The sequence below is a fragment of the Rosa chinensis genome, chromosome 7, assembly GCF_002994745.2.
Source record: "Rosa chinensis cultivar Old Blush chromosome 7, RchiOBHm-V2, whole genome shotgun sequence".
Taxonomy (NCBI): domain Eukaryota; kingdom Viridiplantae; phylum Streptophyta; class Magnoliopsida; order Rosales; family Rosaceae; genus Rosa; species Rosa chinensis.
In genome coordinates this window covers 36,348,010-36,405,690 of record NC_037094.1, presented here as the reverse complement: position 1 = coordinate 36,405,690, position 57,681 = coordinate 36,348,010, and the positions used below count along the sequence as shown (strand labels likewise).

Here is a 57,681-nt window from a genome sequence, read left to right as displayed (position 1 = left end):
TATAAACTAATGTAAAAATTTCTAGAAGCTGATCTCGTCCTGGTATAGCTCCTCTTAGGGAAGTATAAGTGTATAAAGAGTTGACCGCTTTGTTTGATGTCGAATTGACGGCGGATCGGGTTAAGTTTTTTACACAATACTTATTGATACGCTATAAATATATGGGTAATCACAAATTTACCAATTTCCAGCTATGAATTTTTAGACCGCACAAAATTCTTATATGCCTAGTAATGTGGTCTAACTTGTTTATTAGGTGTATTACAAAATTATATCTTCCAAGAACAACATGGTGAAGAAAATATAATTTATCAAAATTAGCCGTTGGACATTATCATGATAAGAATATATGGTTATGGTCAAAATTTCAGCTATTTTAGTCATTCTTTAGGTCTCGATCTATTGGGTCAACTATAAACCCTAAATATCACATAAAACTAATATGCTCAGAACCGGTCCTTCGCAATTTATTTTTTCAATCTGTCAGCTCTCACACTGTCATGGGTATGGGATATATAAACTAATGTAAAAATTTCTAGCAGTTTATCTCGTCCTGGAATAGCTTTCCTTAGGGAAGTATAAGTGCATAAAGAGTTGACATCTTTGTTTGATGTCGAATTGACGGCAGATCGGGTTAATTTTTTTACACAATACCTATTAATACACTATAAATAGACGGGTAATCTCAAATTTACCAATTTCCAGTTACGAATTTTTAGATTGCAAAACATCCTTATATGCCTAGTAATGTGGTCTAACTTGTTTCTTAAGCGTATTACAAAATTATACATTCCAAGAGCAACATGGTGGAGGAAATATAATTTATTAAAATTGGTCGTTGGATATTATCATGATAAGAAGATATGGATATGGTGAAAATTTCAGTTATTTTCATTGTCGTTTGGGTCTCGATCTGTTGGGTCAACTCTAAACCTTAAATACCACATAAAAACTAATATGCTCATAACTGGTCCTTTGCAATTTATTTTTTCGATATGTCAGCTCTCACACTCTCGTGGGTATAAGCTATATAAACTAATGTAAACACTTTTGAAAGTTTATCTCCTTCTGGTATAGCTGTCCTTAGGGAAGTATAAGTGTAAAAAGTTGACCGCTTTGTTTGATATCGAAATGACGGCGGATCAGGTTAATTTTTGTACATAATACTTATTAATACGCTGTAAATAGATGGGTAATCTCAAATTTACTGATTTTCAGTTATGAATTTTTAGATCGCACAAAATCCTTATATGCATAGTAATGTGATCTAACTTGTTTATTAGGTGTATTACAAAATTATACCTTCCAAGAGCAACATGGTGGAGGAAGTATAATTTATCAAAATTGACCTTTGGATGTTATCATGATAAGAAGATATAGTTATGATCAAAATTTCAGCTATTTTCGTCGTCATTTGGGTCTCGATCTACTGGGTCAACTCTGAATCCTAAATACCACATAAAACTAATATGCTTATAGCCGGTCCTTCACAATTTATTTTTTCGATCTGTCAGCTCTCACACTCTCGTGGATATAAGCTATATAAACTAATGTAAACACTTCTGAAAGTTTATCTCCTCCTGGTATAGCTCCCCTTAGGGAAATATAAGTATATAAAGAGTTGATCGCTTTGTTTGATGTCGAAATGACTGTGGATCCTGTTAATTTTTGTACAAAGTACCTATTAATACACTGTAAATAGATGGGTAATCTCAAATTGATCGATTTTCAGTTGCAGATTTTTGGATCTCCCAAAATCCTCATATGCCTAGTAATAGGGTCTACCTTGTTTATTAGGTTTATCACAAAATTATACCTTCTAAGAGCAACATGGTGGAGGAAATATAATTTATCAAAATTGGCCGTTGGATGTTATCATGATAAGAAGATACGGTTATGGTCAAAATTTCAGCTATTTTCGTTGTCGTTTGGGTCTCGATTTACTAGGTCAACTCTAAGCCCTAAGACCACATAAAACTAATATGTGTTGTAGGAAATCAGAAATTGAGAGATAATCGCTGTGTATTCTCATTGATAATAGGGGCCTCTTTATATAGAGGATTACAATGCATAGAATCTCAATCATATAAGGAAAGTAATTCTACATTGATTAGGATTCTAGATCCTTCTAATTAAATATAATCCTATTACCACTAGGTCAAGTAACCTAGAGTTTGGGCTAAACACAAATTAGGTTTTCCTTGAACACTCCACCTTGTGTTGCCCAAACGCGGTGCTTCTCTCGTTGCCTCGTTAAAAACCTTGCCGAGTAACCAGTGGGACAAAAATAACCTCGGTCGAAGGGGAAAAAGAGCACAACACACCCTTCACGTTTCGAGGTGAACATGTAGACATCTCCCCCTGATGTCTGTGCCTCCCCCTGATGATTACGATCATGGGAGTTCAAATAATTTCCGCAAGTCAATTCTTGCCACATGTTTCTCGAACGTGGATTTGGGCAATGACTTAGTAAACAAGTCTGCCTCACTGTCCTCAGATTGAACCTAGTTCACTTTGATCTCGAGGAGAGTCTGTTGTTGCTGATTAAGCTTGGTTTTGTCGCTTTTGATGTAGCCTTGCCTCATTTGTTCAAAACAAGCAACATTATCCTAAATGCTTGTAGGCTCATCTGTGGTAGACTTCAAACCACAATTGCTTCGAACATGCGTAATGATGGATCCAATCCATATACATTCACGAACCACTTCGTGAAGAGCAATGATCTCTGCATTGTTCGAAGATATAGCGACTAGGGTCTATTTTGTAGACCTCCAAGATGTCACGGTCTTTTCCCATGGTGAACACTTAACCGGATTGGGAATGACCTTTGTATGGGTCAGAGAGATACCCAACATCAGCAAAACCTTCCAAAACACATGTCGTTTTGGGATGGGGATAGTGGACGCAGGCCAGTGTTGGAGGCGTACCTGGTGTGTGATGGGTCCGAATCCATCATCTCTTTGTAGGGATAGGACAAGCCCATATCACTCATACATCTCAAGTATCGAAAGATATCTTTTACACCAATCCAATGGCATCGCGTTGGCGCAGAGCTATATCTAGCTAACAAGTTCACAACATATGAGATGTCCGGTCTTGTGCATTGGGATAAGTACAATAATGCGCCTATTGTACTAAGTAAGGCACTTCTGCCTCTAGCACATCTTCGTCATCATCCTTTCGACGAAGAGGATTCTTTTCAGGATCAAGACTATGGACGATCATGGGGGTGCTTGAAGGCTTGACCTTGTCAAAATGCCTAAGCATCTATCGACACGATGCTCAAGTTCTAAACCGAGACATAATCGTGTTCTCCCAAAATCCTTCATCTCAAACTACGGATTTCAAGTGTTCAGCGGTTTCCCTTAACTCTTAAAGGCTTCTAATGAACCGCGATAGAATCCGAAACTTGTTATAGAAACGCGTGGGCATATCCCTTCCCAATCAAGTAGTCACTTTAGTGAGCATTTCAACCTTATTGTAAACACGCTCCGTGGTCTAGAGCCTCTTGACTTGGGTTAATGAAGTTCACCATGAACCTTCATGTATATTCCGTATCTAGATCCCCATAGAGACACATAGTGACCACATTTGTAAGCTGCATGTTCAGTTATTCGGAAACTACCAAACTGACAAGGTAGTGGAGTGCAATGACATCCATTACGAGAGAATATGTCTCATCATAGTCGATTCCAGGGCGTTTTGTGAGAAGCCTTGCGCCATAAGGCGAGATTACCATCTCTTTTTCTCACTGCGCTTTCTAACGAAGATCCATTAGTCAACAGGTTTTATGTTAGGAGGTGTTGGCATCTCTAGCTCGAAAACCTTCCTCTTCGTTAGAGAATCCATCTTAACCTGGATCGCATCTTTCCATTTAGGCCAAATCTCTCTACGTTGGCATTCATTCATCAACGGAGCGTGGTTCGATATCATCGAACTCAACAAACTCATGCGCATGTGCAACTACATCATCATTATGATGGAGTTTCTATCCCACGTCTCATGTACACTAGTGTAAGTTTCATAGAGCTCTATATTCTTAGGAATAGGTTCTGACGTTAAGGCGTCCCCCAACGATAACCATAACCCGGAAGATACTCATGAGATGGATTTTTGAGTGTCGATGATCAAGGATTGGTTTGTGCCAATGTATCCTTCGAACCCACGGGCCTCCCACGCATCCTAGCTGGGGCCATGGCCTGTAACGCCAGAGTGCCACTCTCTTTGGCATTGGCGCCATGCCTACCTCCATGTAGGGTGGCGCTACGTCCTCTCGTAGGGACGTCCTTCATTGCATGCATGTTTGCAGCATATTTGTGTGATCTTGTTGCTTTAATAGGGATCAAGATGAGACATAGTGGGGACAGACCACGACAATTCCTGTCGTTCCTGTTGAACATCTGTGTTCTTATCTCCCCCGAACGACGGGAAGACTGTCTCATCAAAGTGACAACCCGCAAATCTAGCGGTAAAGAGATCGCCTTGCAAGGGCATTAAGTGGCGGACGAATAGGGTGTGTACATGGGAATGTGATGTCCAACATCAAGCCAATTGCAATATCCATCGAAAGTCTTTCGATGTAAACTCTCTAGCATAGTCAAATCCAAGTGACTGAATAGGATGATCTGGGGAGTGAGCCCGTTGTTATATGATATGTGCTAGGAGTGTAGCGTAAGCAACATTTATAGGTGGACAATGGCACAACACGTGACCAGCGTGTTTGCGTGTCAACCAATTGTCATGAGATATTAAACGTCCGCAAGTTGGTTGAATCAATCCACAAAATCCCTACGGATTCTTTGTAAGAACAGAATGATTAATGGCATATCCTTTGCATAGGACGGTCTCAGTCCTAATTTCCCTATGGAAAAAGCTTAGTAAAACGAGCGAGAGGCCTTAGAAGCAACCATTGAGTATTTTGGTTAGGCCTGAGCGTTCGAAACGCTATGTGAAGCAAGTTGGTGATTACAATATCACCTGGGGCGTTATCACCATGATGGACGCCATCCATGGCGTCATGGATAGGGACTGCGCCAGCCGTAGGCTGGTGGTGGACGGAGGCAGTGCCCTAGGCAGCTATGTCGGTCACACTTAGTCTAGAAATCAACTTTTGATTCATGCTTCGTTTTGCTCGAAAGAAATGATGTCCATGTGAAGTCTTTTGTAGACGGATCATCATATCATGACTAGGATGATCTATCCTGTCGTGACAAAGCCAATATGTGTATAAATCCAAGAGATCTTCTCTCATAACTTTATTGGATTTAATAGCTCGAATAGTGACATAAAGTCCACTAAAGCGATACATAAACTTCTCTAAGATGCGCCTTTGTTCGCAATCATTAGAGGTATTGCAAAGGAACTCATTTCCGTTCTCTACATGCATTTTCTCATGGAATCCGTTGGCTATTCATAGGTGTGATTTTCCCTATGAGCGTAGAGAGCTTTTGCGACAATAATCAAGGTGCCTTTTGGCAAGGGGAACTTGGGCTATTCCATGTCCTTGAATTAATATTGATGGCCCAGTCATCGTAGTCACAAAGTAATATGCTCAGAATCAAAATTGAGTCATAATGAAAAGAACTCGAAATTTTATTCATAAGCCAACAGAGTACATCATTGTTTCTATGATCAAAGAAAATCTAATCCAATAAAAATTAATATGGCAATCGCCTACATCTCTTGGAAAATAAAAAGACTTAATCAAAATCGCCAGTTTCTGGGTCTTGATTCTTGTAGTCTTCCACCCTTAGATCTAGATCGCCATCTTGATCTTCTTGTGCCATGTAATTTGCTTCCCTTGCTTCACGATACGTCTTGTATGCGTTTGCAACATTCTGGGGTGCGGTACATGATTTGGCCCAATGTTCAGTTGATCCACATCGAAAACAAACATCATTATGGTCAGGCTCCCTTGATCGAGGCGCCTTTGGGGCGCGATTTGGACGACCTATGCTCTTGGTGACGTTACCACCATGGTCGGAGGCTCCGCCTCTCTCTCTCTTTACACGTTGACCTCCACGGTTCCGTGTACGCCTCTCTTGGCGATTTCCTTCCTCTTTAGGCTAACATATGGACCAGAATGTCTAGAATTGTCCCTACTCTTAGGGTTTCGCTCCTTGCGTCCTCCATTAGGGGCGCGACTATAGTTAGACTCCGGAATAGACTTAGTTCCCACGGGTCTAGCATTATTGTTCTTCATAAGAATATTGTCGTGCTTTTCAGCTACGTTCATGGCTCTAATGAGCTCATGAAACCTTGTGATACGTCCTGCATTTACATCAATCCGATAATTCTTTGAAATCATCAGTGCAGAGACGGGGAAGGTAGAGAGAGTCTTCTCGATCAACATCGTATCAGTTATGGCTTGGCCACAAAACTCCATCAGAGACTTGATACGAAGGGCTTCCGAGTTATAATCAAGCACATACTTGAAATCACAAAAGCGGAGGCTATGCCATCGCACTTCTAAATCAGGAAGCAGGGAGTCACGAACGTTGCCAAATCGCTACTCAAGTTCTACCCATAGCTTTCTTGGGTCTTCCTCATTGAGGTATTCATTTTGGAGCGCGTCATTCATGTGCCTTGTCATGAGGATTATGGCTTTAGCTTGTTTTGCTTCGAAAGCAGTAGATTGCTCAATGGAGAGCACGTTTTGACCAGGCTCTTGGATGGCTCCCAGAAGTCCATCAGCCTTAAGATGTTGGCGCACATCTCGGACCCACCTATGGTATCCTGCGCCAGTTGTCTCTAGTGGAACGAAGTTCAACTTGTTCAGGTTACTCATCCTGAAAAACAACACAAGATTATGGTTAGTTTCGGAGCGAAAAAGGCTACCACGAAAAACTATTAAATTTCTGAGCGTAGTCACTTCCAAGAAAATCCGATTCCAAGAGGGGTTTTGGATTAGATCGAAACAACGATGTATGTGGTCGATCGTTTTCTTCTCAGCAAACTTTAAGTTTGGAGGACTCTACAAGCTCCAAGCTTGGAGTGAGCACGAACCCCCACAGTTCGGCTTTTGGTCTCCCCTATAAAGAAGAAAGGGGGGTAGAAGAAGGGATGTTGGAAGTTCCCGAGAAAAGAAGAAGAAATTAAAAAAAATTCAAAAACGGGAACTTTTAGAAAAATGACCTTAAAAGATGGTCGGAAAAGTCGTCGTCGGAAAGTTACTGTAGCTGCCCTGAAAAGTGGCCGGAAAACTTGACGGCGGTGGTTGACCAGAGGGTTGACCGGCGTTGACCAGATTGCTGACGTGGCACTGATGCTGACGTGGCTCGCTGACTGGACCTGACGTGGATGCTGGCGTGGCAGATGACGCAAGGATCACGTCAGATGGGTCCGGCTGCTGGGCTTCAGGCTGCGGCTTGGGCTCGGCTTCTGCTTCCTTTTTTTTTCTTTCTTTCTTTCTGCCGGTTCGGTTTCAGCCTTTTCTGGTGGCCGGTTCGGATGGTTCTAGGCCGGTTCTGGGTTTCTGGGGTGGAGATGCTGCAGGGGGTCGAGTATGGCTGCAGGAGGTGGTGAGGAAGGCTTTGAACCGGGCAGGAGAACTTTTGCTACTTCCGGTGGCCGGTTATGTGGTTTGCCGGCTGGTTCTGGGGGTGGGGCCGCCGGTTCTGGACTGCTGGAGTTGAGATCTTCAAGGTGGGCGGCGGTGCTTTCTGGGATTTGAAGGCTACGAATTTAGGGCTTCAGGGTTAGGGCTTTGTGCTGATAACGTGTTGTAGGAAATCAGAAATTGAGAGATAATCGTTGTGTATTCTCATTGATAATAGGGGCCTCTTTATATAGAGGATTACAATGCATAGAATCTCAATCATACAAGGAAAGTAATTCTACATTGATTAGGATTCTAGATCCTTCTAATTAAATCGTATTACCACTAGGTCAAGTAACCTAGAGTTTAGGCTAAACACAAATTAGGTTTTCCTTGAACAATATGCTCATAATTGGTCCTTCGCAATTTATTTTTTTGATCTATCAGCTCTCATACTCTCGTGGGAATGGGCTATATAACCTAATGTAAAGCTTTCTAGAAGTTTATCTCCTCCTGGTATAGCTCCCCTCAGGGAAGTATAAGTGTATAAAGAGTAGACCATTTTGTCTGACGTTTTTTTGAATTGCGCAAGTGTTATTTATGAATAAACAAAATTTGGTATGCAAATTCAAAAATCTACCACCCTATAATAGCTTCCACCACTTCTCTTCATTTTCCTATCCACTTCACATGTCACTGTAGCAGTGGAAGCATATGCCATACGCCCTTGTGGCCCAATTATTTCAATGACAATGACGATTCGGGAAAAAAAAAATGCATGCCAATGTTTTTTGGATAAAAGCTATACAAAAAGGGAATAAAGCTTGTACGAAAGGGAATGATACATTTTAATTTTTCTCATAAATGTTATAAAAGGAATGAAGCTTCTACGAAAGTTTACAAGATAATTGAGTTTTACAAGGTAGTTATCTTTCTCTACTACATAGGGTTCAAACTTTTACAAGGATCTTCCTCGTTCTACTTCAAGTACCAATTACTTTAGTGTATTTGCTTGTGCCTCCTGCAAGAGCAACAGGTTTCGTATGAAAAATATGCATTTTCTCATATAACAAACAGTCTAAATTTCAATCAGATTAGATCAGAAAGTCTACCAAAGTCTTTTACCATCTTCAGCCTGGAAGTTTATCCAGCTTTTTGTATATGTCCTTTCAGTTTAATCAACTGTTTTTGAAAGCAGACAACATAATCAATTGGTATTCAATTCAACAAATAGTAATTGAAGTCTCATTTTCTTCTTCAGCTTCCTTTATTTATGAAATACATAAATTTCACAGAATTAAACAGTTGCTGATGAGCATAACCATTGTTCATGCAATTTTTCCTATAGATTTTTATCACAATCTCATCCTAAGAGCCAAGACATCCTAGAATAAAAAATTGACCTAGAGGGGGAAATAAAAGAAAACATACACTAGACACAATTATCCTTCAAGCCACAATTACCAGGAAAAGATCATGGTTAAATCAGATTCATGATGCAGGGGCAATTACCATAAGAATGAGACCGTACTATAGTCCAACATCAATAGAAACACAAACATTACTATGCAACGAATGAAACTAAGCATATCAATAGCATTATTTTCATATTAGATTGCTTGATCATTGATGAATCAAGATCAAAAAAATTTGACACAAACAATCAAGAGCTGTATAAAAGTCAACCAGTAAGCAGGATAAAGAAACAGAAATGATAATTACCTCTGCTGCCACTTTCCTTCACTCTACTAGATCTGCTTTATTCCCAGCTAGAGCCATGACCATACTTCAATTGCCTTGTCATAAGAAAATGATCCGATTAGATAGAATTAGCCATATTGAAAACACAAATTAGCATAAAGAAGTTAGTACCTAAACAAAACTGAAATTAAAGTTATAGCCTAAGATTAAATAGCTAAGGACTGAGTGATGTTTAGACTACAAGAAAGTGTGAGCAATATTTGCTTGTCTTTACAATTGAAAAAAGAGTATCTTGTAAAAGAGTCCATCCCTGAAAGAAAAAAAAAAGAAAAAAGTTCAGGCTACTTCATTTAATATAGAGGAGAAAAGAACAAAGTGATGAGGACATATCAGTTTATAGCTCTTTCCATCAGCAACTAGCAAGCTGATAATACTAACATGATGGTATTCTAGGTACTTAAGGGGGCAGCAATAGCTTGTTATACTGAAACTCAAAGTATAATCAAAGTATTATCAACAAGAACATAATAACAAGTACACCACTTCAGAGAAAAGATAGAAACCACTCGCAGTCCTAAGTAAAAACAGGAAAGCTCAAGTTGCCAAGCCTTTGACAGACATCCTCTTCACCTAATCTTAATCCCACGGCACAACCCATCACCAAGATTAAATTCTCACTTGTTCAATTGCAGTATTCCAAGATCAACTTCTTCCAACGGAGAAGTTCACCCAAAACGTGCAAGCCCTCAAATACCAAACTTTGTCCCTCCTTCTCCTCTCTCTGTTTCTTCTCAACAACTCTCTATTACTTCCGTCTCTTCTTCGTTCTCCCCCGCTCTCCTCTTTTATTTTTCTTCCTTTCCTCTAACCCCGTCAACAACAAAACTAAATCGCTTGTTATCTCTTAACATAAAAACAATAAAAGCACAAATAAACATCATCCAATTAACCATAATCCAACCATCTAAACTGGAAGTAATAACTATGAGTATCTCCACTTTTTGTTGGGAAGTTAGAGCCCACAAGTGATAAGAACCAAGAAGCTTCAATTTGCACAGAATCAAGAAGCTCATAAGTTAAAGCTAAACTTTATTCCCACTATCTCCAAAATGGATCAAAGGAAAATATATTTGAATCCAATTGGGAAAAGATATCATTTTTAATTTAGTTCAAACCATCAAATATTCAAATAAAGAGGTGAACATCCGATGAATATAAACCGAACCGAAAAGATTAACGCTCCTCCCAAAAACTAATTAAGATAAATTTGAAACTGCTTCAACTGCAATTTGGGTTATAAACTGCTTCAACTAGAATCACAAATGTACGCATCGAGTAACGGCAAAGTGAAGGAAATGAAAGACCAGAAGCAGAAAGAAATTACAGCAGGGCCGTAATGGGCTGGTTGATGCGGCGGAGCTTCGGGATCATCCAAGTCCTCGCTTCTCCGTGGCTTTGATGAATAAGCTGCCAAACCAGATAAATGTCGAGCCAAGTCTGTAACCCTCACATCCCAGATGCCAATATACCAGAAACCCCTTATCCTTTTACCATGACAACACGAAATTTACAGTTAACAGAAGGTTAACAGTCAACAAAATTTCGCTAGTTTCTGTGGAGGAGAAGAGGCCACGTCAGTGGGGCCCTTTTGGTCTACAAATGTGTTGGTTCATTGCAGCCTACTCCAGAAAGAAATGTCAAAAAAGGATCTGCCTCCTATTCAACTATTTCAGGTGATGATCTTGAATATGAAGTCAAAATTGAATACCATCACATTAAACTATCTCGAATCTATAGTAACAAGTGCAGCAGCTGAAGCTGTTTCCAATTTTTTTCCCAACTGCAACATTAAACTTTTTTTTTTTTGAAAGGGGTTTGGAACAAATCCTAGCTTGGAGGCTCAGCCCCACGTCCGGTTCCATTTATTAAATTAATAGTAGAATTTTGCATCGGGGGGGGGGGGGGGAGACATAAAACCTGAACCCCGAGCTACAGTAGAACAGACAACATTAAACTTTGGGTTAATGCTCATACACCCTGATCTAAGCAAAATACTTCCCAAAAACCCCAACAAAATATTTTTGTTCCTCTTGATCCAGACTTCTGTCTCTTTTTTTCCCTCTCATCCAACTTATCCTCTTTCTCTTCCATCAGTACCCTTCTGATAACTTTTTAATAATATGTTTTATTTTGAAACGTGGTGGGCCTATTTTATTTGTTTAATAGAAGCATGATAAATTCATCCTCTATCTCACAGGTAAATGGTACATTTTACTATTCATAATTTCTATCGTCGACAGACTAGAATTGGTTGTTATTTGCAAAAATACAAGCAAAGAATTACAAAGAGAGAGAGAACAGTTGAGAAAATTGAAAGCCTATATAGATAGTCTTAATAGGGAATCACCCAACTATTGGGATATCATCTATAAAATAGAAGAAGAGATAGAAAATCTCTTATATGTTCTGGAAGAGGAGCAAAAACCTCTTGATTATTTGAGCATTGGTTAGATCCGCAAATCACTGGTATCAGAGCTTGTAAAATAGCTCAAGGAGAACCCCTCCTTAATGGGGACAATGTCAGAATTATTATTAGAGAAAATAAATTCTCTACTGAAATCTTCTGATGAGAAATATTAGAAGTTGTTACTAGAGGTATCTAGATGTCAGTCGACTCTAGAAAAATTACCTGCTATAATCCACCAATTGGAAAGATTGGAAAACAAACTGGATTATATCAAGGATCTTCCAAAAATGGAAGAAGAAAAACTAACGAGTGTTAGTAGAAAAATCAAAGAACAGCAAAAGACGCTGGATTCTATACTGAAGGACAATAAATTGCCTACAGTAAAAAAGAAGACTAATGGATTCAAACCATTAGAAAAACCAGACACAAATCGTGTTCCAAACATGATTTTTCTGGAACCATCTACTAGTCAGACTAGTATCCGGTATGAAAACCCGGAAAAAAGAGAAATGAAGATGTTAAGCATCTTCGGAAAAAAGAAAGGAGTCCAACTCTTAAATTCTGAAGAATTCGAATACAATGAAATCGAGCATGAGGTAAAAAACTCCTCTATTCCAAAGCTAGATTTCAAATAGATCTACAGAAGGGGAACATTTGACCTGATGGATAGCCATCATTTCAAGATACTTGAATTTACAACCCCCTCAACAATAGGAGAGACAGATCTCTTGATGATCACCCCAGCTGAAGTTGCCAGAGCACAAGCGAAGAAGTACCAATTTATGCACATTGGAGCAGTCCAAGTAGGCATAAAGCTTTTGGCAAGAGAAGGCATCAACTGTTCAGTCTTATGTGTTTTGCAAGACAACAGACTGACAGACTTCCAAGCTAGTCTGTTGGGAACCTTAGAAGCATCTCTATGTGACGAAGTGGCATATTTCAATTGCTTCCCCAACTTCACCACCAGCTTGAAGGATGCAGCCCACTGTCTCCGACTGAGAGTCAAGACAGATGGAATATCCATGAAAGAAGAAATGCAAGAGTTAGCAATAGTATACCAAGTATACTACAAGCTGATGAGCACCACAGTAGAGCCAAAGACACGGATCTCCAACATCCCTGGTCTCACTATTGGATTCCTCACCAGCCAGAAGAATCATTCACAGCAGATCCACAAGGTTGCTTGGAATGAAGTAACTTTTCCTCTTGAATGAAAACTATCCGGTCCAAAAAAGCCACCGGAAAGAGCAACAGCGAAGATCTACGAGAGTAGAAGAACAGGAGAAATCAGCCTCAACTTCGACGGTCACCGAAAAAGTGATGTCTGTCCTGAGAATATCAGGATAAACAGCAGTCTCCTGAGAAGAAGCTACAGCACCAGAGAAGCCGGTGTCAGTGGTTCAAAACCCACCATTGAAGGGCCTATATCAGAAGAAGACCTGGAAGCTGATCTAAACAGACCAGTCCATATGCTCAGAGCTAAGAGGTTCTATGATCTTTATGAAGAAGCTGAGAAGTGTGAAAGTCCTGAACGATTAGAAAAACTAATCGAAGAAATGAAAGAATTCAAATTCAGAAAGACAAGAAAAGTCTTTCCTTATCAAGATATTGAAATGGAAGATGGAGAGAGCTCCAGAACTTTCATAAAAAAAGAAACAAGGGAAACAAAACTCCCATTTCAGAAAGCCCCCACGGGTAAAAAAGGGGAAAGAAATTCCCAAAGATTCGTCCCCGAGGACAATCTGCCAAGAGTTCCAATCACGAACTACGACATCTGGTTGAATCTAGACAAGAGTCTAGACAAAAGAAAAACCATTGACCAATGGGTAGACAGCCTGATGATGGCTTCTGCACTTACCCTTGGCAAATTCGAAGCACCAGATTTATAGGTGTACTATGAGACTACTCTCACTGGAGTGGCAAAAAAGTACTACCTATCTTTCAAAGAAACTGCTAGAGGAAGAGACTGGCTTGAAGAAATAAAAAATTCAAAGTCTCCGTATGATTTTGCAGTACCCCTGTACGATCAATTCTGTGGAGATCTTTCAAATCTGAGTGAAAAAGCCAAAGAAACGGCAAAATCGAATATCTATGCTCTCAAAATTTGTGACATGAGATATTTCGAAGAATACCTGAATGAATTTCAGGAATATTACTGTACAATCGGAGAACTAGAGAATACTGATCTAGTTAATCTATTGCACAGAAAGCTCCCTGAACCATGGAGAACAGCTGTGAGAGAAAGCATAGCTGAGAAGCCAATTGAAAGATTTTCAGTTGGAGGAATTGCCGACGGAATCGGTCAACTACTGAAGGAGCAATGCAAAGCCAATCTTAGAGCTAAGATGGCCAAGAAGCAACTCAAAGGAGTTGAAAATTTCTGTTATGGAATACTGGATATGCCCACAATCTGGGGATGCCATGAATCCAAATTCCACAAAAAGAAGAAAAAAGAAAAATATTACTCTAAAAAATTCAAAAAGAGTAATCGGAAGAAGGATTGGAAATTCAAGAAAAGTTCCAATTACAAGAAGCAGCAGGATGAAGATCCTAAGAAAAAGTTCTTCAAGAAAAAGAAGAATACTCATCAGCATAAACAACCTAGCAAGAAAGCTTGCAGATGTTGGTTGTGTAAAGCTGAAGGACACTATGCCAATGAATGTCTGGAAAAGGGTAAAAGATCTACTAAAGCTCTCTTTGAAGAATATGAGCAAATAGTAGAAGTAGCAAACATGAAAGGCTACGAAATAGCCTATTCTGATGATGAAGAAGATGACAGGTCAGTTTACTCTGCCTGGTCTGAAGAAGAAGATTCATCAGAAGAGTCTGAGATTTATTCTGAAGTAGAGTACTTCGAATCCAGACAAATGAATGTTTTAAAAATAAAAAACTAGGAAGAAAGCAAGACAGAATCCTTCATGTCTTCTTATCAGGTGAATCCTGGTTCATTCGTTTGTGACTACTGCTTTTGTCACGAAAAGAATGGTCTCCCTATGTTTTGTGAAGAGTCTAAGAAGACGTATCACAAAGAATGCTTCATAGCTGAAGCAAGAAGAAAAACCAAGAATGGTCTTGTCAGCCAGTTAGTTGAGCAAGAATATGAAGAATATTTCGCTGAGCAAAAGGCGAAAGAAGTTGAAACTCTGTTCCAGGAAACCATGGAACCATCTTCCTCGAAAAAGGAAGAAATCATCGATGAAGAAAAAATCGATGCAAATATTGAACTGGTTGAAATACCAGAAAATGTTGAACTGGTGAAACCACCGGAAACTGTTCATCTCTTAGAACGACAAGAGGCTACTGACACATGGGATCTACTTGGCCAACCATCCGGCAAGTTTGATTATAAAGTCAGATATGATCCTCCGTCCTGGTACAATAATCCAGACAGCAAAGAGATAATTCCTACAGATTGGGATGATGATAAATCACCCACTCAGGAAAATGTTCCAGAAGAATGTAAACCATTCATTCTCAAGGAACAAGCTCAAGAAAATGAGCTTCAGCAATCGAAAGTCGTCTCTACAAGTAGATACAGCAACTACATAGAGATCGGACTAAAGTTCCCTGATCACAGAAAATATCATCTACATGCCTTTGTAGATAATGGATCGGGATTTACCGTTGCAAAGAGATTTGCAATCCCAGATGAACTCTGGAAAGAAGACAAGAAAAAGTCTGCTACTGGTGTTACATTTGATGGAAGCCATCTCACCATGAAAAAGGTAGCAAAGAATGTTCATATCTCCATCGGTGGAGGAACATTTATCATCCAGAATGTTTGGCAATCTGAAGGCCAAGGATCTGATTTCCTGTTGGGAAATGATTTTATTCTACAACAAAGATTCATTCAGGATGAGGAAGCGATAGGCTTCAGGAAAGGAGAACGGGTGTTCTGGGCAGACCGACTCACACACGCACTCAGTGTGGTAGGTCCCGGTTTTACTACTTAGTATCAGAGATCGCAACAGAATAGTGGTGATCCTACCCCCTACAAACCAAAATGTGAGCCCATACTCCAAATCAAGCAACAAGAAGAGTTACTTGTTGAAGAATCTGAATCTTCAGAGGAAGAAGAAGAAGAAACTAGTAAAGATGAAGAAGCTAGTTTCATCCATGAGCATAACCTCAAGCACTTCCAGAACAAGCTTGAGTCTCAGCAAATTCCCACTCTTGAAAAAATCATGAAACTACTAGAGCAGAATGTGGATACAAATCCTCAGAAGTTCTGGGAAAAAGACCCAGTGGTCTGTGAATTAAGATTGCATGATATGAATGCCATCTGTCATGTCAAAGCCATTCCTCAATACAAAGAGGAAGATAAAAAAGAATTCAGAAGTGATATTGAAGATCTCCTGAAGAAGAGATTAATTCAACCTTCCACTAGCCCTCAGCATGCTCCAGCATTCTACGTGAGAAATCATGCAGAAAATCTACGAGGAAAAGCTAGAATGGTAATTGACTACAGAGATGTCAATAAGAAGACTGTCAAAGACGGCTATCAGATCGCTCAAGTTAGAGTTCTGATCAACCAGCTCAGAGGAGCTAAAGTCTTTTCGAAATTCGATGCAAAGTCGGGTTTCTGGCAGGTCAAGATGCATCCTGAGAGTATTCCTCTCACTGCATTTGGAACACCACAAGGCCATTACGAATGGTTAGTAATGCCTTTTGGTCTCAAGCAAGCTCCCTCAATCTTCCAAAGAAAGATGGACAACATCTTCAAGCATGTGTCGGAGTTCTGCGTCGTCTACATAGATGACATCCTGGTCTTCTCCAAAAACAGAGAAGAACACATGAAGCACCTCCATGAGGTAGTAAAGCTGATAGTTCAGCATGGAATTATCCTAGGCGAGAAGAAAATCTTCTTTATCCTTGATGAAGTTGATTTCCTAGGAATAAACATCAAGAATGGAGTCATAAAGCTCCAACCACATATTCTTGAAAAGATCTGGAAGTTCCGAGACAGAATTCCTGATGCTAAGAGTCTAGAGAGATTCCTTGGTGTCATAAATTATGGGAGAGATTTCATCCCTAAAATCTCAGGGTTAACAGCAATGTTATCTCCGAAGACAAGTTCCAAAAGAAAATGGAACTTCACAGAAGATGATGAAAAGATCGTGAAGCAGATAAAAATCCTCTGCAAAAACCTCCCTCCTCTTCAATAACCAGAAGAGAATGATGAAATTATCCTCCAGACCGATGCGAGTGATAATTACTGGTCCGGTGTTGTTCTGGCGAAAGCGCCCGGAACGAACATTGAAAAGATTTGCAAATTTTGTAGTGGCAAGTTCAGCCCTGCAGAACTGAATTATCCCACAGGGGAAAAAGAAATTTTGGCTGTCAAGAAAACGATTTTAAATTCTCCAGCTTATCTTGGAAAACCCTTTACTGTCCGCACTGACTGTGCTAGAGTAAAGAATTTTAAAAATTTTAAACTTGACAAAGCTGCTGATAGAGGAAGATTAGCAAACTGGCAATTGTTTCTTAACCAATATGATTATTCTGTTGAATTAATTGCAGGAAACAAGAACTATCTTCCAGACGCATTGACCAGAGAGATGGCAATGTTCAGCCAAAGAGAAGACGACGAAGGTCGTAATCCCAGAAGCAGAAGAGCTGGGAAAGAACAGGAACCTGAAGAGGATCCAAAAGAAACCAAAGAAAAAATCCTAAAAAGGTTTCTGCTAAGCTCAAAAGGCTTGGCCTCAACTGATCAATCCCAAGGTAAAGGATTGGCTAGCCCGTCTCAAACGGCAGACGGTAAAGGCTCATCAAGACCGTTGACGGCTGCTGCTTTGCCAAAAAGCAGACCAACTCCTAGCGGAGTTATAAATGTTTTTAATTATGAATTAAGAACTTTTGATACTCCTGTATTCAGAACTGGCAGGAGACTAGCTTATCACCAGAAGGCAATCCTAGACAATCTCCTATTCGCCTTCCAAGAAAGAAACAGTGGTCTAATGTTCCCGGCACTCTTTGCTTTAGCCGAAAAACTTTATGAAAATGCCAGACCACAGACTGAAGAAATCCAGATGCAGCAGAGTGATATAAGAAAAGAAAAAATTTCCTTCCTTGAAAGTCCAGAAAGTGCTAGAGTTCCTATCATGGCACTTAATGAATCAGAGTGGCATGAATTCCACAATCTGATAGGAAGACACAATTCAGAAGACCTAGTTCCTCCAACCCTCTTCATTGTCGCAGGACCATATGTTGGAAGATACCTGGTAAATGTTCAGAGTGAACATCTCCAAGAACACAAGCTATGGCTTGTTGAAAATGGTTTTGTCCATAATCTGTGGACTAAAACTAATGATGATCTAAAAGGTTTGCCACCCATTATTGTCAACACAGTCAAAAACATCAGGAAGAATGACTGTACACTTTGTCTGAAGTTCAGATCTACTCCTCCAGAATGGAGTCAGAAGGCAAACGGTGAAGTTGAATATATTCCTCCATATCATTATGTCAGAATCATTCAAAGGAAATATCTTCAACCAGCCTGTGTAGCATGCAATGGTCAACCAAATTCAAGCATTCCTTGGATAAAGGCTATGGCTCTGGAATACATGAAGAAGATCATCTCTGAAGACATCAGCAATACCTTCCTGGTAGCAGGAGAAAAAATAATTATCACTGCATATGATTATCCTGACGTAGTCAGCAGTGACCTATTCCTATCTCTCACCAGAAAAGAGATAGATTCGACTATGGCATGCATACGCTGGGTGGAAAAGCTTGAAATTGACAACCACTATAAAATGTATGTCGATACAGATGTCGAAGATAAAGCTACTACTGTTAGAATGGCCCAGGCAGACAACAGCTCCTTTGTCTTTGGCTACCATTCAGAAACAGACGAGAACATGTAGCATCACGGGTGAAGCTACAGGTGAAATTTCCAAATAAGTAACTGTAGTACTTTTGACCTTTTAAAAGTTAAAGGCTACTTTTTACTTTCAAAAAGAAGAAACAGTGGAAACACTTCACCTACCAAAAGAAACATTTCACCTAAAGCTTTTGTTTTTCTCCATCCGACCTCCACCAGCAGGAGCACTTAGAAAAGAAAAAGTTCACGGAGCTGTCCTGTATATTTTTATGTTTTGAATTATAATTTGAGTTCCGCTCTCTTTATAAGAAGCTTGAAGTTTCATTTGTAAGGCATCAGAAAATTGAGTAGAAGAGTCTTCTCTCAAGAAGTAAGAAAGCCATAGTAGCAGTGTGCTTTTCCTACCTGTTCAGTGTGCAATAGTGTGCTTTCATTACAAGTAAGTGTCCATTCTCATTCTCATGGATAGCTAAACAGCCTTTTGCTATTTATCTGAGGATGAGGCTTTGAATTTTATAGCATGTATGTCTATTGAATAAATAAAGGACACCCACCCGTTTTGTCAAAAAAAAAAAAGAAAAAAAAAGAAGCAATAGTAAATATCTTTTAATCTGTGTTGCATATTCTATTCCATCTATCGCAATCTGTTTCTTAATCTTGCATTCCATCTAGAACCATCACTATTTAGTTCTTATAATTATTCTGCAGTTTGAAAAGTCTTTGCCTTTCAAAAGAAAAACCAGTTTTAAAAACTAAAATTAAGACAAGCAGCAGTGATTCCGCCTGTTAAAGTATCCGTTAGGCAGGGAGCCGTTAGGAGAAAAACTTAGGCATGTTGAAGGCTAGTCTTGTTTTCGTTTTTGTTTTTTTTATGAAGTTTTTCAAAAGAAGACAAATACTCTAAAAGCTAAGGATAGCATAGGAACTACCCATTTTAGTCTTTTCACAAAAAATAGTAAGATACAGAAATACGTGTGCATTTGGAAAAAATACCTTAGATATCAGGGTAAACGGGAAATAGCCCTTAAACTTTTTGAAGTACAAAGAATGTGAGGATCTACCAGGAAGGAGATACTTTTAATGTTGTGAACAAGAAGATGCTAGATCAGCTATTTACTCGTAGTTATCCTCGGAAGGAAAAATTGAAATGTATAGATATCATACCATAAGCCACATGCTCTCTGCTTCTGCAAGCACCCCCAGCCCGAAGTCCCGCTTTGCCCATCAAGTCATGGCATCCACAGAAGCAGCAGCAGCATTAGCCTCATCGCCGAAGCCAAATGACACCAGCGAGACCCCGATTACTGTCATCAGCTGCAAGGACTGGTCACCCCTAGATGATGGCATTGACTTTATCTTGCCTCCAACTGAAATACCTTCATCGAAGGAAGACGTGGATGCATCCAGCACTGCTGTGCTGAGTCTTGTCTATGGTCCTACTACGAGAAGGAGATTGCCACTGTTTGTTGAAATTTGCCCAGAGTAGTGATTCTAAGAGAGGAGCTGGATAAAATGTTTCTCCAGTTCCAGGTTTAAATAAACAACCCATGAGAACACTAGTTGGCTGCTCCATAGTTTACGAATCTTCATAGTAGACATTATGTTCTTGGTGGCTGCAACAAAGATTAAAGAGAACATAATGAACAGATTATGGATATGTGTGGCCACAATTAAAAGTAACTGAAGAAGGTAGACTAAATGAATAAGAAAGGACCTTGATGTAAGTTCTGATGTTGATCTCCCTCCACTGCATTATTGGTAAGTGTTTCTCCCACATCTACACTATTCAGTTGCTTCAAGCACAGAGAGAGATAGGGTAGAAAAGCTCCATGAGATATTGCAAAGATTCCATCAATTATGAAGTTTCTTATGCATTTCATACGAGGCACAATAGTGGAAAAACGTGTAATCGATCTATTCTTGCTGTGGTACCTAGATCAGCATAAGGGTGAGCCATGGTGCATCAAAACTATAATAAAAGAACCAACGCTGTAGCCTGTCAGGTGGTTGAATCTAAGAGAAAGGGAGACATGCTTCTATTCAACTACCTTCACTACGAAGTTTCAATGTAATCTCTTATTAAGATTAATCATGGCAAATTATTAAAAAAAAAAAAATAATAATAATAATAATAACAACAACAAACTACGAGACGTTTTAAAGTCTAAATGCGCTCATTCGAGCATTTCATCAAACATCTTCCATGCACCATCAACAAGTTAAAAAAAATTCATGAAGGAAAAAAAAAAAAAAAGTCTAACTTGAGCTCAATAGAAATAAACAAGCTGTGCTGAATTACAATACATGAGATATATAAGTTCTAAGAGCAGCTTAAGCTCCAGCTTGACATGTATTATAAGACGTTTTTAGTTTATTTTGTTCTTCAATGTTTAAAAAAAATCACTCGCTCACTCACCAATATAGTTCCTATTAGTATTTTTATAATTTTATTTGCAATTTTGTTATTTCTTAACATTTGTATGGGTTAAGCAGAACAGTATGAGGCAAAAACCAAAACGAGTCTAGTTAAGCTTGAAGTTGTTAAACAATTGAGCCAAGCTTGAGTTCACGAAAAATTATTTGATCCCGGAGTCCGAGCTATAGTCATTTAAACACTCTGAATGTTCAGTAGCATCTCATCGTGATCGAAACACTACAATTCTCCATTGCAATAAGCTAGTTGTAAATAACTTGATCAAACCGAGGATGAAAACTATCTTACCAGAAGCAAGAGTTGCAGCAGAAACCATATTTTCTTTACCTCATTTACATACTTTGGGTTTCTCAATATGGGAGCAAAACTTCTAAGATGATCTCAAGTCTCAACCCTTGATATTTATGCTCAATATTTTTTTTTTAATAACTAAAAAGTGTATTTGATGTAATCTAACCATCTATTCATGTTGGTGCATCTATTCATGTTGGTGCAAATGTACGTCAGTGCTTTGGATTCTCCCCCACAAAATAGAGGGGCGCGCAGTAGGAGGCAAAATGCCAATTCTTTTTTTTATTTTTTGGCAATTACAAAAAATATTCCAACTTAAAACCCTTACAAATAGAAGAGATGAACAATTACCTCTCATTTTATTAATAGAAGAGAAAACACAGAATGGGGACAAGTGCACAATAACCCATCGTGAATGTCAATGTCTTGTATTACATTGCTGATTGCAGTAACTGAAAACCAGCAGGGACATATACGGAACCCATCCGTGTGTAGAACCCTAAAACACATCCTCATTTGACATAAAAACTCTAACTTGTACAACTTGCTGCTTAAGGACACTGGTACATCAATATCCTATACGATATGTACAGAATAAGCGGCATATAACTCAGTCTGAGATCATTGTAGCCTGAAATTCAATCTACTACTTTGGTTCAGTTTCAGATAACTTCGTTCTAAGATCCTTGAGAGCGTCTACAACTTCTGAGTCAAGATTGTGCTTTAATAACCTCCCTTGAAAAGAAGTAGACCTGAAAAAAGAAATCATTAACAGTCTAGCCTTATTAGTAAATGATTCAACTTGTCTCTTGATACATGTTTCAGCAGTGTGTAAATGCTAGTATATGCGTTCGCTTGAGCTTTAACACCTAAGGTTTATACATTTAATAATTAAATGGTTGTGTCAAAATAATATTCACTCATAACCAACCAACAATCTCTGGTATGATGATGCTCAAAACAGAAATGTGAAGTGCTTTATTCATCTTATTGTCGACACTTGTTCCATAAACAAATTTTTTCTGCTGGAACTCGAGAACAAGGCACCATGTTCACATTCACCAGTCACTTGAATACTAAAAAGTTTCACCAGTCACTTGCGAGGAATGCAAAATTATCAACCCAGCAATTGTGCATTATGGGATGGATACACATAGGCTAAAGATTATTTCCAGAATACAAAACAATCAAGCAGCACAGTCCTTTCCCAGAACAAGAACATGAAAAGAAGTGTCAAATCCTATAACTTGTGTTGTTTATAAGCTAATTCTGAGAATATTATAAATGCTACATCCTGTGAAGCACAAAAATTGGTAAATTGAAATAACTTTATCTAGTTCGGATAATGCTAGGTGAACCATCTTTTGGCGTACCACCTAGAGCCCACCTTATGTGGCAGCTGACGTGTCAATAGTAGTGCACCAAAAGATCACCACCTAGCATTACTCAATTATCCTGAAGCACATATGACGCAATTCCACAGTAAAAAAAGTTCATAGTTTTGACGTCTAGATGCACAACAGATATGGTAGAGCATGAAGATAGCACTGTTTTTTCTCTTCTTTTGTGTTTTTTCCCTTTTCAAAAGCATAAAATAATACACAAAGATTCATCTGAAGTAGAATACCTGTGTTCTTCAAGCATTCTCTCAACCTCCTTCTGTGATGCTTTAATCTATACTCAAATCACAAGCAAAAGGAATTTACATGACACATAAAAACAGAATTACATGAAATGATACTATGCACTCTCACCCTGTTTAAATACAGGTTCATTATGATATAAAATTTTCAAAGTTAGTACTTATACAAGAACTACCTTGTTGTACAGAATGAAATCATCCAGATCAAACATCTTGTAGGTAACCATTTATATGCAACAATTGAGTTATTAATCACCAGCCATTTGATTATTATCAGGATCATTATTATATTCATCAGACGCATTTGTCTTTGTATATTTATTTGATGACAATTAGATGACTAAACATTATTAGATTTTGTTGGTTTATTCCAGAGGCCCTTGCAGGGAAACCTAAAAGGTAGACAACTTAGTGCGGAGGACATTGCAAGGCTGGCCTAACAACTCAGTCCTTGCTTAAAATGAGGACCTTATTACTTGGATTCTCCTTAAAAGTCAATAGTTGTTTACTATTTATTTAGTTTTATATTATTGTAACTTTAACTGACAAGCCAAAGCAAACTGAAAGTAAGTCCTGTATTCTGTAATCATATTAATTGCATTAGAACAGTCAAACATAAAACGTTCAGTAAGGATAGAAACATACCAAGACAAATTGACAGCAGAAATAATTATTCAACTATTGCATACTAGTGTTCAAATACTCAACACATTGAATGAAGTACATTATACATTTAGCATGCCTCACCTCAGAAATCAATGCCTTGCTGCTCCAAATGAAGGCTCCCTGAAATATAGCGATATATATCGATATCAGGAGGCTGATATAGTCATGATTCAGCACATGTTGAAGTGAAAACAGTATTGTAAACTTATATACAAGGTACCAACATCTGGTTTGCAAGATGGCCAATGCTACTAGGTCTCATTTCTAAAAAACTACTCCAATGAAAGTTCTGACTTCTGACTCCAAAACTCTTTTTAATCTTTTATCTTTCCTCTATACTCTTCCTGTTCAATCATATGTCTTTAAATGTTCTAATCACTCAATGAATCTCATTCTAAACATTAAAAAGTTAAGTAACAAGCTGAATAAGAATAGAATAGAATAAAATAAAATAAAAATAAAAGAGAGAAAATGGAGGGAGAACACTGATAAGACATATCTTTCACAAAAAGGATTTTTTTAAATCTTTTTATCATAGTAAAGGAAAAAGAAATATGTAGAATGGGTTGATAAGGGGTCCACAACCTGAAATCAAAGAACAAGATCAAAGATGTCTCTAGAAATTGTAGGAAATAGGAACACTTAAAAACAAAGACAACCTCATCTTTATTTATTTTTCCATTTTTGGTTTTGAAAGGGAGTGCATCAAATATTTGGGTGTACAAGACAGTGATTCCCCCTTTTTGAACGTGTTGAGTCCGGCATCGGTCGTTATTGGTCAACCTTGACCATATAAGCAAACAAACAGAGCCTTTTCAGTTTGAGGTATGAAAGAGCACCAACGTGTTGAGGTGTATCCCTCAAATGTGATCTATGGTATCCAGTCCAAGCTGGTATATCCATATAAGTTCGAGGGAGTGCGAGACAAGTTAGGTTCTGACAAGGTTTTCAGGCTTTGGTTAGCCCTGACAAAAAAAGTCATGGACTGGAGAGGGAAGATTGTGTTATTCCAGTTTACAAGCGTTAAATCCATATCCGTCACATTGGCTAGAGATGGGCAAATATGGGCTTTGAGGCATTGAGATTATTTTACTAAAAAAAGAAAAAAAAAAAAAGGAGAGGAATGAGGTTTCAATCAACTGAATACAAATAGCAGAAAACATAAACCCAACCAGCATCTCAATTCTGGTAGCAAATAGTATGCTGCAGAAGCACTAAAGTCATGGAAGCCAAAAACTTGTGTAGTAACAGGAAAATAAAAAAGATATATTAGACTGCTTATTCTGCAGTAAAATTGGAACTCGCTTAATAAAGATAACAGTCCAGATACTTGAGACGATCAATAAAAATTATAATGAGGAGAACACATACTGCTCCATGTGCTGCGTGCTGCTGAACATGATCAGAAGTCACAACCCAAACTTTAGGACATCCATCCTCCCTTAAAGCTGCAACCTGTTATATACACAAAAATCACGAGTCAAAGATCAACACTTGAAATAGTCTTAGCAAATAAATGCCATAGGCAACAAGCAAATCAGCTTCTACAGCAGTATAACTGAAAATGGTAAAGCGAGGTTAACAACATCTAGCAGACGAGCAGTGAGCAGATGCAGTTGTGCATAGAAACTGAGAATCAGGATATCAAGTTCTTTCACAGTTTCATACTACATAAATGCAACTCTTTGTGTAAAAAGTGAAATTTAAGAGTTATCTTCTAATAACAAAAGAGAAATGAGAGCCCTTCCCACCACCCAAGTAATTCACAACCTTTTCACCCTAGGGTCTGTTTGATGAGGAGGTTCCTCCGGACTGAAACCATACATGGAAACAGCCTTTTTAAGAATGTAAAAGAAGGGCCTTCTCCCTACACCAATACCCTTATATTTCTTTGGAAAGTCCTCCAATAAATAATATGGAGACTTATTAGCCTATAATCTAGACAACTACAACTAAACATAGTTTAGTGTATTACTAATTTGCGTATCCTGTCAGCTATGATTGTCTCTTCATCATTATAAAAGTAAGGTTCTTGTGATTTTCAGAGAGAGAGAATGAGTATAAAGAAAATACCCAAGTGTGAGTGGACCGCCCTTCATCAATCACATACCCTTTTATAGAGAAAAAATTCTAGCATTGAATGTTCGGTGCCAATTATATGCTATTCAAGCAACTGTTTTGATTTGAGATTCTCATCTAACACCCACGTTTAGATATTATATCAGTTAGACCTATGTACAACCTTTCCATGCATAACTGACAAGTGTAGCAGCTGTGCAAAACTATAAAGTACCCAAAAAGAATTACATCTGGTGAGTCATGGTGCTTGTCTCACATTAAACTCTCATAGAGATTGAACTTCATCTATGATATTTTATTATTTGTCTTTAGCACAACCTTAATGAATAAAGTGAACTCTACAGCATAGAGGACCTACAACCCTCATCTACCTACAATGAGATCAACAACATACAACAGAATTCCAAAACATTAACAGAAAGTATTGAAAGACAGCAGCATGCCAATCTGAAGAGTCAGCAGTCCATAAACTCTCGCTAAACTCTGATGACACCTTAAGTTCCTTTCTAGCCAAAGAACCCAATGAAATAACCACCATCTCACAAAGTCATAAAATGTTTATATATGTTATGACTTTGATGTTTCTTCTGTCTAGGTACTTATCATGGTCTATAGTTTTTACTTTGGATAAATTAACAATTGTTTATATGGATTGGCCTTTAAAAGAAGCAGTTTGGTTTCAAGACAGGAAGACTTTGATTATGGAACTAAATTACGTTTTCAACTTAATTTATTCATATTAACGTGCTGCAACCAGACCTCAAATTGATGTGCATAATATACTGAAACCCTAATTCCATACTGAAATCCTACCTCCACCAAATTCTAGCATCTTTTAGAACAGCAAAGTTAATGTTCTTGGGTACCAACAGTACCACACAAACTAGCACCCTGACCCGGTTTCCTCCTCTCCCTTTCCTACTAACCTTTTCCCTTTTCTTTCACCATGAATCAAGATTTGCTTAAATCTATACACTTTGAGTACTGACTAACTACTTGCAACAGAAGACCTAGTCAAACTATGTATACTACAGTACTGACTTAAAGAGCCAATATTAGATTTGGTATCAGGACATAGGACATCCATCCATCCAAAATCACATTTTACTTCTCACTCAATAAAATATGAGAGGCCTAACATACGATAATCAAAGAGCAACCATGGCAGTTTGTGCTACCAACAAAGCAAGAACTGAAAACTAAAATCAGATAACAAACAGACATTATTATTATTATTATTATTTTTCATTTTTTATCGACTGCACAATTCTAGAGTTGGTTTCAACACCAAGTCATTCCTCACCTCTTTTTCAATCCACGCATCAGCACAAGTTTCACCTGAGAAAACGACATCAACGCTGCAACACTGAATTCTTAGCATTGTAATGCCTTGGATGAAGTTATTTACAATGAATGGGACTTAATCATGTATAATAACACCTGAGCGAAACATTGCTGATCAAGTTAAAAGATGAAGTTCAAAGAAGATGGCTTGCCATTCAATGCGTCCTCTTCAAACATGTTCACTATATGTCACTTACCACCAAATAAATAAAATACATATTTTGGGAAAGTCAACAGAAATCCATTTGAACAATCAACTAAAGTTATTTACCAAAGCGTCACCAAGTGTTGAAAATTATTAGGCAAGGGCCAGAAAATGAAAATTATTTTAGGACCACAAAAGTTGATAACTATACTTTACTTTTCCTCTCATCAATATAATCTTATCCTGTTTGTGTAAGAAATTGAAAATGATCTTCTGATAAGTTTTGAATAGAAAAAATAAAGAAAACTTTTAAATTAAAGAGTTTCAATCAAAACAGTTTCAAATGGTGAACAGATCTGCATTGGAACTGATCTGCAAACACAAGTCAAAACTCTAATAATAATTATTTTGTGAGTGCTTTAAATCATTTTCAAGCAAAACTGAGATGTTTGTGAAGTTTTGACCAATATGTCACTAGATTTTCTGTGTTGTTCTGGCATAACTATTCTTGTTTAAATATCCATCATCAAGCATTCAATGTATTTGATATTTAGAAGTGAAGAGTAAAGCCCCTTCACGGCAGGATTAACAAGAAAATCTAAAGTGACACAAGTACATTGAACTTAGAAACCATGAAGATGTTGGAAGCAACAAGTGAAATACACTCACAAACATGTACATGCAAAATGAGAGTCGGAGAAGTCAATATATTCATTAACTAGCAAATCACATCACATAATTGTAGTTTGAATTCAAAAATGGTACCCGGCAAAATCTTCCTTGTGCGTGGGTAGTCCAGACATCATGGCATCAAATACAGCTACCACCTTCACCTCTGTAGATGTTTCAAAAATGAATAAGGGAGGTAGTGACATTTGAATTTATTGTAGGCAAAAGAAAATCAAGAAAACCATTACAATAAAAGTTATTCAATATGACACATATAATTGAGTCATTCAGTAAGTTATAGCAGAAGTTGTTTTCTAAATAGAATGTTACAGAAAAACTTCCTAAAGCTTCTGATGTAAATAAAAATTTGTTAAAATATATATATATATATATATATATATATATATATATATATATATTGGAAAACCGTTAGAAGAAAACTTACAAAAATTAAGATCTATTAATTATGCAAAATAGATTACAAAAACAGTAATGCTTTTTTCTTTGTTTACATAAGAGAAACAACTATTAGGATTTAACCCTAGACAGCTTTCTCCAGTGTTCACTGATTTATTTTTGAAGGATTTCAATCAGGAGTAATTGCAATTGCCTAATACAAAATATAAAATAAAATGTAGAAAATGTATAGGGTGCCTAAATGAGCTTAAAATGGACTACAGAACTAAATGACGTAAAGGCAGTAAAGCATAAGATATCAAGCATTCAGCTAGGTACAATTTCAAGATACTGAAGTTTGGTTTTCTCTGTTATTTTCATGCTGCCACTTCAATCAGGAGTAGTTGCAATAACTAAATACAAAACTGTTAATGCAAAAAAAAACTTCAAAGCATAGTGCTAAACCAACCCCCCGGCCCCCCCACCCCAATACAGCACATGTTCAATCGTCTAGTTCCAGAAGCTTGTTCAAAACAGATTACATACGAAGCCAGTTACACATGCACATAAAACATACTTCCAATACAAAAACAGCTGACGACACAACTTATAACCTATCACCCTTTGTTTCTTGAAGCCATCATTTCGCAGTACTGGGTCCAAATTGGCTCAAGTTTCATATAATCAGGTTTAACCACAAGTACTCATTTTCTATCAAAAACATGCATACCTCTAAGCATGCTAAAAGTTACAAGCTCATCAATCAGCTTCTGGCGCGCGATATCAAGTCTCCCATTCACAAAATGTTTCTTCAGCTTGGCCCAATACCCACATACATTGTACCCATCAACAAGCAAAACAGGCACCGCATTCTCAAAACCCTGGTTTGTACTGCAAATCCAATAAAATGACCATTAGGAATCCAAGAACAATAGCTTTCGAAGAAGCTTAGAACACACAAAGAACAGATGAAATGATAGAAGAAAGGAACCTGGCAGAGAGCATTACTAGTAGAGAGTTGTGGTGGGATCACGATAGAGTTCTGGATCTTCGGGAACATCTCCCTTGATCACCTTCTTTCTCCGGTAACTAGTAGAATGCTTAGGTGCGCTAGTCTTTCTCTTTTGGAACTCCTACAAGTTGGGTGGTGTTTAGTGTTTACCACATGATCAGATATAGACATAAACAAATGGAGAGTTTTTTTTTTGTTTTCAATAATTGCAGTGTAACCATACCTTCCATAACTTCAAAAGCTGCAAGTTCTGCCTAACGTTTGATGTAATCCTCGGAGGTGGACTTGGCTCAGAGCCCTGTTCATAGAAACTGTGTTAAATGCAACTTCTTCCGGGCATAACTCAAAATTCGAAACATACCCAGTACAAGTACTTCACATCTAGATTGAAGTTTAAAACAGAGGAGAAGTAATGGAGCTAACCGAAGGTGGCTGCTGAGACTTGTTCTTGCTCTTGGCCATTATAACAAACTTGTGACAAGAGCAAGAAGAGAAGCCACGTGGCAGAAGAAAGAGTAGGGACGACGAGGTCGCCGATTTCATGACTCGTTTCAGTTTCTCATGATTTCGGACACTGCCCCCCTCCGATTCGCTGGCTCCTTCGTACCCAACGACACAAGCCCCTTTCTGCCACCGGTTTTTATCCAGTTCCTACCCGCCATCTCTACGGTATCCACTATCCCACCTGGCACCATATTTCTATGTTTTTTTTTTAACAAGTTTATTAAAAAAAAAAAATAGTTCCAACCATAATAAAACTCTCAGGACTCAATCGTCTTGTGCAGTAAAAAGTTGGTCGAACCTGTACCCTCATGTCTAATGTTCGAGTCACAACTCTCACCAGCTTGTGCTAATAAGTTTGAGAGGACTTCAACTTTGTGCACTCGTGGGGGAGAGTAGTCTACCTTTGTTGGGATACTCGTGAACCTTAGGCCTGAATATTAAGTGGGTAAGTGTGTTATTAACTCGCTGATGTAATCGAGGTCACTTGCTACCTCACTCTGATTAAAAAAAAAAAATCTTGAGATTCAAAAATGTTATTTTCTTTTAAAAGTAATATTTAGTATAAAAAAATCAGATATTTAAGGCATTAAGATCCCTAAGTGTTCCATTCCCTCCTTAAATTTAGGAGCTCATAGTGATTTTCCTATGTTTTTTACATAAAAACTTCTAGAGCTTCCCTAGACTGTTCTATCTGGGTTACCACCATTAAAAGTTAGTGGGTTGCTCCAATCACCGACGTCTTCCATCCTCTTCACGGCTTTTCAAGGCTCCATCTTTCTTATTCTTCTCGTTTTTTTCTTACTCTTTTCTCACATTCTCTCCCAAAATGTGTCCCCAATCTATCTTCTTAAAAGCCTCTTAATCAAGCTTTTCATGCTTCATCAAAATTCTTCATCTCCGTCATCAAATAATTGACGCCCTTAGGTAGTTTCCTGAGGTGGAATCTCGTTGCTGCACTCCGAAGCATTTTGATGGTTTTAGTAATATAGAGGTGTATAGAGTAGCGTCTCCGATGCAATCACTAGCATATTCGTCTAGTTCCTTGTTGGTCTCCTATGGCTACACCGTCGCTTGTTTCGTGCTGACAATTTCCCTTGTTGATCAGTGTTGGGTGCTTGAGTTTTTGGATCGATTTGCTTGGATTGGATGGTTTGAGGCCTTTCAAAGTAGATATTTCAGTACTGGTTACTAGAGCATTGGTTATGTTCACACCCAAAATGGTCTCGCAGAAGCTACCATTAAAAGACTTCAAATGGTTGCTAGAGCATTGGTTATGTGCACTAATCTCCTTATTTTTGCTTGGGGCTATGCAATATTGCATGTAGCTGTACTTATTCATCTGAGGCCCACTGCCACTCAACCATTTTCTGTGTCCTAGGTACCTACTGGGTTTGAGCCTAATATCTCACACTTACGCATATTTGGGTCTGCATTTTATGTGCCAATTGCTCCGTCACAGCATACCAAAATAGGTCCTCAATAACGATTGGACATTTATGTTGGATTTGATTCTCCAACCATTATCCGTTATTTAGAACCCTTGACATGTGATCTCTTTACCGCTATATTTGCGGACTGTTACTTTGATGAGACAGTCTTCCCATCGTTAGGGGGAGATAAGAACAAAAATGTTCAACAGGAATGATATGAATTGTTGTGGTCTGTCCCCACTTTGTCTCATCTTGATCCCCGAATCGTACAATCCAACATTGAAGTGCGGAGAATTCTCAATCTTCATAACGTAGCAGATTCGATGCCTGATGCATTTACTGATATCACTAAAGTGACGAGATCACACATACGTGCTGCAAAAGTGATGGCGTTGTGGCTCAGTCTGGTGCTATTGCAAATAAACACAGGAGGTCCATACGTTCGATGGATTCTTGCCCAAGAAAGAAAGCAAGTTTGGTACAAAATGATGTATTAATCATTGATATAAATAATCCATCTAATGATAATATTTTGGATTATGGTTATGTCCAAGAGACATCATTGGGGGGATGCTCAAATGTTAGAACCAATTCTAGAGAATAGAGAGATCTCTATGAATTATACTAGTGTACATGAGACGTTGAAAAGAGATTCTATTATCCTTGATGATGCCTTTGCATATTCCGATGCAAAAGGAATTATAGAACATGATGATACCGAACCTTAGTCTATTGAAGAATGTCAATGAAGAGCAGACTGGCCTAAGTGGAAAGATGCTATCCAGACTGAATTGGATTCACTAACAAAGAGACAGGTATTTGGGCCTATAATAGTAACACCCCCAAATGTATAGCCTGTTGACCATAAATGGGTCTTTGTTAGAAAGCGTAATGAGAAAAATGAGGTTGTTAGATATAAAGTCAGCCTTGTGGTGCAAGGGTTCTCACAATGCCCTGGAATCGACTACAAGGAGACATATTCTCCTGTAATGGACATCATAATGTTCCTCTACCTTGTCAATTTGGTAGTTTCCCAAAAACTTGATATGCAGCTTATGGATTTGATTATTGCATATATATATATATATATATATATATATATTAGATCTTATTCAGAGAGGAGCTCCGCTTTGAAATTAACGTGTGAAGTGCGAGTTTTGGATCACTTTTCAGTAGCATATCCATATCTCGACCTTTCAGTTTTTAGGTACTAGTGTATAGATCATCTCTGCAAATTTTCAGCAAAAATGATGATCGTTAAGCTATTGATAACTGCCTTAAAGCTAGTTCGGTTCAGGTTGATAGATTCAGTCCGTTCATTGGTTTAAGCGAGTTAGATACCTTAACGATTATCAATTTGGCTGAAAAATTGCAAAGCCGATCTATACATTAGTACCTAAAAACAAAACGGTCGAGATGTGGATATGTGACCTAAAAGTGATCCTAAACTCGAACTTCACACGTTAATTTCAAAGCGGAGCTCCACTCTGGATAAAATATGTATATATATATATATATATAGGTTACAGATGGACTTCAGTTACCCAAATCAAGTGGCTCTAAACCACGGAGTACGTGTTCAATAAGATTAAAACGCTCACTATATGGATTGAAACAATCCCGACGGATGTGGTATAATCATCTAAGTGACTGCTTGATTGGGAAGGGATATGTCAACAATGAAATATGCCAATGCGTGTTCATTAAAAGAATAAGTTCTGGATTTACAATTATAGTAGTTTGTGTTAATGACATGAACCTAATTAGAACTCTAGATCAGTTAAAGGAAATTGCTAAGTATTTGAAATCCAAATTTGAGATGAAAGATCTTGGAAAAATATGGTTTTACCTCAGATTAGAACTTGAGCACCATAGTAATGGGATTTTCATCCATCAATCAGCATATACATAGAAATTACCAAGGTACTTTAATAAAGATAAAGTGAAACCTGTGAGTACTCTCATGATTGGTCGTAGTCTTAAGCCTCAAAAAGATCCATTTCATCCAAAAGATGTGGACGAAGATGTTTTGGAGGTTGAGTGCCATATCTAAGTGCAAAAGACTGGACATCTCATTTGCAGTGAACTTATTAGCTAGACATAGCTCTTCACCAACACACTGCCATTGGATTGGTGTAAAGATAATCTTTCGATATCTAAAAGGTATAATTGATATGAGCTTGTTTTATCCCTATAGAGAGAAAAAGAATGACATAAGAATGAGATCGGACCATTAGGCAAAACGCCACTATCCACCGAGATGCAGTGACCAGCAAAACCGCTGGCGCCGGCTCTGCTGCAGTCCCTGATGGCCAGCGTCACTTTCCTCCCCTCCATCAAAACTATGGTGATGTTTTGATAAGTTTTGCTAATGCAGGGTATCTCTCTGACCCTCATAAAGGTCGCTCCCGAACGGTTATGTCTATACCATAGGAAGCACTGCGATATCTTAGAGCTCTACAAAATAGACCTTTGTTGCTACTTCCTCGAATCATGTAGAGATTATTGCTCTACATGAAACTATGCATGAATGCATATGGCTAAGGTCTATAATTAGACATATTCGAGGAACTTGTGGTTTGAAGTCTACCACAGATGAACCTATATGCATTTATAAGAATAATGCAACTTGTAGTGAACAAATGAAGTTAGATTTCATCAAGGGTGACAACACCAAGCACATATCGCCTGAGTTCTTTTAGAATCAACAACAACAAAAACTTCTAAAGAGTGAAGTGAATCAAATCCAATCAGATGATAATGTAGCATACTTATTTACTAAGTTGTTACCTGAATCCATCTTCGAGAAGCATGTGAAGAACGTTAGATTGAGAAAGTTATCCGAACTCCCATGATTGTAGCAATCAGGGGGAGAAGTAGACATCAAGGGAAGGCATGATGTCTACATGTTCAATCTTGAAGAGTGAAGGACGTGTTGTACTCTTTTTCTCCTCCTCGAGGTTGTTTTTGTCCCACATGGTTTTTATTACTCGAGCAAAATTTTTAACGAGGCAACGTTTGAAGTGTGATCACCAAGTTTGAACGGTACAAGGGGGAGTGTTGAAGGTTGTTGACTTTGGTGTGCCTTGTCAAACTAGGATTAGTTCTATTGTTGTAATAGGAGAGAATTCCTACTTCAAGTTGGAATAGGAATCCTTGTACTCCAAGAAATTGTACTTTGTAATCCCTATATATAGGGCTCTTATTATCAATGACTAGACACAACAATTCTCTCATCAATCTCTCTTACATCCTACTTTCTTAAACAAAAGGAAAGTTTTAAGAGCAGGTTTACGTCAAAACAATACAATCAAAACAAAGAGCTATGAGTGTTTCTACTACTAAACAATCAATTAGTAGCTATCTACTTCTACTTCACTCAATTCAATGCAATTTGATGACTATGGTCACGACTAAGCCTAGGGTGTTGAGGTCAAAATCGTATATGGTACTATCAGTTGACATGTTATGCAAAGGGTGTTATTACGATAACTTGATACTTCATAAGATGGTAAAGAAGGGTGTTATTAAATACCCAAGTTGCTGAATTCATTAAGGAAGAAGAGTATTTGAACATAACAAGGTACATAATGAATGATGTTATAAGTTAGTTTACCTAGAATTAGTTTTTATAAAGAGAGCTAAGTTCTTTTATTGTTTTTTGTAAAACATGCATCAATAAGAATCGTCTACATGCTTCAAACAATAAGGCGATTGTCTACATGCTTCAAACAATAGATCCTAATTTAGACATTCAAAATGTGCACTCAAATAACATGCAAATAGAATCATCAATGAGAAACTAGAAAATTAATTTTCGTCCAAATGCAAATAAAAGAATCAAGTATCGAACAACTATTAACATCATGTTTAGGGCCTCAATAGCCTATAACCTAGGAACTTAGTTACATATAGTCTTGATTAAAAGCAAACTAAAATTCATGGAGGAAAGAACTAAGAAAAACCAAAAACAAATAGTTACTTTAAAATTGAGTTCGACTGGTCAACGACGGCATATCTTCTCACATTCTTGCTTGGATTTCTTGTTTGTTTCTCACGCATAAGATTTCCAGATGTTTCACAGTCTTTTTATATTGCTCCTTAAGTCCTATTTTGTTTCATGTAGGTTTGACTCCTTAACTTGGAAGAAGAGCTAACTTTTTATTCGTCTTATTGTTTTGGGATTCTTGATGTAATTCAACTAATAGAAGCACGCCATGACATTAAATTACTAAATAATATTGATTTTCTTGCGAAGCTTCATAAGTTGGGCTTTCCTTGTCTATCGGGAATTTCTTCTCAAGTCAGGACTTCTATGCCATCCTTTCCTTATTTCACGCGACTTTTCTTCTCTTTATCTCTATTTCTCATCTTTGCTTTAACAAACCCAATAAAATAGAAAAACAAGTACATTTCTACAAAATACAATTAATTAACAATGAAAATATAGGAGATTATATAACATTATTATTGTTGCATAAATATGCTCCTATAAAATACCCCCACACTTAAGACTTTGCTATTTCCTAGCAAACAAAAGAAATTATCTAAGACACGGATCTAATGTCATTCCAAACATCTCAGAGTATTTGTAATGCCTACACGTATGGTCAACAAGATTCAAGCAGTCATGATATCAAATTAGCAATCACTTAAAAGCCAATATTTTTAATCTTGCTAAAATATAATGCAAGGAGATTCAACACCAATGCAATAGAAGAAAACCAACACCCTCATGGTTCAAACCAAGGTTTTAAATCTCTGCAATATTTCCGATAGATCCCCCGATATCTCCTTTTTTCGACAGACCGATATATCTAGCGAGGTAAATATCTTATCTTTTGCCGTTTCTGCGAAATCTCTCCAACATCGTCAAATATCCCCGATATATTAGATATTTGTGATATATCCCCGATAAACTGAAGAAATATCTGTAAAATTTGAGGTAAAAATAAATAAATAAAACTTGGTAATTCTCTAAATGAAAATTTGACTATCTGAGTGAGGAGAAATCCCTTCAAGGTGAATCTAGGTGAGTAGAAAATCTCCTTAAGACGAATCTAGGTGAGGAAAAAAAATCCCCTCAAGGCGAATCTTTACCCTGAAGAAATACCCACAAGGCGATTTTGGATGAGAAGTAATTCTCTAAAAGTCTAAATGCAAATTTGTGTGATGAGAGATTTGGTACTATGTAGTCTGTGACTATGTCTGTAACTCTGTAGTTGAATAATAGAAAGAGGATAAAGCCATAAAGGTTCAATTATTTAAATGAGGCCAAATGACATTGTAAAAGGAAGTCAAGGAACCATATATGGATGACATGATGAGAAGAGAGTGCAGAGTATGGAGTATTAAATTTTAGTTATGCATCTTAAAAAAGTGAGGAATAATGAAGCTACTGTGTAGTCTCTGAGTGTATAGTTTGTAGTTGAATAGTATAAAGAAGCTAAAAATTCAAATATTAAAGTAACTATCAAATAGAATAAGTGAATAGGTATATAGATCTACTTCATGTTGCAAGCGAGCCGCTTGATAATGGCATTGATCCACTTCATGATTGGATTATGCCTGCACACCTCGATGATGAAGTTGGAAGACCTCTTCCACAAGTTGTAGAAACTGCAACTAATGCTGGAATCAACGTAGAGAGAGTCTTATCTTAAGAAGTTGTTAAAAACCCAGAAGATAATTCAGATAATGATGATGCGTGGGGTGGTACAGTAACTCCAGATAGTTCTGATGATGGTGGAGAGGGTGGAAGCGGAACAGGTGGTGGAGGTGAAAGATATGAATATGGACAATCTTCTGTGGATGGAGGATTCCACCTGTGAAGGTAATTTTGATCGTGCCACCCAAGATGAAGACCACGGAGTAAGAACAGCTGGTCATGGTGCTCAAGAGAAGACCCGATATTGGAGGAGGACTAGAGGTGCAACTGATGATCAAAGTATCCCATATGATGTTTCTTCAATTGCCTTAAGTTTGGACTCTATCAGTTTAGGCACAAAGCGCAGTGAGATCTCAAATGAATCTTATGAAGGCAACAATCAATTTGGTTATGATGCTTATATATGGATATAATCAATATGGAGAAGTATATGATCAGTCATCCAATTGAGTTCATCCTTATTATCCTCTTATAGGGGGAAACAGTCGGCGGCTCTAAAGAGATCTATAACTATCATGTTCATCACTACAATTCGCACTATATGGGTCATATATCTTGGTCTGATTATTGCATTTTCGTGGACCAGCCAGCGGCTTTTCAACCGCATAGAGTCTCTTTTTGGATGTAGATGAAGTTGACATTCACATGTACTTATATATAGTTCTAAATTTCTAATAAATTGACTTTTTTCAAAAACGATATTTTCGTACCCTGTATCCCCGATATTTCTGATATCTCCCTTTTTCAAAGTACCAATAGATATGAAGATACCGATATTTAAAACCTTGGTTCAAACAAGTTTGAACTTAATTCTCACAATTTTCTTCCTGTTTCTTGATAGACAGAATATACCACAGCTTTGTGTACTAAAAAAGGCCATGAAGACGATACAAAAACAAATATGTGAATATGGAAAAATGGATAGTTTGGATAAGATCAAGGCCTTTGAGAATCAGATAGCTACATATCGGGTGCAGGACTCAAACAACTTGAGTTTGCAACTGAGACAAATATGAAAAAAAAAAAAAATTATGCTGTAGAAACCAATGTTGTTGCTCTACATAAACAATATGAAGGATTTGCTCTCAAGGACAATCGTTTACTTAAAGAGAATCAATAGTAAAAATCAAGTTGTACTCATTGGTCTGGAACATGACTCATTCAAGTAGTAAGAAGGAATTGCCTATCTTTAGATATTTAATAGGTTTAATAGCTGTTTGGATTATCTCAAATGAATTATCTTTTTTCATTTTAGTTATCATCATTGAGAAAGCGGGATAGAATAGAGACTAGTTGGAAAAAACAAAAAATAGGCTTATTACTTGGTGTGGTTTAATGTAACTAGAAAGTAAATTACTTATAAGATTTCGTTTTGAGTTTATGACTTCAAAATTCTATCTCATTGCTAACTGAGCATAATGGCCTTAATGGGAGAGTGAATTATTGTACTCTTGAGGAGAACTGTATATTTTCACATGTGATTGGATGATTTATTGATCCTGACTTAAAATCACTGGAAAAATAGTTTATTCACATTTTTTTTCAATGATAAAGATATTCGAGTGTAATGTTATAGCCGTCACGATTGAGTTCTTTTAGAGAGAGTGATTCAACCTCTCTTGAAGTATGTTACCTTCTAAGAACATAGATTAAGGTGATTATAAGTTTGGGTTCACATGAACGGATCATAGCTAGAAGCATAAGATTCTAAGAAAATTAGAAATAATCTATCATATATTTTGGCCAAACAAGATCTAAGCTCTAGTTCTGAGTTACAAAGAAATGAAGTTTGCAGTTGGCACAACAACATTTAGAACAAAAAATACTAGGCATCATGTCATGAAAGTGAAGGTACACTTTCTAAAACCCTCTTGCAAAAGTAGTCAACTAGAAGTGGGATGGAATGCCATATCGCCAGTTATGTGCATCAATCATGCTACATATATGTCTCAAAAAATCTAGAGAACTTGTTTTAATATAAACAGGCTCATTATGCGTCCCAGAACGTCGAACATAACTATGATGAACAAACTGTTGCTCCATAATGTCAAAAGTAGAATCTGCTAGCTTGGTGATCTGCTCGCATGCTTTAGCTATGCCTGTACAATAGAAAAGGATGCATTGAATGTGTAAGTCTAACTTCATCGTCACAAAATGGCATGCTTGGAGATCCTGCTACAGTGTCACCTCTCCATTTTCCCTGATAACAAATTTAAACTAAGAAATTCTAGTTGACTTGTACTGGGCCAATTATAAAAATTTACTTTGTTCATATAAATATGTATACCACATAATTATAACATTTCTCTTTAATTAGTTATGATTTTAAAGCAAAAGGCCCACTTGGGCTAACTATAGATGCAAAGAATGCATAATAAGTTCAAAATGGATCTTGTGCGTACTTATTTCCGAGTCTCATAACATAGTCTTTTTTTTTTCTTAATATACATCAGATATAGCACAATTTATTTTAACTGAAGCCTTGTATAAAGATGAGGCTAAAGAAGACTATCTTTGTTGGCATACATTTGAGCCGACCTTATTAGTGGAGATTGTCTATAAGAAAAATATACAATTTATATATTAACATACCCCAAATTGTTATTCACATACATTTCTGTATTTTTTATGTAGTTTTTATTATATAGATTATTAATAACACTCTTTCAATGTTTGAAAAAAAAAATTAAGAATGTGAAGCTGTGTGAATAAAAATTTAGGGTGGCTCAATAACAAATGCTCTGAAAAAAAATGCATATATTCTATGTAGAGTGGAGATTGTTTATACATATCAGATGGTTTCTTTCAAGTACTCTTATATCTCTATATCTCGCTAAACAGGGTAAGGCCATTGAAAAATAAGAAAAAGAGATCTCTAATCAATGTTCTAAATGTCGTAACATGTCAGGTATACTTCTAGAGCATTATAGCTCCAATGCTCGAAATTTGTTAAAAGATTGTTATAATTAATAAAAAGTGTATGCCAACAACAATTATCTTGTTGTTGTGTTCAAAAGTAGATAAACATGGTAAGCTTCTGATCCTAATGTTCTAGCTGTATCCATGGTTGTTTTATGAACATTAAGGCCCTCTCACCTTGTTTGTATCCACCGATAATCATCCCAAACAGAATATATTCGATGAACAAATAACTGTAATCTTCTATTGTATAGATTATTAATAACACTCTTACATTGTTTGAAAAAAAAAAAATTTAAAATGCAAGGGTGTGTGAATAAAAATTTGAGGTGACTTAATAACAAATTCCTTAAAAAAAATGTATATATTTTAAGTGGACATGAGATTGTTTATACATACCAGCTAGTTTCTATTAACTCTTCCATCTCAATATCTCGCCAGATAGGATAAGTCATTGCCAAAAAATAAAAAAGGAGAAGGGATATCTAATCAACGTTCCACATGTCAGGTATACATCTAGAGCATTATAGTTTCGGTGCTCGAAACTACTTTCTTAGACATGTATCTCTAGACAGAGAAAATCAAAATGTAAAATATTAAATGAGAAGTAAAAAGAATGTGTAGAATAAAGAGATATAGGAACTCATGTTATCGTGCAAATATCCGCCTGAAATCTTGTCACAAATAGTTACATAAGCTAAGGTCTCAAAAGCTAAATGAAATGTCTCATCTGCAGTCATTACTCTGGCTTCACCAAAAACCATTCAGCACTAGCATCATAAGCACTTTTAAGTTTGTGAAATAATATTGTTGAGAGCTAATTATAGTTTGTATAAGTTTGATAACTTACATTTTGAAAAATTGAAAATCAAAGGATAAATCGTTTAAATTAATATAACTAAAAATATAGTTATAAGTTTGTATATAGCATACTAACATGTAGTAAAAAGAGTGTACCAGCAACTTAGCTTATTGTTGTGTCATTAGCTACCATATTATTGAAATACAGACCAAATTCTTTTAGCAATAGAATAACTTTTATAGTAGTAAACTAGCACAAATTAGGCTAACTAGTTTACCAATATATGGAGCTAGTTTACCTTTATATTAAATTTTTCCACTTGATCTGCACAATAAAGTAATATGGACTTCACAACCAAAATCAATTGGCAATGATGGAGTGGCCAAAACTTTTCTAAAAACATTTGCAAGGTCCCCTTTTTTGTTGTGAGATTCATATTCTTAGCACGCCCCTGCATGTCTGACAAATTTTTAAGCCACACATGTAACCAACTTATACTGAGTGACATGGAGCCCGTGTGGTCACGAGGGATTCATAAGTAGGTTAATTTGCTCTAACACCATGACAAAGTAATTTTGGCTTCACAACCCAAACCAATTCGATGGTTGGAGCGGCACAAACCCTTATAAACACATTTGCTAAGTCTCAATTTTCTCATGCGAGATTCATATTGTCAACAATATTATTACAGTAATGTATCATAGACTTTGGATATGGTTTGGGTTCAAAATTCAAATTTCAAACTAATGTGATCACTACTACAAAAATTGCATCAGACAACGGTGAAAATACGTTGTCTGATTTAGGCCATGTCCGTCATCTATCTCGAAGTTGTACCAATTTTGTGTATGCCAATGCCAAAAATTGGATGTGCCGCATTCAATTGTTGTTTCAATGGTGCTCAGACAAGAGAAGTAAGTACCAAGCTGTTGTTGGTTAACTTCTCATACAATAGAAAAATGGCACTTAAACAACGATAGTAATACCAAATTGTTGTTGGTTAACTTCTCATACAATAGAAAAATATAGGAATTGTTGTTGGTTATTCCCTACCACATAGATATCATGAAATAACTGTGATGTGATAGTTGTAAAAATATTGGTTAACAACCAACAACTGTTGTATGTGATAGGCTCAGTGTTGAATTCTTCACAAGTTATACAACACATTGTTCCTATACCGTTGTGTGATTTAACATTGGACAACTGATACCTATTTGTTCTGTTGTATGAGTACAAATGTGACAACAAAATTTTTTAGATACCCCTACTAGTTTGTTGTGTGATTGACGACATATGTATGTTCATACAACGTAATTTAGTTGACTATTGTTCGTTCATTATCAGTATTCTACCTGGAATATTTGCACAAATATAATGCTCAATATATATATTATGTAATGAAGTACTCTAATTCAAGCGTACAATGTACCAAAAGAGCTAGCGTGCGTATTTGTCAATCATCCATACATTCAAGTATCTATACAATGAAACCAAAAAAGAAAGCAGCTCGATGGCTGCTGCATTCTAACTAACAATGAAAAACAACAACTGGTAATATGGATGTGGTGGACAATGTTGTGAAATCTGAATGGTTCCTTCAACAAGAAAACACAACTTAATTACAGAAGCATATGCATCACACAACCCCAAGTACTTTTATGTGACATTAGAGTGTAATACAGCAGTAAACTAAATTAGAATCTCGGAACCAATTACTTCTCCCTGTTTCAAAAATTTACCTCATCCATCTTGTACTAAAATCCCATCCAATCTCGACAATTGAAGCCACTTCGCGGTAAAAATGTTGTTTCTCAAAAACACTATCGATCTTGGAAGTAAGTTCCTTGTCCTAATAAGCATAATATGTTAGCAAGATTAGCCACTCACTCTGTTTCCCCAACCATCGATTGATTGAACAGAAAAGCTAATGATAATTAAGCTGCATAGGAGGACATATAATGGTTGAAGATTCAAGCCTGGGTTGGTTCCACATTGCATAATATCGACTTAAAGTGTGATTACAAGTTTGGTCATATTGTCAACAATATTATTACATTAATGTATCATAGACACTAGATATGGTTTGGGTTCAGCATTCAAACATCAAATTAATGTAATCAATAGTAACATAAAATACCCAAAAGTAATATATTTTGTATATGTTTTTACTATAAACTGACCCAGATTACTTGTTTTCCCCACAAGGACAATATTATTGTTCTTCTTTCTCTTTTTGGGGACCATTTTACCCTTTAACCAGTTGAGAGTTTCTTTTGTTAGTAACCTATGTCATTATTTTAACTTTTTTGGACCATTTTACCCTTTACCATCTATGTGTGTGTGTGTGTGTGTTACACAATTGAATTCTCTCCTTTTCTCTTTCTTGCAGTCGAACATTAGAACTGATAATTTGAATATTTGAGCAAATTTTGCTATGAAATGAGATTATAGTTCTCAATAAGTGTGTTTCTAACAGAATTTAGAAGGCGTCACAGAGGGCGACTAGGGTTTCTTCAAGATTCTAATGTTCTCGTCCGGTAGCCCCAGACCGTGGCTAGCCGGTTAGCCTCGTCGGGGTGTGTGGTGTGCTGCTAGACGAGGAGTTTTACGGGGGCAGTTTTCTGTTCCTGATGGAGTTGAGCTGACTTGGTGGAGGTTTTGTTCTCGGTGGGCAGGGTCCACTGATGCAATTTTGGGCAAAAAAAGCGATCGAGTACTCCGATCACATTGTTTGTAAGTGAAGGTTCGGTTGATTCGTCAGGCAATCTGGTTCCTCCTAGATCTAGGTTTTGGTGGCGCTTGTTGGGTTGCAGTGCAGTTTTGGGGATCAGGTGTTTGACTTCATAGGTGACGTCGTTGGATAGTTCTCTTGAACTCTGGGCAACGTTGACTGGTGGCTTGCACTGATGGATGGAGGTTGGGCGGTGACAGCGGCGGGGGTCGCCTTAGTTTCTGCTCATGGACTCTGAGGTTGGTTCATTCTTGGGCTAGGTCAATGTTGGGCCTATTGTTTTAGGTCTTTTTATTTAGTTTAATTTGTTTTGTCAATAAAGCTCCTCCTTTTTGGAGGTTGTAATGGGCTTTGACACCGTTTATGTCGGGATCTTTTGTCGTAACAGTGTGTGCAATCTAGTGGCCAATATTAATGTACACCAAGAAGGTCTTAGGTAGATATACTGGTTTATTGGTTGAATATTGTTGCTTCATTTTGATCAAGGCGTAGTAGACAAGAGACTCAAGGCTAGTAGAGCTGCACACGGATTGGGTTGGTTCGGTTTTTACTCTAAACCGTCTCTATACTAAAGTGAGTGGTTTAAGCATTTTGGACAACCAGTCATTTAAAAAAAAAAACTTAACCCGATCCAATCCAATCCAATTAAAGATGGTTTGGTTCGGTCGGTTAGGCGGTTTTAACCTATATTATATTAACATACTATTTATGAAAAAAATTCTAGTTAAATTCAATCTAAATAATAAAAATTATATTAAATAAGCCTAATCTAAATTCAAAATACAATAATTAAATCCAAAACTAATATTCAAAAACCAAAATCTAGAATAGATTCAAAGTGATTAAATTATTTGATGGCTTAGCTATAAATACTAGCTTAATATGATAGTATTAAAGGTTAGAGAATGAGAGATTGAGATATGTGATATGAGATGATCAAATTAATCGTAGCGATTATATATTAGACTTCTAGGCCTTTGGGCATTGGATTCGATATGGTAGTATATCATTTGATAATAAAGTTATAATTGGATATTTAGAACTTACTTACAACGACTGGACAAATGAATATATATATATATATATATATTTATCACTTTTTTCTTATTATATTTCAAACATACCGGTCGGTTCGGGTTCCGCCGTTTAAGCAAAGGAGAAACCAAACCAACCCAATTCATAAATGGTTTGGTTCAGTATTGAACCGGCTTTTAATTTTTAAAGTTAAAAAACCTTAACCAAACCATATTTACCGGTCGGTTTTGATTGATTTGGCCAGTTTGTACCGTGTTTTGCACACCCCTAAAGGCTAGTAGTCATTTTATGTGCAGTCAATGCACTACTTGAGCAGTGAATGTAATAAGTGATCTTCGGATCGCTTAGATTGACCTTGTACAGTCGTAATGATCTTTCGATTACTAGAATATAATCCATTCCCATAAATAATAAATAATAAATAATAAAATAAAAATTGAGATCATAGTTCTCATGTTTTTGAGGTAAATGTAGCGGGGTGTGGCTTTTGATGCAAAAAGTTCGTTTTAGATATATACAAGGAAGAAGAAGACCAATTTGTCTTTGATGGCACGCCAAAGGGTCCCGATCGACTAATATATATCGCATCCCACTATTTGCATACTCTGCATAATTCAAATGATTGGTGGTTACCCGAATACAAGAACCACGTAGATAACCACCCGAATACAAGAACCACGTAGATATTTCTCTTGGTCTATTCTCCTATTTCAATTTTCTCTTTCTTTCCAGTTCTTCGTGTGAGAAGTAAATAGACATCTGCAAATGATTATGAAAGATGATTCGCTAGCCTTGGCGTGCAAGTCTTTGTTGGGGTAAAGGTGTTTCCAAGTTTCATATATGGCTTTTGTTCATCATTTGATTCGATGGGACATTATATGCATAGAGTGCTATGCCTTATCATTTCTATGGACCGTCAAATATTTCCCAGAATCTTATAAATGATTCAATTTTCTACTTCCAACTGACCAAATTCAAATTTGAGTCGTAGTTATCAGGCCTATGGGAGGCATATCGAATTTTGAACAGAACCTCATTACTGTAACTTGAGATGAGTCTGGTTTCTTTTTTGCCTCAAAACTCAAAAGTGGTCAGGCACTATCAAACACAAAGGTTTCAAGACTAGAGCAGTGGTTTAGTTTTTCCAGTCCTCCTCACAGTTGACCAAGCCGTGAAAAATGACAATGATTCTCTCTGCCTTGAAAGGCTTCACTGTTACTTACTTTAATACAGTTTTTAGGGATTGGGGTGGTGTACTATATATATCTATCATTGACTCTGTAATTGCCCCATTGTGCTCAAAACGTTTTTTGCATCCAAAACTATCACGAGTATTCGTTATTCAGGAGGTGGAGTCTCTGTAATTGCCCTATTGTGCTCAAATCAAAGTAGCCAGATATATAGCTGGGGAGAAGATCAGATAGTTTATTTGTTTAAAAAAAAAAGAAAAAAAAAGGAAAATACTACAACTATGTCATTTATTGATGGACCAAGAGATGAAATATGGTGCTAATATCTGCAAAAATATGTAACCTAGGTTCATAAACAGGCCCCAGAGTGATAACATATAATCATTAAAGAGGAAAAATTGGACACTAATTATAAATCTAATAATGACAGATTCAAGACCTTTATCACAGTCAAAATGCAATCCACCCGTATCATTATTTCTTTGGAGTGAGTGGATTTCCCTGTTTCTAGCTAGCTAGCCATTAGCTAATCAATTTCTATAACTAGAAGGAATTGGGTTGAATAACTGGAGAAAATGTTATAATATATTCTCTGCTTCTTAACTATGTGCTTAATGCTTATGCTCATCCATATATCTTTGAATTCCCCCAGGCAAAGCATGTCTATCAATCTTTTGACTTCTTTTTATGCAGCAGCAGCGAGTACGCACTGAGAGATCACCGGCTGCGGTCTCCCATCGCACTCCGATCCATAAGAAGATTAAGACATGAAGCAGTCCCACCAATCAGCAATCATATGATTGATTCGATGCGATTAAAATGAAAAGTAAAACTTATCCGCATGTTAAAACAATAGTCTCAATCCTTTAACAAAAAAAAAAAAATAGTCTTAATTAGTGCTTTTTCTAGTTTTCACATGTATAGTATATTACTGCATGAGAGACTTGGGGTTAGTTTGAGATTGCTATGACTTTTAAAAAAAAACTGTTGTTGCTGCTGCTGTGTTGTGAGAATAATCAGCTGTGAATTAAAACAGATTCGTGTTTAGTAAATAATACTTTTAAGAGTTTTTATCACCACTAGGGTCAAAACTTTCTTGCATCGGACAAAATGATACCCAACTTCCAAAAGTGATCAAAATGATACCTAAATTTTTAAAAATAAATCAACTTGATACCCAATCATAAGTGATCAAAATGATACCTAAAGTTCTAAAAACAAACCAATTTGATACCTCAGTTTATTTTTTGTAATTTTTTGCTAAAATTAATCACGTGTGGTGCGGTGTTTTGTGGGGTTATAATAATAGTTTACGTAAAAATTATTTTTCAATTATTTTTTATTTTACTTTGTTAATTCTCTTCCTTCCTCTCTCTCTCTCTCTTCCTTATTTTCTTTGTTTATTTAGAAGTTGGGAAACATCCGAATTTTATTTGTTTCTACGATCAATGGTAGAAATTGAAATTGAATGGAAGATTTTTTTAATTCTATATATAGAAGAAGAAGATTAGGTCGTAGATGGTTGATGGCCCTCTGACCACAAATCACTTCAATTTTTTGGCTTTATTTTGCATTTGATTTAACAAAGAAGTTAGAAAATATAAACCAAGGTATCAAGTTGATTTGTTTTTAAAACTTTAGGTATCATTTTGATTACTTATGAAAGTTGGGTATCAAGTTGCTTAGTTTTTAAAAATTAAAGTATCATTTTGATCACTTTTGAAAGTTGGGTATCATTTTGTCCAGTGCAAGAAAGTTTTGACTTTAGTGGTGATGAAAACTCTACTTTTAAAAGTACAGTGAGTACATAAAATAACTTCAGAGCGTGTTTTAATTGAAAGCGGCTTCTAAAAGTAACCCACTAAAATCTGCTGCCAGTGATCTATAATTTTCAATTAAAGGTGTTTTTTATTTATTTATCAAACATAATAAAATCTAAAATTTTAAACAAAACTGATTTTTTTTTTAAAACGAAACAATTCCAAACAGGGCCTTAACTTTTGTGTTAATGTTAAAAGAATCATTGAATTTTATGCCACAGTTGACTTATTTTTTCAGTTGGTCTTGGTTGAACCAGTAGAAGTGTAGAACTAATTACAATGCTCATGAAGTTAGTTCCTTTGTAGCCCTATGATGGCTTGAAAGATGATCATACAGAGAGTGAGTAGTAGCTGACAATGCATTTCAGAATCCAAGATATAACATTAGCTTTACATAGCTTAAGCTCATAGCATCATCAAACTGTAACAAAGCGAAAAAGGATGGTCCCGTTCCAGCTCTAAAGTCCTAACTTTAACCTTTCTATTAAATGGTTAGTTTAAACCAAATCGATCTGGCCGGAGTTAAACTAGAAGGGTCTCACCTCTTTCAATCCAGATTGCCAAGGAAGAAAAAAGATCAAAGCAAATCCAAATGGGGGCATGACCATTGATCATTAGCCTGCCATGCCCTTTCCATTAACCACATGCACACTGCAATCCATTGATGCTGTTCCTGTATATGAGGCCAGTGGACCTCTTTCTCTTTGTTCACTGCCATATTATATGTAATCGGTGTTCCACCAATTGAACTGTAACATCCATTCTCCTTGAAATTTCAGCTTTTGGGACACCACCTACCTAATTATTTACTAAATAAGAATTGGGTTTTCAATGAAGTTCATGGAATATATCAGAAAGATCAATCACACTGGTCTGATAAGTGCATGAAGAAATTGGAACCTAGAATAGTATGAGTGGTCCAAATGGGGTGATAGTTTTTTCTCCAGTGCAAGTAGTGACTAATCTAATAACTTTCGACTCTAAAATTTTAATACTCCAGACTCTAAAATTTCAATATTCTGAAACACTATATAAGACACACTCCTTGTCATTTTGTCCTCTATGCTTCAAATATTTCTTTACAGGAAACATTCTCACGCTCCTGACAGACAGTGACTCATTAATTAAACAGAGGCCAATATTATTTATTTGCTTATGTATTTATATTTAGCGCCGATCACAGATAGGTACTTGTCTGTGGATCCTACACCTTTTGACCAAAAGTCAAATCCATTTCCTCACTTCATTCTTCCACAGTTCATGGTACTAGAAATGATCGAAAACCGTATAAGTACATATATGATATAATCCACCACCACCTTCAATATGCTTTCAATTTTATAAGCAGCAAAAAGCACCTTCCTTTTTCCAAAGCTAGCTACCTCCCTCCTCTGCTTTGCTTTGCCACAACAAATGCTCATCATACTCACCACTCCCTCTCACTCTACTCACTAGACTCTCTTTACACTCTTTCTCACTGATCTTCTTGTTTCCAAAACCTCAATAGTCTTCCTGAAAAAACTTGTTTCCTGAATGCAATGCAGAACACTAATCCACTTCAGCTTTTTCTTCATCTTTCACTGATCATACTTGTTTCCACAGCTGAACAAGTCGTTCCTTCCATCAAAACCGATGCCGAGTCACTTCTCAAGTTCAAACAGATGATTGACAAGGACCCAAATGGAATTTTATCAGGTTGGCAGCTTGGTAAAAATCCATGCACCTGGTTTGGAATCACATGCACCGCAGGCAGAGCAACTCAACTTGATCTCAGCGGTGGTTTACTAGTTGGGACAATCTCTTTCGACCCTTTTTCTTCTCTTGATATGCTCTCTGTCTTGAAACTCTCTTCCAATTCGTTCAATGTAAGTTCCACTTCTTTGCTTCAGCTTCCCAGTGGTCTCAAACAGCTTGATTTGTCCTTCACCGGACTCTCCGGTGTTGTTCCTGAGAACCTTTTCTCAAGGTGTCCCAATCTCGAAATGGTAAATCTTGGTTTCAACAATTTAACAGGTCCTTTGCCCAAGGACATGTTCTTGAATTCTGATAAACTACAAGCTCTAGACTTGTCTTACAACAACCTAACCGGGTCAATTTCCGGTTTCAAAATTGACAAGAATTCTTGTTCCTCATTAGCTCAGCTTGATTTCTCAGGAAACCGCATAACTGGTTCCCTTCCTGTGTCCTTCTCGAATTGCACTGGTCTCAAAACCATAAACATAGCATATAATATGCTTTCAGGGGAAATCCCAAAATCTTTTGGGCAACTCAGCAGTCTACAAAGACTGGACCTTTCTCACAATCAAATCACCAGTTGGATCCCTCCTGAATTAGGAAATACATGCAACTCACTTTTAGAGCTTAAGCTTTCGTATAACAACATCAGTGGCCCAATCCCACCTACTATTTCCTCTTGTTCTTGGCTCCAACTTCTTGATCTGTCCAACAACAACATATCAGGCCCCTTCCCAGATTCTGTCTTTCAGAATCTCACCTCCTTGGAGAGCTTGCTTTTGAGTAACAACATCATATCAGGAGAGTTTCCGGGTTCGATTTCCGCTTGCAAAAGCCTACAGGTTATAGACTTCAGCTCTAACAAGATATCTGGTGTGATCCCGCCTGATTTATGTCCTGGAGCTGCTTCACTTCAGGAGCTGAGAATGCCAGATAACCTTATCACAGGAGAAATCCCTGCTCAACTTTCACAATGTTCACAGCTGAAGACCATTGATCTGAGCTTGAACTATCTCAACGGTTCCATTCCTGCTGAGCTTGGGAAGTTGGAGAATCTGCAGCAGCTGATAGCATGGTACAATGGCTTGGAGGGGAAAATCCCACCAGACTTGGGAAAGTGCAAGAATCTCAAGGATCTCATTCTCAATAATAACCGCCTCAGCGGTGAAATCCCAACCGAATTGTTCAGTTGCAGCAATCTTGAGTGGATATCACTGACAAGCAATAGAATCAGTGGCGAAATCCCAAGGGAGTTTGGGGTCTTGACAAGGCTGGCTGTTCTGCAACTTGGGAATAACAGCTTGAGTGGGCAGATACCAGGAGAATTGTCAAATTGTAGCAGTTTGGTTTGGTTGGATTTGAACAGCAACAGACTAACTGGAGAGATCCCAGCAAGACTAGGAAGGCAGCTCGGCGCGAAATCATTGAGTGGAATTCTGTCTGGGAACACATTGGTGTTTGTTCGCAATGTGGGGAATTCTTGTAAAGGAGTAGGTGGTTTGTTAGAGTTTGCTGGAATCAGACCTGAAAGGCTTTTGCAGGATCCAACTTTGAAGACTTGTGATTTCACCAGATTGTACTCTGGCCCTGTCCTCAGTCTGTTTACAAAGTACCAAACACTTGAATATCTTGATCTTTCTTATAATCAGCTCCGCGGGAAAATCCCAGATGAAATGGGTGACATGATTGCGCTACAAGTTCTTGAGTTAGCTCACAACCAGTTGTCAGGTGAGATTCCTGCATCGCTTGGCCAGCTTAAGAATCTAGGTGTGTTTGATGCATCACATAACAGACTGCAGGGTCATATCCCAGATTCATTCTCCAACTTATCATTTTTGGTTCAAATTGATTTGTCTTACAATGAATTGACTGGGGAGATTCCCCCAAGGGGACAACTGAGTACACTTCCTGCTACCCAATATGCTCACAATCCAGGACTCTGTGGGGTTCCATTGCCAGACTGCTCAAGCAGCAATGACCAACCAAGCACCACTCCAAGTGATGAGGATGCAGCCAAAGCAAGTCGAAAGTCATCGGTTGCATCATGGGCTAATAGCATTGTTGTGGGGATTCTTATTTCCGTTGCTTCGGTGTGTGTTCTGATTGTGTGGGGCATTGCAATGCGTTCAAGGCGGAAGGAAGCGCAAGAGGTGAAGATGCTTAACCGCTTGCAGGCATCTCGCGCAGCAACTACATGGAAAATAGACAAAGAGAAAGAACCATTGAGCATCAATGTTGCTACTTTTCAGAGACAGCTAAGGAAGCTCAAGTTCTCCCAACTCATTGAGGCAACCAATGGCTTCTCGGCAGATAGTCTTATAGGTTGTGGAGGTTTCGGAGAAGTGTTCAAGGCAACGCTGAAGGATGGTTCGAGTGTTGCAATCAAGAAACTCATACGATTGAGCTGCCAAGGTGACCGCGAGTTCATGGCTGAGATGGAAACTCTTGGAAAGATAAAGCATAGAAATCTTGTGCCCTTATTGGGCTACTGCAAAATCGGTGAAGAGAGGCTGCTGGTCTATGAGTTCATGGAGTATGGAAGCCTCGAAGAAATGCTCCATGGGAGAACAAGGACGCGCGACCGAAAGATCCTATCATGGGAGGAAAGGAAAAAGATTGCAAGAGGTGCAGCTAAAGGACTGTGTTTCCTCCACCACAATTGCATCCCTCACATTATACACAGAGACATGAAGTCAAGCAATGTATTGTTGGACAATGAAATGGAAGCAAGAGTTTCCGATTTTGGAATGGCAAGGCTCATAAGTGCACTTGACACACACTTGAGTGTAAGCACTCTAGCTGGCACCCCTGGCTATGTTCCACCAGAATACTACCAAAGTTTCAGATGCACTGCAAAAGGCGATGTCTATTCATTTGGGGTTGTCCTATTGGAGCTTGTGACAGGAAAGCGCCCAACGGACAAGGAGGACTTTGGGGATACTAATCTAGTGGGGTGGGCGAAAATGAAAGTCAGAGAAGGGAAACAGATGGAAGTGATAGACCAGGACTTGGTTTTGGCTGCCAAAGGAAGTGACCAAGCAGAAGCCGAAGAAGTGAAGGAAATGGTAAGGTATTTGGAAGTAACACTTCGATGCGTTGATGACTTCCCTTCCAAGAGGCCTAACATGTTGCAGGTGGTGGCCTTGCTTCGCGAGTTGATGCCCGAATCAGCAAGTGGGAGCAGCAACAGCGCTTGACTTGATTCTTGTGTTTCGAACTTTCAAACAATATGATCTTCATTGTAAGAAGCTTTGTAATATTTGGTTGCTCAGATATATATTAAAGATGTTCTTGCAACATTGTGAAATTTGTGAAATTTTTTCCTTCTTTAACATTGTTCACAACTAGGTAACTGAAAGCAATAGTACTCTCAAGTAGTTTTCAGAGTAGTTTTAGAAATTGCAAATGCCTACAGATCATAGATGTTACATTTGTTATTACAGAGAAACAAAGGAATAGATTAATTAGAGAGTAGAATGTCAAGAAAGAGGTTCTTACACGTAGAGTGCTATGTAGCTCATCAACTACAGAGTGATTCAGTTTGATTCCAGCAAAACTTATCCCTAACCCAACACCAGCACCCAATTCTCACAAAGAAAAAAAACAAAGATCCGAGAAACGTTCATTAGCACCCGCAGTGCAAAGCCGTTGTGTATAAATTGGGCATAACAGTAAAAGAAAGAAAACGGGGAAGATGGTGATAATTTTCCAACCTGCGTTCATGTTGATTCTAGCGATAATAATAAAGATGAACCGAGATGTAAATATTTTCGAATCAGTTCATCTTTGTTATGAACTTATAATCGTATAAAGACTGTTTTACCCTTATATGTGGGACAAGAAGAAGAAGAGACGAAGAGTAAAGCAGTCTTGTCCTTGACTTTAGGGGAGCAAAGGATAAGGTATAAGCTCTTTTTATTTTTTTAGCAAATGAAGAAATTTAGAGAAAATTAGATATAAACCCAAAAATTCAACCTTCTATTAGAAAAAACCCATACATACTTTTCTTGTAATTTACACCCAAATCACATTAATAAACCTTCTATATAGAGTGATTCATAAAAAATAAAAAATAAAAAAAACCTTCCATATAAATTGTATGCCTATAATCAATTTTTTTCCTTATTTTCATGTATATCTAATTTGCCCATTTACATTCTCTCAAATAATACATGTCTAATGTACATAAACATATAGTAGATGTAGGTAGGGCTTAAATAATAGAAATGTTCAAGCTTAATAGAGATCGGCATGCAATGATATATGTCACAATCATAGGTGTAACATTTTTGTTTATACAATCATAGGTATAATATAATAGAAAACCTAACAAAGAGGTATGATACAAAAAATAATAATAAATTCTGATACAGAGATGCTATATAAAACCTATTAATATTTAGGCTATAATCGAATGTATAAACCAAAAACTAAGGCTCCTCTATATATTAGATACATACCTGAAATCAAATTAGCTAGGAAAAAAAAAGTATATATTCTAATGATCAGGTATCTTTTTAGTACATACCTTACAAATAGAATAACTGTATAATATGTTATTAACATATGTTTGCTTTCCATTCAAGTGATTATATGAAAAATATAACATACCTTTTATATAGGAAAAACAGACCACAAAATAGAAATCATCTATAAACCTAGATCTAGGTATTGATTACAAGAGCTTCAATCAAGGGTCTAGTTCATCAAGTGTATTTGTTTAGAGCTTGTGGCATATAATAAATTTTTGACAAAAACATGTTTTGTTTTCTATGTTACTTAATGAGAATTTATTTATGTAATTAATCTAATTAACAGATTTGGGTGTATATTAAAAAAAATTATGGATGGGGTTAATCTTATTAGATTAATCAAATTTGGGTGTAAAATGAAATGCCCCAGAAATTTATTAGATAAAGATAGCACCTAAGGGGGATATGAAGCTAAAACCCCTTAAAAAAAACAACAAAATCAAAAGGCAACCAAAACATAAGTAAGATTAAGCAGAGCCATGCTAATTGAATCAAAGATCTAGACACACAACGGGCGTTCGATTGCAGGTAAGGTAAGGGTCTTGTGAACCTCTTTTGGTCTTCGATTTTTTATTTTGAGACTTTGGAAGAGGCTTAAAAAGATTTTCATCTTCCAGAGTTGTATGACCCTCATCAAACCAGAAACATAAAGAATTTATCTTAGCCTAGCATAAGTATGATGACTAAGGGAATCCTCATTTTCCAAATCAGCCCAGTAGAATTTAGTTTGATGAACACTAGATTCTACCAAAGCATAATTCACTTTCTTAGTGCCAACCAAAGTGTCATTGAACTCTCCAGCTGTCTCTTACTCAACTGCAACAATGCTCTCGCCTTGCTGCATTTGAGCAATAATCTCAAAATTATTACTAGAAAATATTGGCATTAGCATTACCTGGAAAGTTTGTTGGAACTGAACTTGCAACTAAGTTTGTTGGCTCCTTTTCCATCATCAAGCTGATTAACAATTCCCTTGCCAAGAGGGCTACCCCTTTGATACTTACTTTGTGAATTTCCTAGAGTAGCATGCCTTATACTGGGCTCCAAGTCTTTAGGAACACTATACTTATTCATCACTAAGTCAACTAAACATTCAATATGCTCATTAGTAGCCATTTCAAAAGCTTCATTAACCAAGAAACATACAGGTTGTTGTCAACTAAATTCGTTACAACTGTGATGTACCAACAACCATATCTGCTTGAATCAAAGGCTTTGAACAACGGAGTTAGTAGCAGCTTGTTCATCAACAACCTTATTTTCCTTAACTACACGATTTTGAACAATTGAAAGATCAGCCGCCCCTTCATTGGAAGTACGATGAATTTCTCTATACTTTTAACGCACAATTTGCGTTGTTTCTTGTCAGGATGAGAGTATGCCTTAGGCACCTGCTTTTGCAATAGTCTGCAACGACCCATAGAGTGACCAGTAACCCTGCAATTGAAACACTTATCTGGCAAATTTTCATATTGAATCTCCACTGAAAAACAAAATTACCCACATTCAACGATAATCAAGATAAGGAGATCAATAGCTAAATCCACATCAACTAACACACAAGCGTAGTAACCAAAATGATGTTCTTTCGTCGTCCAATCAAGTTGTAAATTAGGAGTACCGACACCCTGAGCTATCTCCATAAGTAGGTGAGGATGCCAGTAGTCCTGGCTCAATCCCAAAATTTGAATCCAAACCTGCGCATAAGTTTGGGGTAGGATGTTACTAGGCTTGAAATCTGGCTTCCATTCAGAGAGACGAAAGATGCCAATGGCAAGAGGGCATGTAACCCCTCCCTAGATGCGTCGCATTTCCCCTTCAGTCTAAAGTGAATATCAAAATAACCATTTTCTAAAGAAACCAAATGTTAGGGCCTTAAGGGTCTCCATAAACTGTCAAGCGCCGCTTTGAGATCAAGTATCTTCAAAGGAACCAAACCCTTTCTCAATAATAATCTCCCAATGAGGTTTGTGTGAAAATATTTCAATTGGTCTTGATATATTCCCTCATTAATCTTGACATAGATCTTATTTCCATGAACCACTAGGGCTGTCAATTAATAGAGAGGTTGACGGAAGACTCGACGGTGTCAGAAACGATAGAAGCAAGCGTCCTGACTTTGAAAAGTGGCTTAGGAGCAGAGGCGTCTGAGACTCTATGGGAAAAACCCCATTGGTAAGCATTTTCCTCAGGTTCGCCGACATGGTTCTACATCACAAACTTATAGCGGTACTGGTGTGAAATGAAGGTGGAATGGAGGGTAGTGATGTCACGCCCCTGATTTTTTACACAAATAAAAATCGATATATATAATCCCATAATTATACATGCGTGAACATTCAGTCATCAATACAAAACACCTGGAATCTTTTGCCCTTTAAACCAAGTACATACTGATACCCTGAACCCTCAAAGTTAATATACACTCGCCCATAGAGTTATATATTACACAAGTTTACGAATTAAATTGTCAACAACAAAATAAAACGTAAATACTCCTCAGAGCTCACTACAAACGGAAGTCTTAATAATGGTAAAGTCACAAAATTGGCTTCCTACCGTAAAGCTGCTAGCTCGCTACCTCAGCTTCAGCCACGATTATCCTACCCTGCAGGATTAACCCCTACACCGTTTGAATGGTGCACCGGGTTGCCACACAACAAACCTAGTAAGTTTTTGCAAGCCCGTATGAGTAACTCAAATAACTCATGCAAAAAACACATATTAATCCCATGCAAATCACGAGATAAACTCACATGAATCACGTTTAAATCAATAAACAAAGCACGAGATAAACTCACACGAATCACATTTAAATTAATAAACAAAGCACGAGATAAACTCACATGAATCACGTTTAAATCAATAAACAAAGCACAAAATAAACTCACACGAATCACGTTTAAATCAATAAACAAAACACGTTTCAATCAAGAAACAAAGTGCGGCAGACAGACTAGAGCTCTAACTGATCGTATCCACTAACCTGGCCAAAGGCGTGAATTCCCGATTTCCCACCCACGATCACATTTCATGATCCACATCCACAACTCGTAAGTCTTTGGATCCAAAATGTAAATTCCAAAACATTAAAGGAGTCACATAGGACCCAAAATGTTACACGAATCTAAAATGAAAGATTCCCCGTAATTGATCCCTATCAATTACTCCCGGTACAAGACCCACATTTAAATAAACCACCCGCGAACTAAAATGTTCCACAAATCTCAACGCTTTTCAAAACAAATCGAAATCAACATTTCCTCAATCATTTGTTTTCCAAAAGCCACAACCCAAAACAATAAAAAACATCATTTCATGCATATTGTTTTCATAAATCCACAAACCCACCTAAACATATATATTTCACTTATATATATATATATATATATATGTAGTCATCCGCTCAGGAATGCCTACTAATACCAACTATAGTCAATAACTATCAAAACGATAAAGGTAAGCCCGTTCGTGAATGAACTTCGTGAGATTACTCACCTCGAACTCCCGATGTGTCTTCACACCACTAGACTACTTACAGAATGCACTCTGTCAAGCACCTAAAAAAAGTACAACCTTGATTAAGTAAATGAAACACAAGGAATAACGTTCGAAACCCTAAATCGAACCAAAATTCCCAAAGTGACGCCAATCGAGGCGAAACCACATCCGAGACCTCCCAAAGTCTCCGGAATACTTCCACGATTGATATGCTAAAACCACAAGTCGATCGAACGCTCAGATCCTCATGGATCAAATAAATCAACCGGTATGAAACCGTAAAAATCATAACAGTCCCATACGAACTCCAAAACTTGCATACTATATATCGAAACGCTCGTATCAATGAGTAGAACATATATAGTACCAGAAACAGTCCCTTAGATGGCCAGAACACCGCCGGAATGCTGCCACCGGCCAAAACTCAATATTTCACAAAACTTCAAACATCAAAGCTATTCATCTAAGCATGCTTGTGAATTTTTATAACTAGCTCGAAGTCAGAAAATAAGCATAAAGGGTCGAAAACTACCTCACAACCCGTGGATTACTGTTCAATCCGAGTTGAATCAAGTTTCACGTGAATCGATCCAAACAACCACC

At 37.3% G+C, this 57,681-nt stretch overlaps 2 protein-coding genes and 1 long non-coding RNA gene across 4 annotated transcripts; 1 reads left to right on the top strand and 2 right to left on the bottom strand.

Annotated features, from left to right (window-relative positions):
- Positions 1 to 8,355: 8,355 nt before the first annotated feature.
- LOC112179194 lies at positions 8,356 to 10,875 on the bottom strand. 2 transcript variants are annotated; one of them, XR_002927675.2, is made up of 5 exons: positions 10,623 to 10,875; positions 9,410 to 9,548; positions 9,260 to 9,333; positions 8,650 to 8,719; positions 8,356 to 8,558 (listed from the first exon to the last, which is right to left on the bottom strand). It is a non-coding gene; the product is annotated as an uncharacterized LOC112179194 (long non-coding RNA). The 2 variants fall into 2 exon arrangements; XR_005803719.1 differs by lacking the exon at positions 9,410 to 9,548 and having other exon boundaries at positions 10,623 to 10,853.
- A 10,710-nt stretch (positions 10,876 to 21,585) lies between these two features.
- Positions 21,586 to 29,875, bottom strand: LOC112179907 (uncharacterized protein YacP). Its single transcript, XM_024318397.2, has 10 exons — positions 29,633 to 29,875; positions 29,433 to 29,507; positions 29,206 to 29,330; positions 28,928 to 29,088; positions 27,898 to 27,967; positions 26,947 to 27,001; positions 24,936 to 25,019; positions 23,646 to 23,684; positions 22,884 to 22,930; positions 21,586 to 22,008 (listed from the first exon to the last, which is right to left on the bottom strand). Exons 1-10 carry the CDS (start codon positions 29,750 to 29,752, stop codon positions 21,903 to 21,905), a joined length of 882 nt encoding a protein of 293 aa, XP_024174165.1. The 5' UTR covers positions 29,753 to 29,875; the 3' UTR covers positions 21,586 to 21,902.
- An 18,766-nt stretch (positions 29,876 to 48,641) lies between these two features.
- Positions 48,642 to 52,369, top strand: LOC112175332 (serine/threonine-protein kinase BRI1-like 2). The gene has a single exon (XM_024313004.2). The coding sequence runs from the start codon at positions 48,850 to 48,852 to the stop codon at positions 52,240 to 52,242; it is 3,393 nt and encodes a 1,130-aa protein (XP_024168772.1). The 5' UTR covers positions 48,642 to 48,849; the 3' UTR covers positions 52,243 to 52,369.
- The last annotated feature ends 5,312 nt before the right edge of the window (positions 52,370 to 57,681 follow it).

Excerpts from the sequence above, each read along its gene's own strand:
- LOC112179907 (XM_024318397.2), bottom strand. The coding sequence starts at position 29,752 with ATGAAATCGGCGACCTCGTCGTCCCTACTCTTTCTTCTGCCACGTGGC. Across the intron at positions 29,089-29,205 it reads CCCACCACAACTCTCTACTA|TACAAACCAGGGTTTTGAGA; the intron begins GTAATGCTCTCT and ends TTGGATTTGCAG. Across the intron at positions 25,020-26,946 it reads ATGCGTGGATTGAAAAAGAG|GTTGCAGCTTTAAGGGAGGA; the intron begins GTGAGGAATGAC and ends TGTATATAACAG.
- LOC112175332 (XM_024313004.2), top strand. The coding sequence starts at position 48,850 with ATGCAGAACACTAATCCACTTCAGCTTTTTCTTCATCTTTCACTGATC.